Genomic DNA, 70,834 nt, shown 5'->3' on the forward strand with positions numbered 1-70,834 from the left:
CACAGAGACATTCCTCCACCTTCACCTCCACACAGACCTTCCTCCACCTTCACCTCCACACAGACACCGTCCTCCACCTTCACCTCCAGCACAGAGACCTTCCTCCACCTTCACCTCCAACACAGACCTTCCTCCACCTTCACCTCCACACAGACCTTCCTCCACCTTCACCTCCACACAGAGACCTTCCTCCACCTTCACCTCCACACACAGACCTTCCTCCACCTTCACCTCCACACAGACCTTCCTCCACCTTCACCTCCACACAGAGACCTTCCTCCACCTTCACCTCCACACAGACCTTCCTCCACCTTCACCTCCACGCAGAGACCTTCCTCCACCTTCACCTCCACACAGACCTTCCTCCACCTTCACCTCCACACAGACCTTCCTCCACCTTCACCTCCACACAGAGACCTTCCTCCACCTTCACCTCCACACACAGACCTTCCTCCACCTTCACCTCCACACAGACCTTCCTCCACCTTCACCTCCATACAGAGACCTTCCTCCACCTTCACCTCCACACAGACCTTCCTCCACCTTCACCTCCACACACAGACCTTCCTCCACCTTCACCTCCACACAGACCTTCCTCCACCTTCACCTCCACACAGAGACCTTCCTCCACCTTCACCTCCACACACAGACCTTCCTCCACCTTCACCTCCACACAGACCGTCCTCCACCTTCACCTCCACACACAGACCTTCCTCCACCTTCACCTCCACACACAGACCTTCCTCCACCTTCACCTCCACACACAGACCTTCCTCCACCTTCACCTCCACACAGACCTTCCTCCACCTTCACCTCCACACACAGACCTTCCTCCACCTTCACCTCCACACAGAACTTCCTCCACCTTCACCTCCACACAGACACCTTCCTCCACCTTCACCTCCACACACACAGACCTTCCTCCACCTTCACCTCCACACAGAGACCTTCCTCCACCTTCACCTCCACACAGACCTTCCTCCACCTTCACCTCCACACAGACCTTCCTCCACCTTCACCTCCACACACAGACCTTCCTCCACCTTCACCTCCACACACAGACCTTCCTCCACCTTCACCTCCACACACAGACCTTCCTCCACCTTCACCTCCAACACTGACCTTCCTCCACCTTCACCTCCACACACAGACCTTCCTCCACCTTCACCTCCACACACAGACCTTCCTCCACCTTCACCTCCACACACAGACCTTCCTCCACCTTCACCTCCACACACAGACCGTCCTCCACCTTCACCTCCACACAGACCGTCCTCCACCTTCACCTCCACACACAGACCTTCCTCCACCTTCACCTCCAACACAGACCGTCCTCCACCTTCACCTCCACACAGACCTTCCTCCACCTTCACCTCCACACAGACCTTCCTCCACCTTCACCTCCACACAGACCTTCCTCCACCTTCACCTCCACACAGAGACCTTCCTCCACCTTCACCTCCACACACAGACCTTCCTCCACCTTCACCTCCAACACAGACACCTTCCTCCACCTTCACCTCCACACACAGACTTTCCTCCACCTTCACCTCCACACAGACCTTCCTCCACCTTCACCTCCATACACAGACCTTCCTCCACCTTCACCTCCACACAGACCTTCCTCCACCTTCACCTCCACACAGAGACCTTCCTCCACCTTCACCTCCACACACAGACCTTCCTCCACCTTCACCTCCACACAGAGACCATCCTCCACCTTCACCTCCACACACAGACCTTCCTCCACCTTCACCTCCACACAGACCTTCCTCCACCTTCACCTCCACACAGACCTTCCTCCACCTTCACCTCCACACAGACCTTCCTCCACCTTCACCTCCAACACAGACCTTCCTCCACCTTCACCTCCACACAGAGACCATCCTCCACCTTCACCTCCACACACAGACCTTCCTCCACCTTCACCTCCACACACAGACCTTCCTCCGCCTTCACCTCCACACAGACCTTCCTCCACCTTCACCTCCACACAGACCTTCCTCCACCTTCACCTCCACACAGACCTTCCTCCACCTTCACTTCCACACACACAGACCTTCCTCCACCTTCACCTCCACACAGACCTTCCTCCACCTTCACTTCCACACACACAGACCTTCCTCCACCTTCACCTCCACACAGACCGTCCTCCACCTTCACCTCCACACAGACCTTCCTCCACCTTCACCTCCACACACACAGACCTTCCTCCACCTTCACCTCCACACAGAGACCTTCCTCCACCTTCACCTCCACACACACAGACCTTCCTCCACCTTCACCTCCACACAGACCTTCCTCCACCTTCACCTCCACACAGACCTTCCTCCACCTTCACCTCCACACAGACCTTCCTCCACCTTCACCTCCACACAGACCTTCCTCCACCTTCACCTCCACACACACAGACCTTCCTCCACCTTCACCTCCACACAGACCTTCCTCCACCTTCACCTCCACACACACAGACCTTCCTCCACCTTCACCTCCACACAGACCTTTCTCCACCTTCACCTCCACACAGAGACCTTCCTCCACCTTCACCTCCACACACACAGACCTTCCTCCACCTTCACCTCCACACACAGACCTTCCTCCACCTTCACCTCCACACACAGACCTTCCTCCACCTTCACCTCCACACAGACCTTCCTCCACCTTCACCTCCACACACAGACACCTTCCTCCACCTTCACCTCCACACAGAGACCTCTTGTCCCTCAAGTGCTTCGAGTCTTCGCTGCCTCAGGGACTCGGTTCTTGCTCTGGGCAGGCAGGTCCCCCTTGTCCCTCGGGCCTCCGCTCAGAGTCCCCTCCTCTGAGGCTGTTCCGTGACTGGCGTTGGTAACAAAGCCGCAGCCTCCCAGCTCCGCCATGGGTTTTCTCTGTCGTTCATGTCCACCGGAAGCCTCATGCTTCCGAGCATCCTGCCCGGGAAGGAGGGGCTGGTCTGGCTTTGTCCCTGTCACGTCCTGGACCCGAGCTCAGGCCGGGCACACCGGCTCCGGGTCAGTCATGTCACTGACTCCTCCCCACCCAGTGAGCACCCTCAGGCTCCTGGTGACATCCCTGGGCAGAGAGTCATGTTCCTTCTGGCCCTTTTGCCACCTGCCACGCTGCCAGCTGCCACACTGCCACCGCCCACCCGCAGGCCCCTCCCTCCACACTCCCTCTTACTCCAGGGGGAACTAAGCATGCGCCTTCCCTAGTCATGCTCCACCCGGGCCCAGGACAGAGGGACGAGCCGGAGGCCCTCAGACAGGCCTACAACACGGGAGCCGCCTGTGGACGCCGGAGCCCCGCAGCGCCGGGCTCAGAGTCCCAGACCCAGGGCCGTGGGTGACGCGCGGGAACAGGGCTGTGTGATCTGGAAGCCCAGACAGGGTGCTGGGTCCCTGCAGCCACGGGGAAGGGCTGGTGCAGCCTCGAGGCGGGGACTCAGGAGCCCGGAGACAGGACACACGGGGAGCGAGCAGGCCTGGCGCCGGGGGCCGCGGCCAGGTCTTAGCTCCTCCAGCCTGGCTGCAGGGGAGTCACTGGGGTCTCAGGACCACGCTGGTGTGTGTGCCCCCAACCCCGACCCATCACGCGAAAGCTCTGAGCAGCCTGGCATGGGCGTTGGTGAGGACGGCCCGGGGGCGGGGGCCCGGGGGTACCCCAGCGCCCCTGCCCTGCTCCCTGGGCCCCCCCCACCCCGGCCAGCAGGCTGATGACAGCTCTTCGCTGCCGCTTAATGAGCTGTTTGTAAATTCTAAATCGAGGGCGACAGCTTTCTTCCGACTGACAATTCTGCACGTAATTGATTTCCGTTTTTCTCTGTTCAAAGAGGCAGTTGGGAAGTAAGCAATCTCACCTGCTGCTAAGCCTGATCCCGCCTGAACCTTCTGGCTCTGGGGCAGACTCGGGGTCCCTCCAGCCCCCCCTCCTGCCTTGTTCTCCTCTGCTGGGCCCCTTCTTGGAGGGGAGGTGGTGCTGGCCTGGCTCACCCAACCCCGGAAGGTCTGCCGCCCTCAAAAAATACCAGCTCTCCCTTAAAGATGAAGACGTGCCTCCTAAGAGCTGTCCTGGAATGTTCTAGGGCGCCGGCTCCTCTGCAGCGACCCCCCGGCCGCTGTCCAGGGGCCCCGAGGACGAGGGGGGCGTGGGAGCCGGGCCGTCCTGGGTTCACATCAGCCTCTGCTCGGACGGCCCGCCTTCCCGGGGCCGACATCTCCGCCCGGTGCGGACACGGCAGTCACACCCACCTCACGCGGCGTGGGGTTCACGGGGGAAAGGCATGTGCGAGGCTCCCCGCGTGCTGACCGGGTGCTGCTGTCCTGGCGACAGGGCGATTCGGAGCCCCCGGCCGCAGAGCAGGACCTGAGGGAACCCCCCCCCCACCCTGTGGCTGCCTGCCACCCGCTTACACCACACCCCACACACGCCTCTGCTCCCGGCAGCCGGACTGTGGCCTGCTATGGGGGTGAAAGAGCTGCCAGGGCAGGGACCCTGTGGGTGCCCCGTGGAGGCCCAGCGGGCACGCCACAGCCCCCCCCCCCCCAGGGTTCCACAGACTCCAGGCTGTGGACGGCGCCAGGAGGGCCCTCACCACCCCACCCGCCTCTCCGCTTCCCCACCCCTGGCGGCGAGGCCTGGACCTCAGAGAGGCCACCGTGAGCTGGATGCTGGGAGACCCTTCACCTTCCTGGGCAGGCGGTGGGCTCTCGGCTCTCGGGTGCTCCTACATTAAAGCCCGCTGCTCCCCGGCCCAGGCCTGGAAAGCCCGGCCCTGGGCTCCCCGCTCCTGCTGATGCCCTTGGAGACACGGCGGCAGCTTTCCCCCGTCCCGACCGGCCTCCGCCCCCCTCCGCACAGAGCCGCAGCCGCGACTGATGGGCCGGGGTCGGCGTGAAGATGAAAGGCATTTGCTGGCCCTGCCTTCGCCTTCCAGCTCTGCAAGAATCCAAGAGAAGGGCTGGCTGTGGGTGACGCCGCCCCGAACTGAGCACAGGGGACCCCCGCCCCCCCCCCCCCGCCCCCGTCCTGTGCAGAAGGCTGCAGCCCTGAGCACAGAGGAGGGACTCGGAGGCGGCAGGGTGACCGCGTTGCCTCCCCCAGACTCCCGGCCTGCTCCGGGTTACCAACTTGCCGCACCCCTGTAACCCCCTCAACCCCCGGCCCCTGCCCCAGGGTCGGGCACCCGTTGAGGGAGCGAGAACAGCAGAGGCCCAGGTGGCCCTGGGTCGAGCCCCAGCTCTGCCGCCGGAGTAACTTCGTTCCTTCACGTCTCTGTGCCTCGGTGTTCTCGCCTGCACAATGGGGCCGCGCGTCCTGCTGGAGCCTGTGGGGAGCATAGACGAGCTAGCGATGCTGTTTCATTGATTCCAGGAAACCCATCTTGGCCGCCTCTGAGCTCCCAGCGCACCTCACAGTCAGGGTGTGTCGCGGTTTAATTGTCAGAAGTTGTAGACTCTCAGTGGCCCCTGAAACACGCGTGTCTCTCATGTCCAGGGGCTGCACTGTGGTGTGGAAAGCCCTGGGAGCGTGCCTGGCGCTTAGCTATCGTTATTGCTAAAAGCCTGGTCTCCCCCCCCCCCCGCCCCCGTTCAGATAAGGCCACTAAAACCCGCTGGGAACAGGGGTCCTGCTCAGGGCTCCCCAAGAGCTCCGGGAGGGGCCTGCGATGCCAGCGCGGCTGGGCTGAGGGCGGCCGGCTGGTCCATGTCCGGGGCTTGGCGACAGGGCGCTGTGCTCGGAGCCTGGGTGTGCGCAGACCCGTGTTCCTGCAGGCGGGTCTCCTGCTGGCGGCTCCCCAGCCCGCGGCGCGCTAGGCTTTCCTGGCCGGGCCTCTGTGGGGGCGGGGCTCCTCGCCTCCCCACCGGACAGAGCTGCGTGTTCAGGGGGGTCCGCACAGGTCGCCAGTGACTCCTCGGGGCCAGTCCTCGGGGTAATTGCAGGGGAGAAACCATCAGCGTTTTCAAAGCCCGTCTGTTCCTTACAATCCACTTGCAGCTCAGGAATTGCTAACCCACTTCTCAGAAGAGGGAACGATCGCCGGCATTTCTCGCTCAAGGTCTCTGGAAAGCTGCGCAGACCAGGGCTCCACGCCTGAGCTGTTTCTGTTCCGAGGCCCGGAACAGACCTCGGAGCTCCTGGCCTGCAGCCCTGCCCGGGGCCGGGGTCTGGGGAGCGGGAGCGGCTGTGCCCTGGGTCTCCGGCCCCGTGCTGATGCGCAGGAAGGAGGTTGAGGCCTGGGGCTGCCCCCCTGCCACCCGCAAGGCCGCCTCCGGCAGGAGGATTTGTATTGATTCTGGAGCAGCGGCAGGTCCGGGCGCCTCAGGACGATCTCATTTTCAGCTGTAACTGCATCCCCGCTTCTCCTAGCGCTTCTCTCCAGCCCGAGGCGGGCCCGCCGTTCGAGGGCTGGGAATTAACGCCACGCAGGCATCACAGCCTCTCAAAGATCGCAGAAAAGCAATTTCAGAAAAGAATCCCTTTTTCTCGCTTGGTGGCTTTCCGTGTGGGAGAAAGGGACAATGATGAGTGACATCAGAGCTATTCTGGGGCACTGGTGGCGCGGGAGGAGCGGGCTCGGCTCCCTGGGGACGCCGGCCTCCCCAACTCTCCACGCTGGGGACGGGGTTCTGGCTCCCAGGAGCTGCTCCAGACCATGGCCCTGGTGTGCGTGAGCGTCCTCGGGGCACAGGAACCCCACGGAGCCGCCACCACAATTCTCTCATCACAGGCAGGAAGCTCGGCCGGGAGAGGGGAGGGGACTTGCCCAGATTCACCGGCCACACAGGCAGGGCCGGGCCGGACCCTCCTCTCCCAAACCCCTTCGGCCAGAGTTCGGGGAGCAAAGGTGCCCTGGACACTGGGTGGGGGGGTGCCTGCAGTGGGTGGGATGGCGGCCCCAAAAGATATGTCCCATCCGAACCCTGGAGCCTTTGACGGTGACCTTGTTTGGGAAAAGGGCCTTTGCAGAAGTGATCAGGTTACACGTCTCGGGGTGAGGTCACCCTCGATTCGCTGGCTGGGCCCGAACGCCCATGACAAGGGTACAGCAGGGACAGGCCCGGGCGATGAAGGACGAAGTTGAAGCCCCGTCTCAATGCTCAGAAGTCTCCACTTCCCCTCCACTCACACCTGCTCGGCCCCCTCAGGTGTCCCCGGTTACCTGGCATCCTGCACCCAACGCCTCCCTCCCTGGCCCACGTGGTCCCTCTGCCAGGGCACAGGCGCTGCAGGCTCACCTCCCAGGGCAGCAGCCTGAGCCTCCCTGGAGAGCTCCGCACCCTCCTCCAGCCCCCGCCTGTGCAGACCCCGCAGACAGGGACACACTAACCTCGCTCTCCTGGTGCCGCCTCCCGTCCAGGCGCCTCGGCCCCGCCTCCACGCCAACAGCAAAGGGAGACAGGTGTGTGCGCAAGCAGCTGCTCTTGAACCTCAACGACCTGCCAGACGCTGCTGAGACCTGGGTCTGCACCCCTGCCAGCCAGACCTGCGGGCGCTCCCTCCTCGTGCCTCCCGGAAACCAGGGCGGGTGAGCAGGTGGCCGAGGCGCCTCGGTCTGGAGGCAGGTGACGGGCTCTGGGACGGCAATGGGGTCACATGCCGCGTGAGCCCCCAGCCCCCGTCTCTCAGGCTCCTGTTGGGGCCACAGCGCCAGGAGCCAGGGCCACAAAGAGACGGCGGGCTTAGCAAGCCCTGTGGACGCAAACCCCAAGGGGAGAAGCCTCATCTAGGGTTGGGATGTGAAGGACAGGCAGGAAGGAAAGAGGCAGGGACGGGGGAATGGAGGGGTGGAGGGATGGAGGGGTAGATGGAGGGATAGAGGGGTGGAGGGATGGAGGGGTAGATGGAGGGATGGAGAGATGGGGGATGGGGAGATGGGAGATGGAGGGATAAGGGAATGGAGGGGTGGGGGATGGGGGATGTGGATAGAGGGGTGGGGGGATGAGGGTGGAGGGGTGGGGATGGAGTGCCAGGCGCTCACCTACAAAGTAAGAATTGCTGACACGTGTTGAATGCTTGCTTCCTGCTCAGGCCTGTGTCCTGTCCCCCACTAAAGCCTCACGCCGGCCTGGGATGGGCCCTCCTGTACCCATTACAGATGAGGACGCGAGGCCCAGGGGGGTCAATCCCGCCAGGCTGTTAGGTGATGCTGGAGCCTGTGCTGATACTAGGACTCCTCCAGGGGCCAAAGGTGACATGGTCTGGGAGGCAGGGGGTGGGGGGGGGGGGGATGGGGAATGTGACATTAATCATGTAATCCCATTGCTTCAGGGGCTACCTGATGGAGAAGGTCATGGAGGGTCATCTGTCCTAGGGGATTGCCAGGAAGGTGAGATCAGGGAAGGCTTCCTGGAGGAAGTGGTGTTTGAGCCAAGGTCTGAAGGTGAAGCAGGAATTGACCAGGTTCAGAAGAGACGTACACATTCATGCTACTCACATTTCCTCCAGCAGGCCCTCCGTGCCCTCTCCCGGCTGGGCACCCACACTCAGGGACACATCTCTAGCTGAGTGATTGCGAGCTGCCACAGGGCACGGCCTGGGCTGGCTCCCTGTGTCCTCACTGTCACCAGCCCTGGGCACAGGAATCACAGAGGGGCTGGGGGACGGCAGGTCACATGGCTGAGGCCTGGGGGCGGCATAGCCAGAGGTCCCACTTGTCTCCGGAGTGAGCTGCCCGGGAGTCCTGGGACCCGACTGCTCTGCTGCACAGGAACATGTCAGGCCCGTGACCGGCAGTCTCCGAGGCGCCCTTGAGTCCAGGCTGAGCAGCCGGGCAGGTGGCCGTCCTGGACTCCGGGAGAGGCTGCAGGGGGTGTCTCTCGAGGCCAGGCTGCACCCGCCGCCCTGGAGGAACCGGGGAGCACATTGTAGCCCGCAGTCCTTCCCGGAGGGCGGCTTCCCCTCAGGCCGCCATGGCTCTCAGCTCGGCCCAGCTGTGCTCGTGCCTCCTGGCTGGAGGCAGCGGCTGCCTGGCTGCGACATGAAGGGCCTCTGCTGGGAGTGTCCCCGCCCTGGCCTTCCCGGCCTCCCTCACAGCACAGGCAGGTGGACCGTGCGCATCGCCAGGACGAGGGACAGCCGCTCCGAGGGGCTCTGGGCCTCAGACAGGCGGGACAATTGTGCAGGGACGGGGGCGGGGCAGGTCCCTGCTGCCTCTGGTGCCAGAATAATAGAAGAATCGCAGCAAAAATAAACGCTGCGCCCGCCGTGCTCAGGGCGGAGGCCGCGAGCTGTGGCCTGCACCGGGCTCTGTGCTGGCACTTCTCCCCGTGAGCTCGCCGCCCTTGGAGACACTGAGCGCAGGGGCCGTGACCCCGGACCCGGACCCGGGGGCCGCAGCCAGCCTCCCGCCACATCTGCAAAAAGCCGGCACTTAGACGACAGCAACAGCGGCTGTCGGGGGTCGGCAGGCTCCTGCACACAACCAAGTCCCGAGAAGCATCCCCTGGAGCCACCCGTGAGGGTCGAGGCGGGGAAGGGGCGGCTCCCCGAGGAAGGTGCCGCTTGTGGGAGCGCCCGGAAGGGGAGCTCCGCAGAGGCCTCCGGAGCCCCCGCAGCAAGGCCAGCGCGGGACTCAGTCAGAGGACAGCCAGGAAAGCCGGCTGTTTAATGTGACCAAAGGGCCACAAAGGGGGAGGGCTGAACGTGTGACTTAGGAACAGCGATTCTAAAAACGACTTGAGCAGATTTGAAAAAGAACCAAATGGATTTTGAGAAATTGATGGAACAGTAATTGTGAGACCTGGCGCGATCCCCTGGCAAGCAACCTGGCATGGCCTGGCGAGTGTGAGGAGGAGCCAGGAGTTCCCCTCCCGTCCTTCTCGGACGCTCAGGCCGTGCGCACCGGAAGGCTGTGCCAGCCTGCTTCTGGGAGCACGTTTATAACAAAAACAAACAAAAAAGACAAACACGACACAACTTTTTTTAAAGGAAAGAACTTCACAGACAGAGATATGGGGTCCTGAGAGGAGCTGGCCCGTCAGGTGGTGAGCTCCCCGTCCCCGGCAGGCGGACGCGCAGAGGCCTGCCTCCTTGTGAGGGCGCTGTGCCGTGAGGTCTGTTTGCGCGGAGGTGCTAGGAGCTGTCTGGTCACAGGCTCCTGTCTGATTTCTCTCCTCATCTCCCAGGCGATCTGACTCATGTCCCCGGGACGTGGAAGGCGTCCAAGTCGTGTGGCTGTCTGGCCTGCAGAGCGAGGTGGCCACGGAGAGCTTCGCCGCCCTTCTCCTGCCTGCGTTGCAGGGCCCTCCCCACTCTGAGCTTAATAAAGGGAAGGACAGCCCCAGCAGACGGCTGCCATGGGGACCGGGGACAGCTTTGTGGACAAGAAAGTTCTCTGGAAACGTGAAGACAGGACGACCTGGGGGAGCAGGGTGGGCGCTGTTCTAAGGGCTTCCTCCTGTCATCCCATAAACTTCTCACCACAACACCAAGCGCCCCTGGGATCTCTCCCCACTTTACAGAGGGGTAGACTGAGGTGCGGAGAGGAAGGAGCAGCCTCCTCATGGAGTCCCGGGGCCTTGACAGTCCCACTAGGGCAGCCGGTCACGCCGGCCACTCCCGATGTGCGGTCTGTGCGTCCCAGGCGCGGTCCCTGCTCTCTGGTGCTCTCATCTCAGAAACGGTGGGCAGGACTGGGGGTGCCCTGGCCACGGCCTACAGTGGGGGCTGGCAGACACTGGGGTTCAAATCCCAGTGCCAGCTCTGGGCTGTGGGATTCTGGACAAGCTGCCGCACCTCCTGCCCACGAGGGTGGAGGGTGTTGGGTGTCGGGTGTCCCCACCCATCGGGACGGCCGCTTCCTTGACCGGTGGTGCCTGGTGACGAAGCTTCCTCAGACACCACAGGGATTGTCTCCAAGACAAATCAGTGCCTGGCCCACACAGCAGCTTCCCGCTACCTCTGCGGAGCCGGCCTCACGGGGATCCACAGCCGGCGTGGAAACTGGCGTCTGCAAACTGAACTCCGCGGGGCTGAAGGACTGCGGTGCGTTAATTACATTCCAAAATTTTCCGTTTGTCTCCCGCCTGGCGCTCCGGTCCCGGGCGCCCGTGTGTGTGTGTGTGTGTGTGTCAGCCCAGCTTCTCTCCCCACGCTGCCCCCCCTTCCCTGTGCCTGGACCTCCACCCTCCGGGTTCCCCAGCTCACCTGGAGCAGGGCCTGGCCAGGGGCAAAGGCTGTGCTTTAGCTACTTGCGGGTTGGAGGACTGTGAGGACACAAAGGCAAAGAGAGAACTCTGGCCTTGGAGCCAATCGGCATGTTGTGCTAATCTCGGCGTTAACATATCACCTGCATGACGGCCGGTCTATTTTTAAAGCCGCCAACAGGGATTCATTTGGGCCCGAGTTCTCCAGCCACAGCTATTCCTGGAGAAGGACCTCTGCACATGAAGGGGGCTGGGCTGGGAAGAGGCACCCCCTGCGCCCCTGAGCCCCTGGGCCCCGGGGCTGTGCAGATGACCCCGCACCATCAGAGGTCAGAGCGTGGGGCAGGGAGGCAGGTCCCTGGAGCCACAGGGAAATGTGGCCACGATCCTTCTCGATCCTTCTCTCTCGGCCTGGGGGCAGAAACAATCCCTCCAAGATGCTCAGAGAGCTCAGACAAAGGGGACAGATGCTGTGTGTCCAGGTCCCGCCCCTGAGCTCCAACAGGGAGGGCCGTAACCACAGCAACAACTCACAAACATGCATGTCCTGTGGCTCAGAAGGTCACGCCAAGGACGTTACCCTGAGCTCCTAAGAAGGGCATGTGCGCAGGGCTGACTGCCCCTGTGCTGCTGCCCACGCACTAAGCCACTGACACTAACCACAGGGGCCGCTGCCCCTCCCAGGGTGCACTGCTCACCTGCAGCGCTGCCTTTTCAGAGGTTGTGAAGAGCAGCCATACGCCCGGCCTCGTTTTTGTTAAAATGATCATCTCCATACACATGCGCAGTTGCAATGGAAAAGTCTGGTAGGAGAGACAGCAATGTGCTAAGAGAGGTACCCTGTCCCCCCTCTGGAGGCCCCGGGGCACCTGCACCTCTCGTCCACTCCCTGTTCTCCACGCTGCCCCCACCCCAGCCCCCTTCGTCAATGCACCAAGCAGAGTCCTGATTCAAGGCTTTCTCACTCGCTGTTCCTCCCCCTGGGGGCTCGCCCCTCTCTCCACCAGGCTTCCTCCTCCCCTCTCCCGAGATCTCTGCTAACGGCAGGCCCACCCTCAGGAAGCTGCGGCTCCCACCACACGCTGCTCCATCGCCCTCGTCCTGTGGGGGTCCCTGGCACTCATCTCCTCCTGAGTGACACTTCCCTTCGTTCGCTGTTGAATGACTCCCCCTCCCGGGAATGAGATCTCTAAGAGCAGGGCCTGTGAGCAGCCCCAGCACCTACAACAGCCTGGCCCAGGGGCAGGGCTCACAAACTCATCTTGTCAAGGAGCCAAACAGCTGGACACCCACCGGCCAAGCCCTGAAGTCGGACCCCTACCTCACACCCTATAGGAAATAACTCCAGGCGGATAGATGACCTAAATGTAACAGTTAAAACTCTACAACTCTCAGGAGAAATCAGGTGTCAATCTTCATGACCTTGGACTGAGCAATGGTTTCTTAGCTGTGACACCAAAAGTACAGCAATCAAAGAGAAAAAAGATAGTGGACTTCATCTAGATTTAAAACTTCTGTGCTTCAAAAGATACCATTAAGAAAGTGAAAAGAGCCTGGCTGGGGCGGCTCAGTGGTTGAGCGCTGTGCCATGCACCAGGAGGTCACTGGTTTGATTCCTGGTCAGGGCGCAGGCCCAGGTTGTGAGCTCAATCCTCAGTAGGGGGGTGTGCAGGAGACAGCCGATTGATGTTTCTCTCATTGATGTTTCTCTCTCTCTCCCTTCCTCTCTCTAAAAATCCATTAAAACATATTTAAAAAGAAAAGAGGAAAAGACAACCCACAGAATGGGAGAAAATGCTTGCAAATCATATATCCAATGAGAGACTTGTATCTGAAACACATAAAGAATCCTTTCAACTCGATGGTAAAAAGACAACCTAATTTTAAAAATATGCAAAGGATCTGAAAAAACATTTCTCTGAAGAAGACGCACAGGTGGCCAATAAGCACATGGAAAGATGCCGGACATCATCAGCCCTCCTGAGATGCGGGTGGGAACACAGTGAGATGTGGTGATGGAGCAGCAGTCACCAACGGACAGATGACAGCAGTGTGAGCAGGGGGTCAGAATGTGGGCGCCCAAACACTGCTGGGCAGGAAAGGGGGCAGCCACTGGCAAACAGTTTGGCGGTTCCGAAAAGGTTAAACATGGAGTGACCATGTGACGCAGCAATTCCACTCCTAGGCATGTACCCAACAGGAATGGGAACGGGTCCACACAAAGACGTGTACATGAGTGTGTGTGAATGTTCACGGCAACATTATTTATGAGCGCCAAGAAGTGACAACAACCCAAACGCCCACCAACTGATAAACAGATGAGACGTGGTCCATCCGGACGATGGAATATTATCTGGCAATAAAGAGGAATGACCTGTGCTGAGGCTCTCATGAACAGTTGCTAATGAAAGAAGCTAATACACAGAGTGTGTGATTCCATTTACATGAAATGTCCAGGATAGGCAAATCTGTAGAGACTAGAGAAATTCGTGCACAGGGCTGGGGGGTGTCCCTCAGCCCAGCCTGTACCCTCTCCAATCTGGGATCCCTCTCACAATCCAGAACTGCTGGCTCCTAACCACTCGCCTGCCTGCCTGCCTGATTGCCCCTAACCACTCTGCATGCCAACCTGATAGCCCCCTAACCGCTCCCCTGCTGGCCTGATTGACACCTAACTGCTCACCTGCTGGCATGATCATCCCCAACTGCTCTCCCCTGCCAGCCCAATCACCCCAACTACCTTCCCCTGCGGGGCTGAAGGGACTGGGGGACTCCGGCTGGATGAGGCGTGTGGCGCCTGCTGCCCCCCAGCGGGGCTGAGGGGACTTGGTGCCGCCATCTTGTGGCTGTGGGTGCCACCATCTTTGAGGGTGTGGCAGTCAATTAGCATAGTCCCTCTTTATTGGCTGTGGGTGCTGCTATCTTGTGAGGGTGTGGTGGTCAATTAGCATATTCCCTCTTTATTAGATAGGATAGGATGTTGATTAGTAGTTTCCTGGTTGGGGGGGGGGGGGGCGTTAGAAGGTGACAGCTAAAGCTTGTGAGGTCTCTCCACTGGGACGATGAAAATGTTCTCAAATTGATTGTGGGGATGTTGCACAACTTGTGACAATAACAAAAACCACTGAACTTTTAAAATCGGTGAGCTGTTCAGTGTGTGAATTACATCCTGAAGGAGTTACCAAAAACTTCACTTACAGAGACAGCAATTTTTCTGGAAATAAAACTGGTGGCCTGGGTCTTCCTAACAGATGCTGTGTGGAGTGTGACTCTAAGGCAGAAATACTCCAAATGCCCACTAATTGATGAATGAATAAACAAAGCGTGCTTTCTCAATACAAGGGGACACAGCAGGCCTTCTCATACAGGGCTTGCAAAAAATTGTCTCTATTCTGTGGGTTGTCTTCTCATTTTCTCTACATTCTTTGAAGCACAAACGTTTTTCATCTTAACGAAGTCCAATTTAGCTACTTTTTCCTTGACTGCTGTGCTGCGGCTGTCATGGCTAAGAAACCATTGCTCAGCCCAAGGTCATGAAGATTTCTGCTAAGAGCTTTATAGTTTTGGCTCCTACGTTGAGGTCTTTGATCCATTTTGAGTTAATCTTGTCGTTAGGAGGTGTGAGTGAGAGGTCTGATTTCGTTCTTTCGCGGGTGGGTACTCAGCTGTCCCAGCACCGTTTGTTGAAAAGACTATTCATCCCCCCCACACACACACACTTAATGGTCCTGGAGCCCTTGCCGATCATCAGTGAGCAGAGTGCTGAAGGTGCCCCTCTGGCTCTCAGTGCCGATCCGTTCCTCTCCACGCCTGAACTTATGCCGACACCACACTGTCTGCGCTGCTGTAGCTCGCGGCGAGTGTTGAAATAATGAAGTGTGAGCCCTCCAAAGTCTTCATTCCCAAAATTGTTCTGGATAGTCGGGTTCCTTGGATGTTCACATAAACTTGGATCAGATTGTCGATTTGCACAAAGAAGCCAGCTGGGTTTCTGATGGGGATTGCGTTGAGTCTATAGATCGGTTTGCATCGAATCTTAAGTCTATAGATCAATATCTTGTCAACTTCAGAATATTAATTACTCTGATCCATGACCGTGAAATGTGTTTCCATTTATTAAGACCTTTCTAAATTCCTTTCAACGATGTTTTGTAGTTTTCAGAACATGTTTTGCACTTATTTTGCTAACTCTATTCCTAAGGATTTTATTCTTTTTGATGCTCTTTCTTGTAAATGAATTCCTTTTCCTAACGTTATTTGCACATTGTTCGTTGTGAGTGTATAGAAATACAATTTACTTATGTATATTGATCTTGTACCTCAAACTCGTTTATTAGTTCTAATAACTGATTGAACTGGTAACTTAGTTTAGGGGGTAGTAGAGTCCTGAGCATTTTCACACAAGACCAAGTCATCTACAGAGAGAGACTATTTTACTCCCTTCTTTCCCACCCAAATGCCTCTTTTCCTTGCCCAGGCTGGAGCCCGCGGCACGGGGTCGGAGAAAAGCCCTGCGGGTGAACATGCTTGTCTTAACCCTGGTCTTAGAGGGAATCATCCTGTTTCATCGTCCCATGTGCTCTCAGCTGTGGGTTTCCTATCACATTGAGGACGTTCACTAGTTTGTTGGATGTTTTCATCACGACAAGGAGTTGGATTTTATCAAAGGCTTTTCGGCTACCGAGATGATCATGTGGTTTTCGTTTAATATCTTATTGATACGGTGTATTATAATAATTAACTCCTGGATGTTAAACCAAGCTTGCATTATTGGTAGAAGTCCCACTTGGTCACGGTGGATCATCCTTTTTACATTTTACTGAGGGTTTTGCCTGCACACTCACAAGAGATATTGGTCTATAATATACCTGTGATGTCTTTCTCTTGTTTTATTATTAAGGTAATACTGGCCTCAGGATGACTTTTGAAGTATTCTCTAGTTTTTGACATATTTTTTGGAGGCACTTATAAAGAATTGCCTCTAATTCTTTTTTAAATGTTTCTGTAGAATTCACCATCTGGACCTTGTGGGAAGGCATTTGGTTATTAATTCAATATCTTTATTTATTTAGGTTTTCTATTTCTTCTTGAGTCCGTGTTGATAGTTTGTATCTTTCTGTGAATTTGTTCATTTCATCTGTTGTCTAGTTTATTAGCATATGATGTGTATACTATTTAAATAGCACCTGTTAAAATTTTCATTTTCTGCTCTGGTATATAAAAATCCAATTGATGGTTGTCTACTGACTTGCTAAACTCTTACCAACTCTAACCTTAACCTATAGCATCTCTGTGAGTCGCTACACACAGAATGACCCGCCCAGTGAATAAGACAACTGTTCCTTCATTTCCAGTTGCCGTGACTTCCTCCTCTCCATTGCCGAGGGCCCTGGCTGGGACCCCGGGCCAGTGGTGAGAGGGGGAGCAGGCATCTCTGTCTGGCTGTCAGCCCAAAAGGACAGCTTCCCACATCCCACCAGTAACTGTGTGTCTGTTGCCGATTTTCATCAGATTGAGGAATTGCTTGATGCTCCCCGTTTTCCAAGCCTTCCCTCTTCTTGTAAATGAATATTGGATGTTACCAAATGCTTCTTCGGCATCTGTTAAAATAAGTGTGTGATTTTTCTCCTTTAACCTGTTAATATGGCAAATGCCACTCAAGTTTATAATGTTAAATGTGCCTGGTGGTTTGGTTGATTTTTCATATTTTGTTTAGAATTTTGCATCTCTATTCACTAGTGAGAGTTGCCTGTAATTTTTCTTCCTCCTATTACCCTTCTCTCTTTTTTGCATCCGGTGAGCTGGTCTCCCGGGCGAGCTGGTCTCCCGGGCGCGCGGGGCCATCTTCCCTCTCTCCCTGGCAGTCTGTGTGCGAGGGGAGGCCTCCGGGGAGGCCGTCAGGACCAGGAGTGCTCCTGGCGGAGAGCTTTGCAGTTACAGATTCCCTTTCTGTCTGTGCCGACTTGGGGGCACTTTTACTTTTCTAGAAATGCATCCATTCCGTGTAAAATGTCGTGTCAATCGCCACCGTTTCCCCCCGGCCGCCTCTGTTCCCTCTCCTACAGCTGCCAGAACGGCGGGCCCATCGCGGTGCCGAGAACAGATCGAGTTCCTGACGGGGAGGCCTTCCGACTACAGGCGCTCAGGGCTGAGGTCAAGGGTCAGAGCACCAGCTCCCCAAGGCTCGAGGGAAGAGTCTGTTTCTTTGCCGGTTCCAGCTCCCCGGTCCACCGCCCGCGTCCCCAGAGCGCACCCTCCGAGCTCCGCCTCCGCCATCGTCACCTCTCCCACCGCCCAGCCCCTCGGCCTCCCTCTTACAAGGACACGCGGGCACATCAGGGCCCGGGAGAGAGTCAGGCCACGCTCCCACCTGGAGGTCCCTACCTGCACCCCGCCTGCAGCCACGGGCCTGCGAGGGAGCCGGCTCCCGCGGTGCGGACCTGGCTGGCGACGGGGTGGCCATTCGGCTTACGCCTACGATGCTTCTTGTTGTTGTTAATCCTCCTCCGAGGCAATTTTTTCTATTGATTTTTAGAGAGTGTGGGAGGGAGGGAGGGAGGGAGGGAGGGAGGGAGGGAGGGAGGGAGGGAGGGAGATTGAGAGAGAGCGACATTGATTGGTTGCCTCCCACACATCCCACTGGAGCCAGGGAACAAACCTGCAAGCCAGGTACCTGCCCTTGACCAGGAATTAACCCCACGACCCTTCGATGCGTGGGTCAGTGCTCTAACCACTTAACCACACTGGCCAGGGCCTCTTACGATCTGTTTCATCCTCAAGACCTGCAGGTCTGCCTTTTCACTCCCGATTTGGTATCTGTGCCTTTTCTCTCATTCGAGCCAGTTTCTCCGGATTCTTCCATCAGTCCTTCCATGTGAACAAGGGCGCGTGGCCAGCGGGCTTGCCGTGTGCACAGAGGGAAGCTCGGAGGCAGGAGCCATCAGCCAAGGGCGGGCAGGCGCCTCGCCTGTGGCGCATCCTGCGCAGGTGCACGGAGGTCGAACATGGAGGCCATCAGAGTCCAGGACAGGGAGCCTCGGCCTCTGGGCTGGGACCCTGCGGCTGCACAGGTAGGAGAGCACCTGCCCTGCCCTGGCACGTGCCCTTGGCCAGGAATCAAAGGCCGGGATCCACAGGGTGTGATGGGCAGACCCCGGCGCCAGCCCGTTCTGGCAGCTGCGCGTGCAGGTCGGAGGGGCGCTGCCGCCTCCGGGCGGGCTGGCTGCGGTCCAGGCCTTGCCGTGGCCAGCACACCTGTCTCGGCAGCTCGCTCTACCTGGCCGGAGGCCAGTCCTCAGCGAAATGGGCTCCGACACGTGAACCTCGCTCCCCAAGTATTCTCAGAGAATCCATACCTGTTTTTGTTCATTTTCTCTTATTTCTGTTTCTTTTATTCTGGAGCTCTTCATTTTCTCCTATTTCCTTGGGTTTTATTCTTTTAAAACAAACCAAAAACCTCTTTGAGACGAATGCGTGGCTCATTAATTTTCAGCCTCGGTTACTCCCGGAAGTAAATATTCATGACCAGGGCTTCTCCCGGAGCCGGCTCACCTGCCTCCCACGAATCCTGATGTGCTTTGCAGTTGTTTTTCTCCACTCAATTCAAATTTCCTCATTTGCATGCCTTTTTTCTCGCCTTGTGGATTACTTAGATGGGCATTTCAGCATCCAGAGCTGTCTTTTTTGTACTGATTAATAACTTCATGTTCTGTGTATGGCTTTAATCCTTTGAACTTTATTAAGATAAATTAATGGCCAGAAATACGGCCAGTTTTTATAAACGTATCTCCTCTGTGCTGAAACACAACACGTATTCTGCGAGTGAGATGGCTTCTTTATCCGCCAAGTAGGTCAGGTCTATTGTGTACTCCGGCTCCTCTGTGTCCATCCGGATCTTCGTCTGCGTATCAGCTGGGTCAGGAAGGCTGTGTGAATAGATCCACACGGAGTTAGAATTGTCATGTTTTCCTGGGGACTGTAGTTTTTTTCACCGTAAAGTTTCTATCTTCCGGGGCTTTTTTTCTTGCTATTTTGCCTTTGTTCGGTTGGAGCCGTGGTCAGCAAACTGCGGCTCTCGAGCCACATGCAGCTCTTTGGCCCCTTGAGTGTGGCTCTTCCTAAGCCTTAGGAGGACCCTAATTAAGTTAATAACAATGTACCTACCTATATAGTTTCAGTTTAAAAAATGTGGCTCTCAAAAGAAATTTCCATCGTTGTCCTGTTGATGTTTGGCTCTGTTGACTAATGAGTCTGCCAACCACTGGTAGAGTGAGCTCAAGGAAAATTCTCATTTTGTAGATAATTTTTCTCCTTGTTAGGTTGGGAGTGGTGTTCTCTGGCTTTCTCCAACCTAAACCTGAATCGGCCTTTTAGAAACAATTCAGAGAAAGGAAAACAACTTTTTGTATTCGTGATCCATATCGTTTTGATTTTGAATAGTTGATAGCAGCTGGCCCCTCATCACTGCTCCCCTTCAAACGGGCACTGGCTGTTTAGACCCCCCGGTCATTTCTCGTGGACTTAACTTCTCGTAATGCTCTTTGATTTGTTCTGTTTTATAAAACTCTCCTGTTTTACATGAACTGCGGGTTTATTGTAGAAAACTTACAAAATAGAGTGTAATGGGAACAATAAAATTAACCTAGAATTTCTCACCTACCTACTGGAAAATTCTAGCATCTGTTCCTCTTCTCATCTCAGTTTTAAATATAACTACTTAAGTACAAAATAATGTATATTTATAAACAAGTAAACGACACAGAAAGGACCAGGGTAACGCATGTGAGCAAGCCTTGAGCGCTGTGAGCATTTCGGGCCCTTTCAGCCCATCAGAGGGGGTGCTCCTCCCAGAGTCATATGAGGGCTCCCCTGAATTGTGGACCTAACAAGGAGAAAGCTAATCTACAAAATGAGAATTTTTCTTGAGCTCATGAGACAGCTGAGGTCACGGGAAATGAAGAGAGGTGACTGCTGGGGTCCGACCCCAGCTGGTCCAGGGGTCCCCAAAGGTGTGGACGGAGTCGGCGAAGAAGGAATGACACAGAGACAGCGTTCAGTTGATCAGCAGCCTAGCCAGGATCTCTAGCCAAGTTCTGGTCAGGATCTCCAGCGAAGTTCTGGTTAGGATCCCCAGCCAGGTTCTGTGTCCATGTTCTCTCGCTAGGTTCTCCAGCCAGGTTCTGTAGCCATGTTCCCTCGCTAGGTTCTCCAGCCAGGTTCAGTCACCAGGTTCTAGTCAGGTTCTCTTGCCATGTTCTATCCAGGTTCTGTAGCCAGGTTCTGTCTCTAGGTTCTGTGGCCAGTTTCTGTCCAGGATTTTTTGCCATGTTCTCTCCAGCGAAGTTCTTCTGTCTCTAGGTTCTGTGTAGGTTCTGTGTCTAGGTTCTGTAGCCAGTTTCTGTCCAGGATCTTTTGCCATGTTCTCTCCAGCGAAGTTCTTCTGTCTCTAGGTTCTGTGTAGGTTCTGTGTCTAGGTTCTGTTCTCTTGGTTCTGTCTTCTAAGTTCTGTCTCCTGTTGTCTTGTTACATCTGTATTTATACCAGTTGATTCAATCCTATCAATCTCTATTCCAAAGGTTAGGGCATTTCTTATCTCCATTCCAGGGAGTAAAGATTATGTAGCTTAAGCATGATTGTTCATAGTTAAAGTGATTAACTACCCGCCTGGCACTTAGTTAAGGGGTTTTATTCCCTCCCTAACTTCGGGGGAAAATCCTTACCTGGGGAAACAACCTTTCTCAGAGAGGTGATCTTGGTTAAAACACATAGTGCCAAGAAGGTGAGCAAACATATTAAGAACAGTATGTCATATCTGCCAGGTCCCTTGAAACAGCAAGGATGGACCGGCTCCCGGCAGGTGACGTCCAGCCCCTGGCGAGCCCCTGTGAGGAGGGACAGGACCCAGGAGACGGTTTCCCTTTAGCAGAGTGCACAGAAGAAGGGGTATCCGGAAAGGCGGGAGAAAACGTCAACATGTTACTAAATTCTTCAAGGCTGACTATGGGGCAGCGGGACCCTGGAGGGTTACTGGGAGCCCTGGACACAGAGGAGGCCCGCTCACCCGAGAGCTCGTTCCCATGGGCCCTCACTTGGTGTGGCCAGGAATACTGAGGACAGGGCCAGAGGCCAGAGAAATGTTGCCCTTTCTTTGATACACAAACATGCAAAGCCACACCCTGTCCCAGATCCTCCTCTTTAAAACACAGCTTTAACTTGAACTTGAAAAAGAGCAAATTAACCCCAAAGTAAGCAGAGGAAAGAGATCATCGAAACAAGTGCAGTAATCAATGATATGGAAAACACAAACATGGACTAAATCAATGAAATAAAACCATGGGCCTGGCCGGTGTTGCTCAGTGGTTGAGTGTTGACCCATGAACCAGGAGGTCACTGTTCAATTCCTAGTCAGGGCACATGCCCAGATTGCAGGCTTGATCCCCAGTAGGGGGCATGCAGGAGGCAGCCGATTCATGATTCTCTCTCATCATTGATGTTTCTATCTCTCTCTCCCTCTTTCTTCCTCTCTCTGAAATCAATAAAAACATTTTTTTTAAAAAAAATAATGTTGTTTTGCAAAGATCAATAAATCAATAAACCTCTCACTAGAATGGTCAGAAAAACTAGAGAAGACACAAACAGCCCTGTTATACAATGAACGAGGAGAAAAACTCGCGATACTCAGACTTCATAAAGACAGTAAAGAAATGTTATGAAGGTCTTTTGGCAAACAAATTTTCTAACTTTGATAAAACAGACAAACTCCTTGAAAGTCACACACTGTAGGAGAAGCTCACTACAGGAGAAACATGGCCAATTCGCCCTGTTGATCCGCCACAGAAACTGAATCGCCATCACACACCTTGTTGCCCGGACGAAAGCTCCAGGCCCAATGGTCTCATCAAACAGTTTCCTATCAAACGACTTTCTATCAAACGATTAGGGAAGGAATGAGCCAGGCTTACAAACTCACTCCGAACATGGAGAGGGGAGCAGCCCCCACCCTGTTTTATGAGGTGAGCGCAACCCGGTAATGAAGATGTTGCAGGAAAGAGAATTACTAACCAATGTCCCCACTGACAAGCCCAGAGGCCCCACAAAATGCCAGCAAATCCAAGGCAACAAAGCTGAGAAGGATGAACTCCGGGGGCCAGGTGTTACCCCCGGAGGGCAGGGCTGGCCGGTCGAAAGTCAATCTGTTTAATTCCCCAGGTTAACAGAATAAACGAGGAAAAAAAATGATTGTTTACATGGATGTGGAAAGAGCAGTAACAAAATTCAGCATCCATATGATTTAGGGTTTTTTTGTTGTTTTTTTAAATATATTTTATTGATTTTTTTTTTTTTTTTTTTACAGAGAGGAAGGGAGAGAGGTAGAGAGTTAGAAACATCGATCAGCTGCCTCCTGCACACCTCCTACTGGGGATGTGCCCGCAACCAAAGTACACGCCCTTGACCAGAATCGAACCTGGGACCCTTCAGTCCGCAGGCCAACGCTCTATCCACTGAGCCAGACCGGTCAGGGCCATATGATTTAGTTTTAAAACTCTCACACATTCAGGGGAGAGGGGAACGTCACACATGTCCTCAGGGCTTGCATGAGCCTCCTACGGGCATCACAGCCAGCGTGAGACGCCAGCCACGTTCCCCCGAGATCAACAGTGAGGACGCTGCCCACTCGTGCCCTCTGCTCCACAAAGGACCAAAGTCCTGCACAGAAAGGCAGGAAAGAGGAACAAAAGGCACCTGAACGGAAAGACGCACACAAACTCTACCCACAGACCGTGTGGCCGTGTGTGTGGAAAATCCTAACGAATCTGGGAAGTAAGTATCACAAAATCCTTAGGGATACATTCACACAGAGGTGTAAGGCCACTCACTGAAAGCCATGAACCGCTGAGAAAACTAAAGAAGTCCTAAGCAGGGGAGAAAGCACGTCCATGGATCAGCAGCCCCGATCTCATTAGCCTGTCAGTTCTCCGTCCTCGAATCTGGAGATGGAATTTCTTGCCAGTCGCAGCCCCAGCCGGCTTTTTAAGTAGAAATTGACAAAATGATTCTGAATCCGCGATGGAACTGCCGAGGCCCTAACGTGGATCTGTGGCCGTGGAAACGTTCCACGGGGCCTTTTCAGCGCGGCGGCCGGGCCTGGGGCGCTTAGGGGGTGCTTAGGAGCGGGGTGCTTAGGAGCGGGGTGCTCAGGAGAGGGGTGCTTAGAAGGGGGTGCTTAGGAGGGGGTGCTTAGGAGCGGGGTGCTTAGGGGTGCTTAGGAGTGGGGCGCTTAGGAGCGGGGCGCTTAGGAGAGGGGTGCTTAGGAGCGGGGTGCTCAGGAGCGGGGTGCTTAGGAGCAGGGTGCTTAGGAGCAGGTGCTTAGGAGCGAAGTCAGCACTGACCACCACGCCCACCTTCTCCCCTTCTCTGAGGGGCGGCGGGCTCGCTGCTCTCCCCCAGGACGTGTCCCCGAGGGCAGTCTGTCTGGCCGCCACAGCCTGAGCCTGGGAGCAGTGCCGGCGTCCAGCAGGGGCCCCGTGACGGCCTGTGGGCTGCGGGCCTGGGACTCAGCCCTCCCGTCACCACCGCGCCTTCCCCAAGCAGGTGGGGGACACGCTGGCCCCCACGTCAGCGCTGCCCTTGGGAGCACAGTCGGTGGAGGACACACACGGGAGCTCGGTAGGAACCGACGGTGACGACCTCTCCCGGAGGAAGCTGCCTGCGTGGGGGGTGGGAGCTCAGCCGAGGCCCCAGCCCAGCCCCGTGTTGGGGGCCTGGACAGCAGGAACATCTGACCTTGTCTTGACACAGAGCTGAGCGGGGAGGAGGCAGGGAGAGCGCAGAGGCAGGGGTGGTGGGAACAGCTCGGACGGAGTGTGGGCGGAGCGCCAGGGCCTCGCTAAGGGAGAAGGTGGGCCGGAGAGGGCAGCCGGGTGCCTGGCCTGGGACACAGGGGCTTCTCCCAGCAGCCTGGGGACGTGGGACTCAGGAGAGCGGGGCCCGCAGCCACTGAGGATGGAGCCCGGGTCCCACCCAGGCTCCAGGCCTCCAGCCTCAAATTGGGGTGGGGGGGCACAGCTCTGCACCTCCACCCTCAGGCAGAGGGGGCCAGGCCCTGGAACCCTCTTAGGAGCAGCCGTCTGGGCCAGCAGGAGATGCCCTGCGCACAGACTTCCCCTGCGGGACAGCAGATGGGGCAGCTACCCTCCCCCCGCCCCCCCAGAGCAGCCAGTCTGAGAAGCCCATTGGTGGGAAGGAGGGGCCGCCCCGTCCCACAGGCTCCGCCCTGCGCAGCCCCACACCTGTTACCAAGATGATGGGAAACCTTAGAATTAACTCTTCAAGTTCATCTGGTGAGAACAGCAAAGAACCCCCAAGAGGGGACCCCACTAGATAGGAACGCAAATTATAAACTGACGTCACTTTCAAAAGGGGGGACTGGGGGACAAGCGCAGCAACAGCTCACAGAGCCGGGCCTCTAAGGGGGGGTCTCCGCTGTGACGAAGGGCACACAGCCAGCAGGAAGGGACGGGACCCCTGAGCTCGGGGTATTTGCTGAAATAGCTGAGGCGAAGTCCCTTAGAGCCGCCTCCTGCTCACAGGCCAGCAGCTCCAGGAGTGAGCGCGTGAACTCGCAGGGAAGACAGATCCTGCAGGCCCCGGGCGCTCCGGGCTGCGCAGTCCCCTCCTCCGCCCAGCAGCGCCCCGCGCAGCCACGTCGGGGTGTGGGGGGTGGACGGGTTTTCGGGTGACACTGGAACACCCTGGCCTTCCCAGCCTCGCGGGGAACAGTGGGGTTTTCAGAGGCTGCGTACGTGTGATCTTGCAAGAGACCAAGTGCAGAAGCGGGTGAGGCGCCAGCTGTCGCCTACGAAGCCAGACATTACTTTGCAAACATGTAAAGCAGTGCCACTCCTCTCAGTGCTTTGTTGGGGAAATGTGCTATTTGCGTGGGCATCAGCGAGTTGTTTTTTTAATATATTAAAATATCCTGTTTTATTAGATGATATTCACAAAATCAACTTAAGCAAAAGCTCTTTGGAGTCCTCAGTGATTTTAACGGTTCTTAGGAAGTCAGGGGCCTAGGCTTGAGGGCGGCCTGTTTACCACCCAGGGATCCCCAGCACCCAGCACCCCCACTTGGGCGACAATCTGACAGGTCCCTGGGCACCTGCTATGTGCCGGAGGACGCTGGTGCAGCAGTGGCACAGCGTGAACAGAAGGGGAGCGGCCTGCCTGCTACATGCAGGGGGCACAGCGCCGGGAGGGAGTGGGTCAGCCAGAGACAAGAAGTTGGAACTGCAGTAAAACACACCCACGGAAGCAAAAGGCCGGAAGCGTGCAGCACGGGTGACACACGACAGGTTAATATCTTTAATATACAACGAGCTCATACAGATGCACCAGACCAAGTACTGAGCACGACCAACACCGACAACCCACGAGAGGAGACACACCTGCCCAATGGGAAGACGTCAGGCTGCCACACACCAGAGAGATGCAAACTGAAACCCAGGCTCTCTCGGCATCGAGTCAGCAGTGACTTAGCCGACGGCAGGATGGGCATATCCTCCTGGCTGGTGGCAGTGCCAAGGGGACACTCCTGGAAGCCGTTCTGCCAACGGTGTTCCTCCTGTCATTCTAGTCCCCCCTCTGGGAGCTCTCCTAAGGAAGTCATGTGACACTGGGGAAAGCTTATGCACAAAGAGGCTCCCCCACTTCTGAGAGTGAGAGATGAGTGACAGTGTGGCCACCGCTGGCCCCACTGCCCCTCCCCCAGGCGGAGCAGCCCCACCAGTTCAAAGCGAAGGTGGAGCTAACGGGGGAGGGAGCCAGGAGGACAAATGCCAAAATGGCCCCATTTCACTTTCCTCTACCCTAGTTTCCCAAACCCCCAGGATGTGCGTTTGCTGAGAAGGCCTGGCAGGTATCTTGCTTGTGGAGAGGAGTTGGTGACTGAAAGTGAGGGGCTGGGTCCTCCCGTCCCTACTGCGCCTGCGCCGTGCCAACCGCCACCACGCAGGTGTTGGGACCTGAGTGACACGGGAGACGGCAGCTGTTCGGTGGATGGGCCTGCCCTGACCCCAGCCTCCTCCCACCTGGCCGGCCCGCCCTACCTCCCTTCCCGGAGCCCCGCCATCGCTAAGCTTCTGAGCTGGTGCTTCCCACGCAGAAGCCACGGTCTCAGAGCTGCGGAGCTCTCCTCCCCTAAGCTCCGCTCACGGCTGGTGGCCCCAGCACGCGTCCCTCATACAATCCCAGGGCCTGCCCCCAGGTACATGCCCACCCTCCCTGCAGTGCTCTCCGTGGGCTGTCAGGGTCCTGGCCACCCGGTGGGCGGTCTGTCCCGTCCGGAGCGTGCGCACCAGGAGCCTTACCTGCACTCCTGCTCCCGGCTCCCTCCTCCGTGCCCACCTGGCACCGCGAGGCGGGTCCCTGCTTGTCCTGGAGGTCACTGACACGCTGCAGGACTGTTACTCCCCAGGTCACACCATGTCTGAGGCCAGGAGGCCACCCTCACCCGAGTCCCGTCTGGAGGAAGCGGGCAGGAAACGAAGCTCACTTCCTAGCGGCTGGCGGAGACCAGAGAGCAGCCACACCGGGAGGAACCCTGCCCCTCAGGCTGACGCCAGCTCCCTCACCTGCTCGTTCCCACAGCTGCAGGAAGCAGCCCGGCCACGGAGGTGCGGCAGCACCGGCCCGAGCACCGAGCACCGAGACGCAGCGCAATGGAACCAACGGGGCCGAGCAGCTGCCTGGGCGGGGCACGCCCCACACACAGGGCCAGGCGATGGCGGGGGCGGCCCGCGTGGCAGCCCTGCCCACGGCCCGTCCTGCTGTGAGCAGTATGACTGACAGGACTTCTCCAGCATGCCAACAGGGTTTCTACAAACCACTCGGTAGACCCGGGGTTGCTGAGAGCAGCGTTCCCGCCCTGCTCCCCTGCTGCGTCTCCGGGCAAACAGGAACCTTCAAGGTGTGTTACCCCTGCGGGCTTCCTTTTCCTGGGTGCCACTGTACTCCCTCATCGGGGGCTGCCTCTACCTGGCAGACAGGCAGGAGAAAGCTGAGCACTGAGAAAGTGACGGGCACACCCTCAGAGGTGCCACCCCTGGAATTGGGGCTCCACTGCGGCCCCCCATCATGCTTAATGAGCACCATGTCCCCCTGAGCTGCGCAGTCTGACTCAGGGGCCTGTGGCCTGTATGCAGGCAGTTGTTAAGCAGGGCAACGGGCTAACGGAGTTTACGGTGAGCGGAGGCCGTGACCACGCCCTGGCCTTGCATGGCAGTGGCTGCGTCAGGAGCGGTCACTTTTCCCGGCGTCACCAAAACTCGGAGGAAGTACAGAGGGCCCAGGGCCCGGCCTAGGTGTCCCGAGACCTGTCTCTGGGTGGGTGCAGAGGCTGTTCTGCAGCCAGGCCAGAGCAGGGGCGGAGGAAGCCAGGGTAAGACACCCCCTGGCCCCCCACGGTCCAGGTGGCCCTGTGAATGTCAGTGTAGTTCATCTGCATCCAAACATGGTGGAGCATCACCACCCAAAGGACCTGGGCGAGCGCCATTTGGCAAGTGATTTCTGGGCGCCCCGTGAGGAAGCGCGAGGCCGTCCCCCGCTGAGGCACGGCTGTCCCTCAGGACTGCGAAGTGAGTGACAGCCTGCCCGTCAGTGAGGACGGGGTGTCCTCCAAGGCCCTGCCCGGGTCACGAGGGCCAAGGGCCCCTGCCTGATGCACCCGAGGAAGGAGGTCCAGCTAGGAGCCCGTTTTCTTGGACGAAGACTGGGCAGCTGGTGGACAGCCCCGGCCTGGGGAGGCTCCGGAGACCTGGAGATGCTGTGAGCTGAGGGGCTGAGCTGAAGGCCACTTGTCACCTGAGTGGAGAAGGGAACAAGTGACATGGGACAGAGGAGGGGTGACTGCGCTAGCGGCTGTGGCGATTCCCACCGGAGGTCCAGGGCGGCAGAATGAGCCCCCGCGCCCAGCCTCAGCCCGCAGGGGACTGGGCACCACGTGCTGCGCACGACAGCTGACTGAGCTGCCCAGCGGTCCAAGCCACTCTCCTTCCGCCGGCAGCTTCCAGGCCCCGGAACCCGGTGCCACGGGAACACCGGCAGCCGAGCCAGGCATTCGTGGAGGGGCATCCTCCAGGTTCCTCCTCCACCTGCATTTCTGGTCCGTCCCAGTGGCAACAAGGGGGCATACAGACGGCGATTCTAGTGCAAAGTGAAGCGTGCCCCCAGAAGTGCCAGAACCACACTGCCAGCAGGGACCACTCGGCCACCAAGGACAGCCCTGCCTGCTACACGGGCCCTGGCAGGCCTGCCGCCACTCATGGGTGGGAGGCCAGACTCCCCCGTCGAGGTGCCCACCAGCCTGGCCACAGTGCCTTCTGTCAGTGAGAACAGGCCGCCAGGTCGGGAGCGGCCGTGGGGTCTGCAGAGGCCGGAGCGGGAGCACAGGTGCACTCAGGCTGGGAGGGGTCGGTGGGCCCGAGCATGAAGTGGAGGCCCTGTGACAGGTGGCTGAGCTGTGGTCATGGAGGAGCTGGCGTGGCAAGCATGAGGGGAAGCATGCACCGAGGCTGGGGACACATACTAGGAAGGGAGGGGTGCCAGGGCCCGAGGGGCTGAAGAGGGACAGGTCTGGAGAGGCAGGCAGGGACCTCCGACAAGAACGACACTGCTGTAGGGCCGCTTCTGCGCAGCCAAGGGCGCGGCTACCTAGTGCATTTGCCGACGCAACCAGGCCGGTGGCGGCTCTTAAAGGTTCCGAGCGCGGGTGGGCAGGGCCGGCGCTGGACTAGTCCCATTGGAGGCGGGGTGCACGGGGCAGGGGCCCGAGCCCGCGGCGGCCAGCTGGCGGCACAGCACCTGCCGCTCCCGCCCCGCGCGATGGGAGGCGGAGGTCTTCCTGATCTGCGCGCGCCGCGCGTGCCGCAGCGGGGACTTGTAGGTTCTCCGCAACTCTGCCAGGAAGCCCTGGTAGTTGTTTCGCAGGGGGCTGTCGGGCTGCATGTGCGGGATGGCCCACTTCTCCGCCTCCCCCGTCAGCCGCGACACCAGGAACGCCACCCGCTCGGCTTCGCCGGGGAAGCGCGAGGCCTGGAAGATCATGAACCTGTCCATCTGCATCAGGAACCCCGCGAGCTGGCCCGGGTCTCCCGAGAAAGGCTCGGGCAGAGAGGTGGGCGGCGTGGTCATGGGTCGCGTGCCGTTGGAGGTCATGGCCGAGATGGGCGGGGTGATCTGCAGCGCCCCCGGGATCCGAGCCCGGGTGCGCAGCAGCGTCAGCTCCGCCATCACGCTCTCCAGCATGTTGGTGAGGTTCGCCTTCTCGGCCCGCAGCGTGGAGGCCTCCCGCCTCAGCGCCGAGTTGGTGAGGCGCAGGGAGGTCAGGGTGTCGATGACGTCATCCATCTGGGCACCGGTAGCGGCCGCAGGGGCGGGGGTCTCTGCTTTGGACGTCTGGGGTTGGACCATGTTGGCAGAGGTCCGACCTGGAGGGGTGGGAGCGGGGCCTTGGCGTGGGAAACCCGGCACCTGGGGGCCTGTGACGCTAAAACTGGGTAAACCCGGACAGGAATGCGGGAGAGGTGGGGTTCACCCCCGGGATGGCGGCAGGGCGGGTGGATCCAGCCCGAGGTGAGCGCACCGCGGCCGGCCGGCAGGTGCAGGCGACGCAGGCCTCGGGGATCCCGATTCCGGGTCGGCTCCTCTCTCGCGGACCTCACCAGGCCGGGCGCACCGCACAGGAGAATGGGCTTGTTCTGGGGCCTGGAGGGTGAAAACACGTTTTTAAAAAGGTTTCCATCGCAGAAACGGGGGTGGGAGCAGGGGACGCGGCGTGGGAGGTGCAAAGAGCCGGCGGCGGGGCGGGCGCGGGGCCGGGCCCACCCGGGGCAGAACAAAGGGCGGACGCACCTGCGGCGGCGCTGGGCCGGGCGGCGGGCGCGTCCCTGGGTCCCCGCGGTTCCTCCGCGGCGCCGTCTGCCGCGCGGGCCGCAGCCGAGATGGCGCGATCCGGGGACGCGGGCAGGCCGATGAGTCACGGCGGCCGGGCCGCCGCCGGAACTGCTTCCCGGTCAGGTCCGGCCCGGGCGGCCGCGGCGGCGGGAGGCGGGCGGGAGCGCGCGCGGGGCCGGGGTCGCAGCGGAGGGCGGGTCGCGGCGCGACCTGGGTGCGGGCGGGGCCGAGGCGGCGGCCGGTGGGCCTCGCTTAGGCCCCACTGGTTGCCATGGAGACCGCCGCTCGCGGCGGCGGCCGAGGCCCCGCCCCGGAAGTTACTGGCACAGTCCCGCCTCCCGGGAACCGCAGCAGCCAATCAGCGATGGCTGTGAGTATTGTTACTTGTTACAGTAGGTGCGTTCTTTCTTTTTTATTCTCCCTAGGGCTGTTTGCAGAGCTCTTCTTGTATGTTGTAATTATTTTTCTAATGAAGATTGCTTTTCACAGTGTAACCTGAATGCAAATTCAATGTACTACCTAGTCCAGTGGTTCTCAACCTTGGCTGCACATTAGAATCACCTGGGAATCTTTTAAAAATCCTGATTTCTGGGGCTCATCCTCCGGAAATTCTGTTTCTTTGTTATGGGTGGGGCCACATTAGTAACAAAGAAACAGAATTTCCGGAGGATGAGGCCCAGAAATCAGGATTTTTAAAAGATTCCCAGGTGATTCTAATGTGCAGCCAAGGTTGAGAACCACTGTGCTAGTCACTCTAGCAAATTTTGATGTCAGAAAAGTCTAAACGAAATCCTTCATATCGCCCAGAATTTCTCCGCCTGCAGAGAACAAATAGTAATATTTCTGTCATTCCATCCAGTCGTTTTTATTTAATTATTATTATTATTTAATTATTATTTTTTAGAGAGAGGAGGGAGGGAGAGCGAGAGAGGGAAATGTCAATGTGAGAGAAAAGCATGAATTGGTTGCCTTCCCTACGTGCCACAACCGGGGATCAAACCCGCAACCCAGATATGTGCCCTGACCAGGAGTCATAACGGCAACCTTGGGTGCACAGGACGACTCTCAACCAACCAGGCCACTCCAGCTGGGCTCCAGTCATTTTTAAATGATATATTCGATTACACTAATTTTTGTACCTTCTGGACTGTTTTATACCCTTAAGCACACACTGAATTTTGAGCATTTTCCCATTAAAGATATTTCAAAAGCCTGACTTTCAAATACTGCTTCGTGCTCCACTGGCAGTGTGTACCAGGATTTATTGAACCAGCCCCTTCTGATGAATACCTTATTTCCACATGGAAGTTTTATAAACCATACTTGTCTGTAAATCCCAGCCCCTTTCTCGCCCGTTTCTCCAGGGTGACCCCCAAGGGGGGAAATTACTGGGCCAAAGAGTGTGGGCAGTTTGAGTCAGGACCTGGCTGCCTTTCCCACCGGACCTTGCCGAGCTGCTTCACCACGGTCAGCCCCAGGCGGCTGTGGACACAGTTCAAGGAGGCGGTGACCACTGGCAGCCACCCCTCCTCAGACAGGCGTAGGGCAGAGTCAGCTTCACTCACGACTGTACTGCCTTTGCTCCTATAAAATGGAAATTAGGACATGAGGGTGTGAGTACATGGGGAGCAGCCTAGCTGTCCTTACAACTCCGTGTGCCTCAGTGTGCCAAAGGACGCGTGTTTCTATTTTGATGTTTTTTAAATATATTTTTTATTTATTTCAGAGAGAAAAGAGGAGAGAGAGATAGAAACAGCAATGATGCGAGAGAATCCCTGACCGGCTGCCTCCTATACACCCCCTACTGGGATTGAGCCCCCCAAACCGGCATGTGCCCTGACTGCGAATCGAACCTTGACCTCCTGGTTCATAGTTCGATGCTCACCCACGGAGCCGTGCAGACCGGGTGGATGCATGTTTTATGGCCAGTGACAATTTCTAGGGCTAAGGCAAGAGAGGAAAGAAAGGGGACATTGTTCCTTTGAACTACCTCCACAAAAATCTCTCAGATCAGATTGGGGCAGGGGCTGCATTAATCTTGACTGTGATCAATGATTGAAGAAATTGGCCTGGGTCCCTCTACCCCTCCCACTTCTTCCAAACACACAGGATCCCCGCCCAGTCCTGTAAGTCACCCATTCGTCCCTCTGCCCTCGGTGGCAGAGTCACACCTCCCCAGGTCCCCAGACGCCGTGCATGTGGCCAACGTGTCTGCTGAAATGCCAGGTGTGGTTGACACCGTGCCTTGAATTCCGTGGCACATTGAATGTAAAGTGCACCGTGATTTCAGCAATGGTAAAACATGAGTTTGAAAAAAATATATATAATTTCTTGTATTTCACTTTATTTTCTTTCAAATAGGATGTAAGGTGGCTTGGCATAGAAATAGAGCAAAATTAAAAATTAACACTTTTTTTTAATGAGAAAAAAACCCGAGTATTTGGCTTCTGATCTGGATGGTCTGTGCTTCATGCTCTGAGGCCCCCTCTGCCCGAGTGCGGAGCAGTGATAAGCTCCAGCGGCAAGAGCCGGCGGAGTGCAAACACCAGATAAACCCACTGTGGCCGAAACACACGCCGCCAAGTATTGACAAAGCCGCGGGCTCGCCAGCCGTCCCGGGGACATGAGGCTGGGACAGAGCCAGGCTTCCCACTGAAACCAGGGGAGAAGGGCTCACCCTTCTGGAAAACCCGTCTCCCCGTTTCATGGAGCAACAGTGTCTGTGAGGTGTGGCCCTGGGACAAGGGGGAGCGCATACAGCCTCATGAATCCCGTGCCCCCGGCTTGACAAGTAGACCCCAAGGGGCCGGGAGGTGTGAACCCCGCGCCAACAGGGAGCATGTTCTGCCCTGCAGACCAGGCATCGCGGGGACAGCCCCAAACTAGGTGAGAGTGGTGGTGACACACACAGAGAGAGAGAGAAATGTGAAAGACGGTCTTTTACCCAAAAGTGAGCTAGAAAGTCACCTCTCTGAAGCCCGTGAAGACATCGAATGCTAAGAAGAATGGCCACCAAAGTCAATCATGGTGATAGGAATTGACTCCGGTGAAATTAAAAGAACAGTCAGGGATAAAAGGCTTTACAGTAAGCAGATTTAGGCTCTCCCGTGAGACTGATGAAGAAATAACATCTATGGGAAGAATAGACATGGGGGCGGGTCAGAAATGTAAGCAGATGAGACGGCTGTGAGTAGGGTGTCTTAGAAGGAGATACAGTACGCGGGGATGGAGGGGCGCGCTCTTCCTGTCCTTCCAGCAAAGCACAATTAGAGACGGCTTTTTAAAAGACTCTGAAAGGTGGAGCACGGAAGGCAGGCTGGCTTGGCTGCTCAGTGCCCCAGGAATGACACCGTGGTGAGTCACTGGAGTATTCTTTTGTGTCATATCTCTCAGACTTACAGCTGAATAAATGAGCAACCTGGAAATGCCAATGAATGCAGACAAAAAGCCCCCCCCCCCCAAAGCTTGCTTATTCAAGCCAAAGAGCCAGGAAGGGAGCAGCCTAAGACAGAAAACGTTTAGACAATAATCACTCCACTCCAGCCAAACACCACAACTCGTGCCAGCAGAAGCCCAGGAAGGGACGCAGCCTTGCACCCCTGCCAAGCTAAAATGAGGTGCTGCACCCCCGGCCCCGGCTGGGGTGGCTGGAGAGACGGACAAACACGTCCCAAATGTGATTGAATACATTAATCTGCACATCTCAGAAGCTCACACACTCCAAGTAGGATAAACATCAAACATGTAGATCAGGCATATCAAACTCGCGGCCCACAACAAATACCTTTGCGGCCCAGCCAATACCACGGTATGTAAGAAACGTTTTAATAAAAATTTCATGACTTAATTTTTACAATATCCTGTTATACATAATCTATACTAATAAAAGGGTAATATGCTAATTAGACTGAGAGACCTTCCAGGAGACCTTCCAGACATTCTTCTGGACAAAGCCATGATGGCGGGGCCAAGGTAGAGGCGGTTAGGGGTCAAGAGGGGAGGGCAGTTGTGGGTGATCAGGCCAGTGGGGGTGGGGGGGGCTGGAGGGGGGGTGATCAGGCTGGCAGGGGGGGCAGTTGGGGGTGAGCAGGCCAGCAGGGGGGCCAGCTGGGGGCAAGCAGGCCGTCAGTGGAGGTCAGTTGGGGGCAAGCAGGCGGGCGGGGGAGGGGGGGCAGTTGTGGGTGAGCAGGCTGGCAGGGGGAAGTTGGGGGCAAGCAGGCCAGCAGGGAGGGTAGGTGGGGCGAGCAGGCTGACAGGGGGAGCAGTTAGGGGTGAGCAGGCTGGCAGGGGGGACAGTTGGGGGTGAGCAGGCTGGCAAGCAGAGTGGTTAGGGGCAATCAGGCAGGCAGGCAGGTGAGCGGTTAGGAGCCAGCAGTCCCGGATTGTGAGAGGGATGTCCGACTGCCAGTATGGGGATCAGGCCTAAACTGGCAGTCGGACATCCCCCAAGGGGTCCCAGATTGGAGAGGGTGCAGGCCTGGCTGAAGGATACCCCCCCACACACGAATTTTGTGCACTGGGCCACTAGTTATTAATAATGAACTACAATGCTCGCTAACGACTGATGACTATAATCGTGTTGCATTCATTTCCCTTGCGTGCCTTACGCGCAGGCGCACCATTTCTCTCCACTAACACTAGCAGCGAATATTTTAGCAGCCGATTGCCACGTCATTAGTCTTGGACTGACTTGTTTGGTGTGCGCAACAGGAAATATTTTGCTTTCAGGGAACAAGAAAAATAGGTTTATTTGCATTACACTTATTAATTTGTGCAGTTATTCAGTGTCTGGTAAGTTAATGTTCATGAAAAAATATTAATTTTTATTAAAGTGTTCTATTATTTTATGTTAACGATGACTCATTTATTTCAGCCCTTTCTATTCAGCATGTCTCTATAGAAATAAACCTAAGTTTCTATGAAAATTGAAGCTTTTGGTTTTTTGCAGCCATATAAACTTAAAATAAACCTTGTTTATTTGGCCCGTGTTAGCCTTTGAGTTTGATATGCTTGACGTAGATGCATCATAAGCAACATCTGAAAAGTCAGAGACAAAGAGAATCTTGAAAGCAGCAGGAGAGAAGCAAGGGATCATGTGTAAAGTGTTATCAATAAAATTTGTAGCTGCTTTCTCATTAGAAACCACAGAAGTCAGAAGGCAGTGGGAGGACAGATTCAATGCACTGAAAGAAAAAGACGAACCAAGAATTCTATATCCAGCAAAGCTATCTTTCAAAAAGTGAAAGAAAAATAAGGATATTCCCAGGTATATAAAGCTGTAGAGCATTTATCACTAGCAGACCCGTCCTACAAAACATAATCAAGAGAGATCTTTCAGGTGAAACGAAAGGGCGTTAGACAGTAACTGGGATTCATACAAAGAATAAAGAGCATCCATAAAGGTACTAACAAATTCAACAGTGAAACAGCAAACAACCCAACGAGAAAATGGCCAAAGACATGAACAGATGTTTCTCCCAGGAGAATGTACAGAGGTGGGCAAAAGTAGGCTTATAGTCGTGAGAACATGAAACACAGTTTATTCTTGCATTGGAGGCCCGATGCATGAAGATTCATGCAAGAATGGGCCTTCCTTCCCCTGGCTGCCAGCACCACCTTCGCTCTGGCCGGAGCTGCCTTTCCGCCTTTGCACCAGACCAGAGCCACCTTTCTGCCTTAGTCCCTGCCCCGAGCCGCCTTTCTGCCTCCCATACTGCCCAGAGGTCCGGAGTGGCTGGGGCGGTGCAGAACGCCTACATCATTGCCATGGTGACGAAGCAGGTGTCCCGCCCTGGCCCCAGCCATTAGGCACCTGTGTGTGCAAATTTAAAATTGTTGGGTTAATTTGCATACTCACTCCTGATTGGCTGGTGGGTGTCACGAAGGTACGGTCTTTCATCTTTCTCTTTTATTAGTGTGGATTATTGATTAATTATTATATTATTTTCCATATGAGCAACTCTAAACCGACTTTGCCCACCTCCGTACAGATGGCAAGCAAGCACATGAAAACGTGTTTGCCGTCATTAGCCATTAGGGAAATGGGAATTAAAACCATCGCGAGAGATCAGGAAACATTTCAGAGTGGCTAAAACAGAAAGCAGTGGCAGCACCGGTGAGGTTGCAGACAACAGGATACGTTGCTGATGGGAGTGTAACATGGCACAGCCACTCCGGAAAGTGGCAGGTTCTTAAACACGAAGCCTGCGACTCAACCATTGCATTGATCCCCAAGCAATGGAGACTCAAGGAGGCGCTGGGGTGGGAGAGCGTGTGTAGGGCTATAACAGGGCCATAGGCCTCTTCTGTGTCTACACGGACATCAGCGACCTGGTGGTGGGGTGCACGATGGCTTCGCAAGATGCTACCACTGCGGGAAGCTGAGCAAAGGCCCAGCAGGTCCGTCTGTATCGTTTCTCACAACTGCATGAGGGGCCGTGGCCGGAGGACGTCCCTGAGGCTGCATTCGAGAGGCCTTTCTGCTACGCTAGGCGGGTGGCAGGCTCGCTCTGGCTGTGATTCTGAGGTCCCGGGGAGAGGTCCATGGGAAAGTCAGGAGTAGGCAGGTGGTGTTGAAAGCTAGGAAGATGGCATGCCAGAGAGGACAGGGTCAGGCATTGTGTGTGGGAGGGGAGGGGCCTGCTGAAGACCAGTCAAAGGGCAGAAGGACCCTGTGGACCTGGGAAGCGAAGAACTGGCTCCAGGGCGGAGGGTGGCCGTCCACGGAGAGTCTTCACACGGGCAGCGTCGCCATTCAGACCGGGATGCTCTGAGAGCGCAGCGAGCAGCTAACGATGAGGACAAGAACGCAGCCTCTGAAACATCGTTCATGGCCAGCAATGAGTATCACACCAGTGGACCTGCAACAGCGGCCGGTTGCCGGTGTTTTCTAAATAATGCCTTTCCCCCTCAAATATGGTCTTCGTCTTCCTTTATCACAAAACTAGAGGCCCGATGCACGAAATTCATGCAAGAGTAGGTCTTCCTTCCCCCCAGCTGCCGGCACCGGCTTCCCTCCGGCACCCAGGCTTCCCTCACAGCCCTGGCTTCATCCGGAAGGACGTCCAGTCTAATTAGCATATTACCCTTTTATCATTATAGATCACTTGCAGTCTTACTCCAATTTGCATCCTGAGGTTGTAAATTTAAATCTGTTGACATTCTCTTTCTGTTTAAAAAATATGTATTTATTGATTTTTGTTTTAAGAGAGAGAGAGAAACACCAATCAGCTGCCTTCCACACAGACCCCGACCGAGGATCAAGCCCGCGATCCGGGCATGTGCCCTGACCTGGAATCGAACTGGTGACCTCTCGGTGCACAGGATGACATTTAACCAACGGGGCCACGCTGGCCAGGGCTCCGTTGACATCGTCAATGAGCTCTTCTATATTTTAATTGAGAAATCCTCTTCCTAGAGGGACTAAGGAACCAGGAGGAAAAACACTAGTAAATGGCGAGCTTTCTCAATCCCACGTTTCTGTAGTGAAATGTATGACTGTCGCAGCTCAGATGTCTCCACAGGGCCAGTCCATCCTACTCCATTCCGGGTACTGTCCTTCGACAAATATTTTTATAAGCAAAGACGCATGCCCCTCAAAATTTGACTCTGATCCTTTTGAATGTTTCATCAAATTTAGATGCTGCGAAATTGTGGGCCTTCTGGGTTTCTTCCCATTCCAATGCAGAATATAAATTTTATCTAATTAAACTAGGAATCTCATCAAAAAGCTCTTCCCACATGCTGAGCTGTTCCAAAGACAATTACGGGATTTGAATGTCAGACCTCACACACCATTGGAGCCCATAGCACTGCGTTCCTGCTCCTCCCTTGCTTTTGTGGGGGTGGATTTCAGCATTTCCCTGTTGGCAAGGATCGTGTGGGATAATTACAGTTCCCTAAATCTTCAAAGCTCAGGGTCCTTGGCACTCACTTAAACACTTTGATTAAAGGTTTCTAACAGACTTTGAACACAATGCAACAAACACTTAGAGGACTCCTTTGCAAAAGCTCAGTCCCCGCCAGGGCCTTGGGTAGTGTACACAGTAGGTCTTCAAGGGCCCCGGCCTCGGAGGGTCCGATGAATGGCGACAGCAAAGACCAGAGGACGCACCAGGAACCTGAGTCTATTTTTGTTTGCAGCGTCGGCTTTCGCACACAGATGTCTGTAGCCCCATTTCTCCAACTATGTACATACGCAGATATTTTTAAAATATATTTGTATTGATTTCAGAGAGGAAGGGAGAGATAGAAACATCAATGATGAGAGAGAATCACTGGTTGGCTGCCTCCTGCATTCCCCCCACTAGGGATCGAGCCCACAACCCGGGCATGTGCCCTGAGCAGGAGCTGAACCACTGAGCCACACCAGCCAGGCTTTGTACAGATATTGTTACACGTTGACGACGACAGCTTGTGCTTTGACAAAGCGCCACAGAAGACGTGCAGGGCGATGTGGAGGACGCGTTGCCGCAGCCTCGCCCCGGGTTCTTCTGCGCGGACGTGGCTTTTACAGGGTCACTGCTGTGAGTTGTCCGACACTGAGCTCCCTTCCTGCCCCTGGGACTGGGAGTGTCCTCTGTTTCTGCAGGGACCCAGGCTGGTGCCGATCCTGGGAAAGAACTTGGCATCAATGAAGAAAGGTGAAAACGGGCGGGGCTGAGTGCCCCCGAACCTCACGCACACGTGCCCTGGAACACCTGTGTAACATGGTTCACAGAATAAAGGCCACGTTTCCAACAGCGAAACCCTGGGAACGACACGCACCCGGCACAGAAGGCGGGCTGAGTCGCAGGAGTTCCCAGCTGAGCTTGCATCACCGTCAGCGGGGCAGGCGGGCCCACGCCAGGCTCATTTCCCAGGTCTGGGGACCCGCTTTGAGACCTGCTCCTGCAGAACCACGAAAACCCATGAGCTACGCCCCCTGGGACGCGCCCCCCGGGATAACAGATGGAAGAAGGCTCGAGGACTCGCTGAGCACTGCCGCTTGCGGAGTCCGATGCCGGGGAAACAGCTATTTCTCGGGGGCACGTGCAGAGGCGCTGGCTGTGCTGGGAGAAGCAAGGCCATTCTCACTGCAAACGTCAGACGCGTGACCGCTCCGGGCAGGGAGCGGGGTCACCGGGACGCAGAGAGCCCGCCGCCTTCCAGACCCAGCAGCGGAGCAGTGCGTGATCTGGGCGGCAGTTTGACGGGCGTGCCCCTGCGCAGCCATCGAACAACTTCCACGCCGGCGTTCTGTGCTCCTGCCTGGGTGTGCGTTAGCTCTCGGCATGCTACGCTGTTAAAAAGACGAGAACCGGGCAGAGAGCCTGGGAGGAGGGAGGCGGGATGGGGAGGGCGGGCCTGGGCTGCAGCCTCCTGTGCCCCTGGCGGAGGCCAGCTCCTCCCCGCGGCCTCTGCCTTGTCCTGCGAGGCCCCGCCCAGCCCCCGGTCCTCACTGTCCTGTCCGCCACCGTTCTCTCGCGTCATCCGTGTTCCGTCCCGGGGACCGGTCGCATCCGTGCAAACAGCGTGACCTCCGCCTCGAAAACATCCCAGGGCAAAGCCCTCCTGCCGCTGCCCGCGCTCCGGGCTTCCACTCCCGCAACAGCCCCTGCGGACGCCCGTCCGGGGGACCCGCTCAGTTCCCAGCGGGGGCGGCTACTAGCTGAGCGGAGAAGGCGCGGAGGGGCGAGGACAGGAGATTTAAGTCCAGCCTCACTGGCAGTCCGGAAACCAGGCCCCGTCCCCAGCGGATTCCACGTTCCCGCGCTGCCTCCGCGCGTTCCCGCGAGGGCCTCCGCTCAGCGCTGCGGTCACGGACTTTCACGTGAGCACGGCTCTCACCCTTCTGGCCCTTCAAATACAGCTCCTCACGCTGTGACCCAGCCATAGCATTACTTTCGTGGCTACTTCATCACTGTCATGGTGCTGCTGTGATGAATCGTCATGGAAATATCTGATAGGCAGGATGGTCTTAGGCGACCCCTGTGAAAGGGTCGTTCGACCGCCAGAGGGGTCGCGACCCACAGGTTGAGAACCGCTGGCTTAGAGAATCGAGTCCTGGACAGCTCCTCTGCCCTGAGCACGGCGGTCCCCACCCCCCACCCCCATCGCCACTTCCCAAAGTGCCCCTGCCGGTACCCTTCTCTCTGCCCCTGGAAACCTACGGAGCACCCGGTCACTTCCATTTAGGCGTCTGTCAACCTCCCGTCCACAGGTGATGACTTACCTTCCGGTCATGGTTGCAAACACCACGGGATCACACCTCTCACACACACACACGCGCACACACACATCGCACACAGCCTCTCACACGCACCACACACTCATGCACACATACCTCACACACCGCACACTCATGCACACATACCTCACACACCGCACACTCATGCACACATACCTCACACACCCCACACTCATGCACACATACCTCACACACCCCACACTCATGCGCACATACCTCACACACCCCACACTCATGCGCACATACCTCACACACCGCACACTCATGCACACATACCTCACACACCCCACACTCATGCACACATACCTCACACACCGCACACTCATGCACACATACCTCACACACCCCACACTCATGCGCACATACCTCACACACCCCACACTCATGCGCACATACCTCACACACCGCACACTCATGCGCACATACCTCACACACCCCACACTCATGCGCACATACCTCACACACCGCACACTCATGCGCACATACCTCACACACCGCACACTCATGCACACATACCTCACACACCCCACACTCATGCGCACATACCTCACACACCGCACACTCATGCACACATACCTCACACACCCCACGCTCATGCGCACATACCTCACACACCCCACGCTCATGCGCACATACCTCACACACCGCACACTCATGCGCACATACCTCACACACCCCACACTCATGCGCACATACCTCACACACCCCACACTCATGCGCACATACCTCACACACCGCACACTCATGCGCACATACCTCACACACCCCACACACATGCGCACAAATCTCACAAACCACATACACACGCACACACCTCACACACTGCACATACACACGTGACACATACCTCACACACATGCACACTGCACACACCACACACACGTGCGCGCGCACACACACACATATACACACTGGCTTCCCTTCCCCCCTCCCAGGACGCGTATGTCATCACTAAGGTTTGATCGATGTGCAGCGTCCACCTCCCTTCCTGCTCCCGGATCTCATTGCCGCCGCCTTTTACCGAGTCGTCCCCGTCCTGGCGGATGGATGTCTTTTTAACAACCACATTTGTTAATGTCACGCGGCGGGCGGGAAGCGGGGAGGGAGGGAGTGTGTCTCCAGCCCGCCTTCGGCAGCCTCATTTCCGTCCTAACGTCGTCATCGATTTCATGCTGCTTACTGCGCACACAGGCGTCCATAATTCCAGGACACGCGATGTTACAAGTGCAAGTTCCTGAGCTGAGTGAATTCCTCTCACCATTGGCGTCCAAGCTCTGGCGGGTGCCCAGGCCTCGGGGGGGGAGGGGGCAGCTCTCACTTCCCCGGGACCAGGGGTCGGGGGTGGGACTTTCCATGTGGGAACCTGGAGGAGGCGGCCCTGCTGGGTGACCTCGCTGCAGAGGCCAGCGCGGTGGCCTGAGCCCGGTGGGTGTCTGCCCCCCGTCACCTCAGTGCCTGGGGGGACGGTAGCACCACAAGCCCTTAAACCTGCACTAACCGTGCACCTCGGCTGCAGGTGAACTGTCCATGAAGTGACAGGAAACGCTGCCCGTTTCGCTGTTTCCTCTGCTCCTCGCGGCTCTGGCCCCGGCGTGTGGGAGCTGTTGCCAGGGCAGGCGCTCCATCCACAGCGCGCCACAGCCTGCGCGGGGGGGCATGGGGGGAACCAGACCCCAGGGCCGAGGGCCAGGGCCCAGACGGCCTCATCTCAGAGCCAGTGGACATCCCAGGTGGTCCCGGTGGTGGATGGATCCGCTCCGAGCCGAGGTTCCCACCCGCCCGCCGAGGCTCAGCGACTTGCTGGAGTGGCTCCGGGAGCGCAGGAAGGCGGCTGACTTGCTAGATCACTGATGTCTCATGAAGGACACAGCTCAGGACCAGCCAGAGGGCAAAGGCCCCAGGGCACGTGTGGGGAGAGACATGGGGCCCCAGGCCCGACCCGGGCACCATCTCCCGGGACCTCACGCGTTCTGTCACATGGAAGCGCTCAGACCCACACGGCAGGGCTGGAGGCCTCCTGATGGAGGCGTGATTGAGGCGTGATCATTCACTGGGGATGGACCCGGCCTGCAGCCCTCTGGCTCCCTGGGGGCCGGGGGTGGTGGGGGGGCCGGAAGCTCCAGTCCTCCAAGCACTTGGATGGTTCTCTGGCTCTCAGACCCGAACCCTGAGGGGCTTTCCAAAGGTCACCGCATTAACTTACAGTGAAGACACCCCCTCCGACTTTATCATTTATGCTCTTGTCATCTGGGAAATTCCAAGGTTTCCGGGAGCTCTGTACAAGAATAAGTCTAGATTTCTTACTATAAACCATCCTATTACAATAGGAGGGGGAAGATGAGGCATTAAACTGAAAGTTCTGCCCAGCTGGCATGGCTCAGTGGTTGAGCGTCAACCTATGAACTTGGAGGCCAGGGTTTGATTCCCAGTCAGGGCACAGGCCCGGGTGGCAGGCTCAAGCCCCAGGGTGGGGTGTGCAGGAGGCAGCCAGTCAATGATTCTCTCTCATCATTGATATTTCTCTCTCCCTCTCCCTCCCTCTATGAAATCAATTTTAAAAAAGGAAGTTCTCTCCTGCTTGTGTCCTCAGGGCGCCTGGACAATCATCCTCACGGACATACATCCCGGCGGTGTGGCCGCCGCTCGATCACAAGCCCACACGGCCGTTTGATGGGTTTCTTCCGGGCCTTTTGAGACTCGCATGTGAAACCGGGTCAGCGTCCGTCTCTGTCAGCTCCAGGCATAACGATGCTGCAAACGAACGACTCCAAACCTCGGCGGCTGGAAACACTGACCATCGTGTTCCCTCCCGCGCCTGTGATGGGCTGAAGGCCCGCGGACAAGGCCGGGCCGGGCTGGCTGGAGGCCGAGGAGGAGGGCAGGTGGGCTCACCTGTGCACACCCAGGGGTCGGGCTAAAGGGGCAGCCGCTGCCCAGAGGGAGCCCTCCTCGTGGGATGGCAGAGGCCCAAGTGGCAACCCGCTTCACGTGCACATTCACGCCTTTGCTGCATCACAGGGTCCATGTGGCCAAAGCAAGTCACCTGGCCAAGCTCAAGGTCAAGGATCACCCACGACGGAGCCAAAGCCGCTCCCATGATCAGACCCGGCATCAGTGAGGTGACCCAGGGGGGCGGGGGGGAGGGAAGATTCTGGAACCATCTTCTAGTCCAAGCATGTCAGACTCGAGGCCCACAGGCCACACGCGGCCCACAATGCCCCTGCCCGCTCGTCTCCAGCCCCGCAGAGCACCTGTGTCTGACAGTGACCTGGAGCCCACTCTGGTTTAAGAAGAGGGGATGCCCTCACGTGACGGGCGGCAGGGACATCGCTCTGACGGGGTTATTTCCTGATGCAGAGAAAAGGCCTCGTGCGCATGCATGTGTGTGCGTGTGCGTGCTTGTGTGTGTGCGTGTGCGTGTGTGTGTGGAGAGAGAGAGTGGGAGCCCAAATTTGGAAGGAAGGAAGGAAGGAAGGAAGGAAGGAATGAAGGAAGGAAGGAAGGAAGGAGAGAAATAAAGAATAAAAATTAAAAAACTGCCACCATTGGGTTCTTTGGTCCGTGGTCCCCTCGGGCGACGGCAGCCCCGTCCATCTGGAGCTGGGGAGGCAGCAGCTGTGCGTTAGCTCGGCAGCCGAGGCGAGCGTGGCCGGGTCGCCCACCGGCCGGAGCCCGTGCCGCCTGCTCCTCAAAGCGCCTGTGACTTCCCGGGAGGGAGGCCGCTGAGCTCTGCCCCCGGGTGGGGGGTGCCCGGCAGTGGCGTCACCTGAGAGGGGGGTGCTGGGGCCCGGATGCCGGAGGGTGTGGTGCTGACGGAGGGATCCCCGGCCGCCTGGGTGGGTCCCTTTCCCGTTGGCGCCCTCCGTGCTGCGCTGTGAGAGCCACCGTTGCGGCTGCTGCATCTGCTCTGCTCTCGTTCTTGTCGCCCTGAAGAGTGCACTGTGTGAACATCGAGTGTGTGTCCATCCCCATATGGGTGGTTTCCAGCTGGAGGCGATCACACACCTTCCAGCATGTTCTGTGCATCTTTGGGGATCATCTGTGCGCCTTTCCACCGAGTCTGCACCCAGGGGCGCCGTGGCTGGTTCGTGCGGGGCCTGGTGCCGCTGAGCAGACATTGCCAAGCAGCCTGGGGGGCGCAGAGCCGTTACAGCCTGCGTGTGCCCGGTCCAGGGGCAGCGCCCTCGCAGGGAAGGGCGGGACGGGAGGGGCTGGGGAGGCGGGGCGCTGGGTGCAGGGCATGGACCGGGTGGAAACACCCAGCCGTGCATTTCCGGTGTGTGCACCTTCCCATCCGTGGAGCACGCCAACGAAATGTAGAAGCAGTGTTGCTCTAGACCAGTGATGGCGACCTTCTGAGCTCGGCGTGTCAGCATTTTGAAAAACCCTAACTTCACTCTGGTGCCGTGTCACATATAGAAATTTTTTGATATTTGCAACCATAGTAAAACAAAGACTTATATTTTTGATATTTATTTTATATATTTAAATGCCATTTCACAAAGAAAAATCAACCAAAAAAACGAGTTCGCGTGTCAGAGGTTCGCCATCACTGCTATAGACATATGTCACACACACATGGAGTCAAGTCTTTCTGACCTCTAGCCATTGTGGTTGGCTGTTCTGTGACGACTCAGATATTTCCGGGTCACCTGCTAGGAGGCCCCTGAGCATCGGGGCAGAAGTGGGGAGCCCCGCCGGCCTCTGTGGGAGGGGAAACGGGGCTCAGAGTCGGGGCGGAGCTGAGGCACTGAGGGGGCACTGGGCAGGGGCACATTCTGCTTGTGGGAGCTCCGGGATCCCTGAGGCCGCGGCGAGAAGCCCAGACTCCCCCAGTCCCCATGACTCCAAGCTCAGCAACAGCCAAATGGGGCTTTTTATTGGCACACGGGGCGGGTGCCGAGCCTCAGGAGCCCTGCAGGCAGAGGCTGGCTCCCATCCCCACCCTCCCTGAGGCGTAGCTGCTGCAACAGGCCCAAGCTAGGCCTCAGTCCCCCTGGCCCTCGCATTGTCTGTGTCGAACCCTGAACCACTGGTGTCGGCCCAGGACCAGAGGGGGCAGTTCCCCCGGCCCATCCAGGTGGGGGAGGCCCCAGGTGCAGTTCCCAGGCTGGGCAGTAGCCGCACCCCTGCCCCCCGCTCTCCTCTACCTCCTTGTCCTGCTCTGACTCTGCGAACATCTTAAACAAGCCTATTTTGAACACATCCATGAGCAGCGAAGGTATTTCATCTCGTGATCTAAGTTCGTTTTCATTGGAGACTGGCAACGAAGACTCTGCATGAGCCCATTGTACGGAGGAGGAAACCGAGGCTCAGAGAGGTGAAGCGACTGGCCTGAGGACACACAGCAGGAGAGCGACAGCGGGATTCCCCGCTGACTCCGAAGACCACGCGCCTGCCATGCAGGGGTTTCCTTTTTCCTCCTGCATCAGGACGGACGTGCTCTCCGGCCCCGCAGACGCTGTCTGGTGCGTGGGGGAGAGCAGCGACACATCCGATAGATAAATAGAGGCGTCAGACGTGTGCGGCCCCCGCGCCCGGCCATCTGGGCCCCACGTTTAGCAGAACCGACGCCTCAGTTCGCGTTGACAGCACTGTGATCGCCCGTCCTCAGCACAAAGCCCAGCGTGCGGAAGCCTGGTGTTAATTAGCAGCGCTCCTCGGGCGACGGCAGCCCCGTCCATCTGGAGCTGGGGAGGCAGCAGCTGTGCATTAGCTCGGCAGCCGAGGCGAGCGTGGCCGGGTCACCCACCGGCCGGAGCCCGTGCCACCCGCTCCTCAAGGCGCCTGTGACTTCCCGGGAGGGAGGCCGCTGAGCTCTGCCCCCCGGCGGGGGGGGGTGCCTGGCAGTGGCGTTGCCTGAGAGGGGGGTGCTGGGGCCCGGATGCCGGCGGGTGTGGTGCTGACGGAGGGAGCCTGTCGCTGGGGACGCCGCCAGGGCCTGGGCTCCAGGCGGGGAGGGTCAGCAGGGTCCCTGGTGGAGGCTTTCAAAGGACCCAACTATCTCTACCTGGTCCAGCCGGTCCCTCGCCCGTGAACCCCAGCCTTGATGAGAGCGCCTGACAGCAGCTCAGCACCCAGACGCTGCGGAGCCTGAGCGGGCGCCGAAAAGCCTCCTTCTCTCCGCCAATTAGAAGGTCATCGCCGGCAGAACTGGCAGGACGCGAGGCCTGTGTTTGCTGGTGGAGAATCTGCATTCGCGCTGTTACTCCTCCAGCTGGTCTCCCCCGAGGGGAGCGGGCAAATACACGAGGGATCCCAGAGGATTCATCTCAACGCACACTGGCAGGCCCTGCTCGAAGCTCTGCACACACATCACTTAACTCTCCCGACAGCTGAGTAGTGTTGGAGGCGAGTGGCATTGCTCCCCGCTCTCTTTCCACTGACAAAGGAGGAAACTGAGGCACAGTGAGAGGTCTCACGTCCCAGGCTGCACCTCTAGTCAGTGTCGGAACAAGGCTCTACACGCCGGTGGCCAGCCTGGAGCCCACAGCCACCCAGGACGCCCCAGGGCCTTCGCACCTGCCCTTGCTCTCTCCACGCGCCCACCAGGCCCACCTCGCAGCCTCACGGCTCTGCTCAGCCTGGTGTCTTCTGAGCTGCTCTCTGGGTCCCAGGTGATCGGCGCTCCCGCCTCTCAACCCTCCGTGTCCACCGTCCCCCCTGCCCAGCCCCCTCCGGCCTGCGCCATCTCCATGTACCCAGGGTCGTGCCCTGCATCGGCGCAGAAATGCCAGCCGCCGGAGCCGCAGCCTCACAGCCTCCACAAAAGCCGGTGAGTCTGGACACAGAAACACCCCCTTCACCGCAGAGAGTTTGGGGCCCGAGAGCACCCAGAGGTTCAGACGCTTTGCTGGGTAGGAAGCTGGGCCTCACACGGGGGACGGGGGGCGGGGTGGGGGGGCTGGGAGGGGCTGACCGGAGCGGCTGCCGGGAAGGACCCTGGCGCTCCTGGTGCAGACAGGGAGGCGGGTCCAGCAGGCTCCGCTCTGGCTCTCCCTGGCACCGGCCCTTTCGCCCACCTGGGCACACAGAGCCGGCCGCGTGTCCCAGTGCCCCCTGCAGGGCCCGGCCACCACGGTCGGCATTCGTGGAGGCTGGTGACGCGGAGGCGCTTGGGTTCCAGAGGTGGCTGGAGACCTTGGCTGAGGTGCTCAACGATTGAAAGGTACCCAACTGGGACCCCTGTCCCCCCCGCCCCTCCGGGCCCGGCCTCCCGGGCGGCCGCTCGCTGGGCAGGTAACTGGCAAGCCCCTCACGCGGCGAGCGGAGGACATTTCGGTGGAGGGGAGACGATTCGTCAAAGCTGGAGTCCTGCAGGGCTGCCCTTCCTCGAGGCACCACCAACGGCGCGGCCTTTCTTAAAAACAGAAGATCATTATCGGCTCTGCACCCACCAGGCACCGAAGAGGCCGCTCTCAAATGCCAGCAGCATCCTTCCCGGCCTCGCGGCTCCACGCGACGGTGGATGGAGTCAGCGGGCCCGGGCCCCACGCGGTGCCGGCTCCCCCCACCCCCCTGAGAGATGGCGTTAGAACTGAGACGCTGACGCCGATGGAAGGGAAGGGAAGGGGCGAGGGGGCAGACAGCGGGCGCAGGCTCTGAGCAGGAGGGACTCGCTCTGCGGAAAGGCCCCAGGCGGACCCGGGCCCCGCCCTTGCACCCCCTCGGCTGTGTCCCTGCCTCTGGCCACGGCCCTGCTCCAGGCCTCCTTCCCGGCTGGGTCCCTGAGTCACTGCATGGAGCCCACACGGGCAGCCATCGCCTCCACCAGCATGTGTGTCCTCCAGGCCCCGCCCGATTCATGTCCACGTCCCCAGGGCCCAGCTCCGGGTCTGCTCTGCGGGCCTCCAGCTCAGGTATCTCCGGACCCTCGGACAGCAGGTGACAAAGTCGCAGCCAGAGGGGAAGCAATGTGCCCCGGGCCACACGCTAGTGAAAGGCAGCCGGGACTTGAACCCACGCCACCTGCCTTGGGGCCCCTTCCTGACACAGAGAGCTCCTGGTGGCAGCCGCGGGAGTGAGACCGGGCAGGCCAGCCCGGAGAGGCGCTCCGACCCCCTCGCGGGCCCCGGCGCCGGGCCCCGGGCAGCAGACATGATGAGGCTCCGAAAAGGCAAAGTGGCACCTAAGGAACGGCTTCCAGCCTGGTGATCGCCATCTGCCGCCAACGCCGAGACCAACCCGCGCAGCCCCAGCCCCGCCTCCCAGTGGGGCTCCCGGTGCCCGAACCAAATTAAGACTGAGCGGCTGGGCCGGGGAGATAAGGTGCCCTGAGTGGGAACCCGGCAGGGGATCAGCGAGCAGCCACGTGGGGGCTCCGAGCCACCTCCCGAGCCGGGGCCTCTGAGCCCCGTGGACTCGGTGCAGGGCCCCTGCCCTTGAGAGCTGGGAGGCCCCGGCCCGACCTTAAAATAAGGGTAGAGAACGATCCAGTGCTACGATCACGCTGCATGACAAGCCACCCAGCACTCAGGCCCCCCCTCAGGCTGGGCTGTCTCTGATTCTCCTGGTCTCCGCCCGGCTCCCCAGTGCCACCCCGCGCTCCCCCACGTCTCTGGCCGTCCTGGCGGGGGCCAGGGCTGGAATCTGGGTGTCAGGGCACACGCCGGGGTGTCTCCTGGTGCTGGGATCCGGGAGGCGGGGTTTTGTCACCCTGATCCGGGAGCCGCCTCACCATCACAGGCTTTTTCCGCCGGGAGCCGGGAGCGGGAGGGCGCCGGGAGCAGGATGCCCGGGAGATGGTCCCCCCAGGAGCGAAAGTCACCTCTGGAGGCGCCCCTGTCTCCCCCATGTGCTCAGCCTGGGATGGTGCTGCCGTGGCGACGGGACAGGGTGCTGAGCCGGAAGGGGCTGTGGCGGGAACCCGGCGAGCGAGGGCAGAGCCTGCTCGGAGCTGGGCCTAGACACGCCGTGGTCTCCCCGCTCCACCCCAGCCCCGGAGCCCTGTGCCAGGCCCTGGGGTGCAGGGGCCCAGCCCACGCTCCCAGCACCATCTCAGCAGGAGATGGGCCGGGATCTCTGAATGCCACCCCAGCAATTTGCAGGAGCCTGTCCCCAAGCAACGTGAGTGACTGGCCCATTGTTCAAAAGTTATCTTTAGACAAGAGCATTTATCAAGTGTAATTAACGCGTCAGGGACTCGGGCAGGAGAGGGCTGGGAGGCAGCACTGATAACGCTCCTTTTCCACATTAATGACGACTCGGCGGGCACCGGGCACCGGGCGGGAATGGACCGCCAGTGCCACCTCCACCAGGAAAGCAGGCGATCCCTCCCTGGATGGGGTTCAAGGTGCAGTGGTGGGCGAAGGCTGGCAGGGAGCCCACACTCTGCTGGGAGATGCAGACAATGGGGTGGGAGGAGGCAGGGAGGAGGGGAGCAGGGCAGGAGGCAGGAGGGCAGGAGGGCAGTAGGAGAAGGAGGAGAGGGAGGAGGTGGCGGCTGACCAGGGCATCTCGGACCCGGCACTTGGTCCTCAGCAAGGCTGGGAGAGGGGAGTACTCACCGGGCACAGACCATCACCACGGAGAGTGAACTGGGGGAGCTACCCGACCCGGGCTGCAATCCTGCTCCCGTGGACCAGCTGTGTGACCTTGGGCAGGTCACTCCACCTCTCTGTGCCTCCGTGTTCTCATCTATGAAATGGGAGGAAATCCTGACCCATGAGAGGGCCCGGCCTGTGCCTGTCCCCAGGCGTCAGTAAGTGGAGGCACTGTTGTGAGGGAGGGGGAGGATAAGATCGCAAAAGGTCAAACATGTCTGGGGGCTCTGGGCCAGGAAGGGGAGCCCGTGAACACACAGGGGCCCCCACACTTCGGCAGATATCAGAGCCCCGAGAGGATCCTACAACACAGATGGGCAGCTCCACTTCCAAGTTTCTGATTTTAGGGTCTGGGTGGGCCCTAAAGTTCATATCGACCAAGTTCCCGCTGACGCTGGCTGCCCAGGAACCCCCTCTGAGAACCACGGGGCCCGAGAAGAGGCGCTGGTCTAGCAGGTGGGGTGCTGAGCGGCTCCCCTGTTCTTTACACAACACAGGAGACCACACTCGACCGTTTGCAGAACTTTCCACATGTCACCTGGCCTCCCCACAGCCCTGCTGAGCGGGCCGGTCAGTGTCTGCCCGGGGACAGCCAAGGCCTCGCCCCAGCCCCCAGGACCCAGCCCCCAGGCTCAGGCCCCCGGCACCCACTCCCAGGGTCAGCAGTGGTCTCAGGTCCCTGACACCCTCCGAGGACCAGGTGTAGCCCACCCACGGGCATGGCTCACCCGATGTCCACCCTGCCACACCGTGTCATCCCCCGTCACCGCAGCCCGCCACTCCTCCTCAGTGTGATGCACCTGCCCACTCCCCGACTCCTACCCTCCCCTGACCCCTCATCCTGAGCATCCAGAGCGCAGTGGGCGGGGCACCAAGAACAGGGGGCCTGCAGGGCGGGGCTGAGTCTCCCCCATGGACACCAAGGCTCCCGAGCTGCACCCTGCCCTGTGACGGGCCCTACAGGGTCCTACCAGGTGGGTGAGCCCCAGGCAGACATTCAACACCAACACCATGGGCAGGGGGGGGGGGCAGCAGGCTTCCAGCGGGCAGATCAAATTGCCCCTGCAGGCAGGCAGCCACGGGCCTGAGCCCGAGGAGCCCCCGGGCCCCCAGAGCGAGGGGCCACTCCCGGGGCCGCCCAGCGTCACCCACGGTCCAGGAGCATCGCTCTGCCAACACGGCGATGCGACTGCACAGGAAAACAAGAGAGAGGAATAGAGAAACTGAAGCAAATGCGCCAATTTTCCAGAACAAACAGACCATCAGGCCCGGTCACCAGCATAAGCGACATCAAAAGGCACCATGGCAACCGCACAAACAGCGCCAGGAGACAGGGGGAGCCTGGGGTTTGCAGGAGACGGACCAGCAGCCCAGCGCACACGGAATTGCCGCGAGCAGGAGGCCGCTCCGCTGGCTTCAGGCCTGGCCCCGACTGGGAACGTGACAGCCACCAAACAGACGCTCAGAGGGTGAGACAGCAGCGGAGACGAGACGGGAGACGAGGGAGGCTTCAGCCCCAAGGAAGGGAATTCAGGACCAGCCTGCTGTGGACCAGCAGCAGCCACACCCCTTCCTGACTCTGCCCCCCCTGCCCCTCCCCCCGTCCCCTCCCCCCGGGTCCTCCTGGCCACCCCTCCCTCCCCACCCCCACTTCATTCCCTCCGAGTCTTTTGTGGTTGTTAATCCTACTTGAGGATATTTTTTCTGTTGATTTTCTTTTTTGGAGAGAGAGTGGACGGGAGTGGGGGAGAGAAAGAGAGAAGCATCCATGTGAGAGAGACGCATTGATGGGTTGCCTCCCCCATGCACCCCAACTGTGGCTGAGGATCAAACCGCAACCCAGGTACATGCCCGTGACCCGGAATCAAATCCACGACCCTTTGGTGCTGGGGCCAGACACCCTCACCGCTGAGCCACACCAGCCAGGGCTGTTTTCCTCCTGATCTTTCTCAACTTCTCACGGGCTCTGGGACGTACTTATTTGGCTAATCATCTCTCTCCCCCCCAGTTTCCAAGACAGAGACGTGTATCTCTCTTGCTCACCGACGTCTCCCCAATACCAAGAAAGACGGCTGGCAGGCAGCAAGCCATCGATGAACATGTGGTGAAGGAGTGAGTGAGCAGAGACGCCGGCACAGCTTCTCACTCCCTCCCCCCCTCCTTCCCTTCTCAGTGAAAGCCCACTCTGTCTTTTATTTATTTGTAATATATTTTTGTTGATTTCAGAGAGGGAGGGAGAGGAAGAGAGAGATGGAAAGACATCAATGATGTGCGTCATTGACCGGCTGCCTCCTGCATGCCCCCTACTGGAGATCGAGCCCGTAACCCAGGCATGTGCCCTTGACCGGAATCGACCCGGGACCCTTCAGTCCCCAGGCCGACGCTCTATCCACCGAGCCAAACGGCCAGGGCCACTCTGTTTTTTTTATAAAACAATCCGTGCTTCTTGTGTCAGTCAGAATAAGGGAGGTGATGGTGCAGTAACAACATGGCCCACTCAGGAGTGGGTAGGGGGGTGAGAGGTGAGAGGGAAACTTGGAGATCATCGGTGATTGCAGTTGGAAGAGGACAGAGACCTGGACGCCCGCAGCCGGGCCGGGAGCCCTGGTGGGTGCTGCACGCAGGTGATAAGCGCGGGGCTCCCAGGGGGGCTCGGAATGAAGGGAGAGCTGAGTCAAAGTTCAGATGAGCCCTCCAGCTCCAGGGAAGTCTGCTGCAGAACACCGCACCCCTCCTCAGCAACGTCGTGCATTTCAAGGAACACAGGCTCCTTCGAGCATTTAGGACGAAAAAGGACATTGTTGACAAGGAGGCGGCTCTGCGGCTCGACGCCCCCACAGCAGCCTCCCAGCGGCGGTTCCGAGGGAAAGCCTGGCTCCAGGACGCTGTCTGCAAATCCGGCAGAAACCGCTTCTCGAGCTCCCACCTGGGCCTCGTGGAAAACAATGTAAATAAATGACAGGGACACCAGGCAGGAGGGAGCTGGAGGGCAGCCAAGCCACTCGCCCAGGCAGCCGGAGGGCCCGGTTCTGAGACTGCAGCCTCGGAGGACGGGGGACGTGGCAGGCGTGACCAGGGCACTGAGGAGGCGGGGGCGGAGGGGGGGGGGGGGGGGGGGCGGAGGGAGGCGGGGGGGGGAGGGGCCCGACTCCATCCTTCGCTGCAGGGAACTGACAGACGGACGCGTAACCGCAAGCAAAAGCGGAGGCAGAGGAACACCCAGCACCTCTGCCTCTGAAGGCTTCTCAGAGTCTCCTCCCCCCTCCTCTCTGAAATCAATAAAAATATAAAATAAATTGTAAATGAACCTCCTTCTCACCAGAGAGCGATCGATCTCTGCTGCTTGAAGTTCAGCTATTCCTTCCATTTCTTCTCAGTTCCACCCGCATGACGGGCCTTGGCGCGCACTCGCCTGTCCCGTCCTCACCAGGACCCTGGGCCGGGGCTGTCCTGGCTCCATTGTACAGATGAGGGAACTGAGGCCGGGCGTGGGGACGGTGCCGGGGCCTTGCTGGGCGAGGCGAGGGAGCCAGGCTTCCCACGCAGACCACCGCCCGCTGCGCCCTCGGCCACTGGCCCTGTGGCCGGAAAGGCCAGAGAGCACCGGGCGGAGGGGGGGAGGGGGAGAGGGGAGAGGAGGGGTCAGGCAGGACAGGGAGGGGGGCGAGAATCCGCACCCCCAGAATCCACTGTCCGTGAGGCAGGGAGGCAGGAGAGGTGGCCTGGGACCCCGAAGGCACAGGGACCTGCCCACAGCAGCCAGGCACCCCTTCTATCTCTAAATTGGGGATCAAAACAGTACCTGCCTCCCAGGAGGCCGAAGACGGGCTCGGCCGGGATGGGGCTCCGTTTCCTCCTCTCTCGGTGGGGCCGCCCAGTCCCCGCTGAAGGGGGCTGTGGGCAGGGGAGGAGGCCCTCGGCCACAGGCGTGTGAGGTGCTTCTGACTCACACGCATTCTCCTGGGAGCATGTGTTCGGTGGGGGGCCTTTTCATATGAGGTGGGAGGAGTCACAGGGCGTGTTCGGGGTCGGGGGGCAGCCTGGAGGGACCATAACCGTCACCTGGACACCCTGCCACCCTCTGACCTGACCCCCAGTGCCCCACCCGGCCACACCCCCAGAGCCAAACTGCGTCCTGCAGGGAAGGGTCCCCCTGCGGCTGGAGCCTGAGGCCTCGGACCCAGGTCCCCGTGCCCCAGCCTGCCCTGTCCGCTGTCCCTCCTGGGACGCCTGGCTGACTCCCAAGCCCCCGCCACCGGCAGCAGCTCTCGGCCTCCAGGACTAATGGGGGGAAATGGCTTCCCGATGAAATATTCATGCCCGGCGAAGCCTAAAATAGGCCAGAAAGGAGGAGGGGGACTCTTGTCCGGCGCAAATGAGGTGACGTGCGGCCACGAGGCTGCCTCTCTGACCTCGCCCCTGCCCTCCCTACCCGCCCACGGCCCTGAGACCCCACAGGGCGGACTTCCTGGGTCCGTGGCCTGGACGGTCCCCTAGGGCCACCCACCCAGAAGGGCCCCTGCTTGGTCTCACGCTCTGTGGTCGCCATCTGGCAATTCTTAATCTCAGAGCAAAGGGTCCACATTCTCACTTGCACCGTTGTGTGGCCGTCCCGGCCGGCGTCCAGAAAGACCGCCGGTTCTGACCCGGGACACGGTCACTGTCCCCTTGGGCAGAGCCAAGGGGAGGTGATGGCCACCGCCCCCCAGTGGCCATCGCCGGCACAGGCACCACCTCATTTCATCGGGAACCAGCGTCATGAGTGAGATCAGCAATAACAACGGAACAAATATCAGAAGTCAGGGCGGGGAAGGGGGGGGGGGCGGGTGTGAGGGAAAGACAGGATCTGAAATGTTGGCTGAATTTGTGAATAATGAATGAGTGGATGACAAAGAAACAACAGAGTTTGACAAAGGACCACAGAGCCCCCCGCCCCACCCTGTGCCCCCCCCCAGGCCTCAGATGGAGCCCTGCAGCCCCCCCTGCCCCCCAGGCCTCAGATGGAGCCCTGCAGCCCCCTCCCCCGCCCCTGCTGCTTAGACTTCTGTCCTCACTGCTGACGCAGCTTCTCCTAGGAGACCACCAAGCCATGACGCACATGTCACCCCATTTGGTGGGAGGAAGCAGCCGCGTGCTGTTTGTGTTCATCTGGGCTGTGCTGCCGGCGCCTAATGGAGCAGCCCCCCCCCGCCCCCCCGCACTGAGCGGCGGCCTGACAGGCGTGAGGCCCCCCAGCAGCCGGGAGCTCGGAGCTGGCTCCTGACAGCGTCTGTGCCTGTCACCCTTGAGCACACGGGCATCTCCTGCCAGAAAAATGGGGGGGGGGGGCGGCGGTGGTATCTGGGAGAGCCAGGCACGCGCCGGCCGGGGTCCCAATTCCCGCGCCGCCCGCCGAACCCCGCGCTTCTCCGGCAGCCAGCGGCGGTTTCAATGCGCTCCTGCCTTCTCACGGGGAGCCTGCCGGGGGCTCCACGCGGATGACAGACGCGGAGACACGGGGGGAGCAGTTCCCTACGGGGTCGCGGGGAAGGGCAGGGCCATCTGGCCGCCCCTGTCCGGTCTGGCTCACCCGTGGCCGGGGCGCTGCCCCCAAAGCCAGCTGTCCCCTCCCCGAACCTGCCGCGGCCGCCGGCACGTCGGGAAATATGAACACTAATGGTGCCAACCGAGACGCGCACTCGGCCGACGTCACCACCCACAACCAGCCGAGGGCACGGAGCCTGATGCCGCCAGGAGGCGCCTGCTTGGCCTGTGCCCGCCTCAGCTCTGCTGCCAGCACTGCCCGGGCACTGGCATTGACAGCGACCTGGGCATCCGCCCCCCATCAGACCCACCCCGCGCTCTGGGACAGCGTCCTGGGATCCGTCCTGAGCTCGAGTTGCCGCTGGCCGGCAGGACCTGCAGCCGCGGGGCGGGGCAGGGGGGGCAGCACCAGGGACAGCGTCCCTCCACCCACAGCAGTGGCACCTGTGGCTTTGGGGTGCCAACAGCGGCAGCTCAGGGGAGACTCTCATAGTGGCTGTCCCCCCCTCCCCTCCCGCCCCCCTCCCCAGGACCACCCCTGGATGGTGAGCGGGGGCACAGGGCATGGGCGGGAAGGCCGCACTGGCAGGAGTGGACTGTGATCCCCTGACCAGGAGGCCAGACCTAGAAGGGTCGGCGAGGTCACAGGGAGCTCAAGGGCCTCGGCCAGGCTGCCCTCTGCAGACGCCCAGTGACGTGGGAGCAGCCAGGCCTGGCAGGGCAGGGCCTGCCCGGGGCACACAGCCAGCTGCTTGGCAAGGCAGGCCCAGAGGAGCGGCTGGGGGAGGGGGGAGGAGGGGGGGAGGGGGAGGGGAAAAGGGGACGAGGGGGATGGAGTGCGTGAATGGGCAGGAGGCCGAGTGACAGGTGAGGGAAGCACCTGCTCTGTCCCCCCCACCTTCACATTCGCCCTCAGAGGCTGAGGCGATGATGCCCGTTTCACAGACGCGGAAGCGGAGGTGGGAGAGTGAGCGGTCTGAGGGCCACGCGCCCGCACCCCGGCATGTCCAGTGCTTGTGGCTCCGGCCACGGGGCCATCGCGAGCCCCCCGCAGGTCCCACCCCCGCCCTCTCGGAGCCGCCGGACATGCGGACAGAGGCACCTGAGCTCCCAGGTGGGCTGACTCCAAGCGGCCGGACGAGGGGCGGGAGGCCTCCACCCGGACACCCCCGGCGCGGACCCCCCTTGCTGGGAGCCCGAGACCACGCGCCCGGCCTGAGACCCTGGCTGGGTGCCTCGCCTCTCCCGGCCTCGGTCTCCCCCGGCGGACGGGATAACGGCAGCATCCACTCCGGGCGTCAGGAGGCTGGGCGGCCACAGAAACGCCAGGGCCGGGCAGAGGTGGGGCTCATTCCTGCCACTGGGCGGTTGCCACGGTGACGGGCGCTCCGTGTTTGGCGGGTAAATGGCCACAGCCCACGGGAGCGGCTGGTCCCGTCTCACCAAGCATCTCCGAGACGGCGCGGCCAGTGGCGCAGGCTCCCTTGGGAAACGGCTGTTCCCTCCACCCCTTAGACCAGAGCCTCCCGTTCCCTGAGCAGCTGAAACCCCACTCACCTCCCACCCCACCCGCCCCGTCCCCACAGCACATGCGCCCAACGCGTCCTGTCACGGCCCAGCCCACCCCAGCCCAGCACCTGTCACAGCCCAGCCCACCCCAGCCCAGCACCTGTCACAGCCCCCTCACCCGAGCCCAGCACCTGTCACAGCCCAGCCCACCTGAGCCCAGCACCTGTCACAGGCCAGCCCACCTGAGCCCAGCACCTGTCACAGCCCAGCCCACCCCAGCCCAGCACCTGTCACAGCCCCCTCACCCGAGCCCAGCACCTGTCACAGGCCAGCCCACCTGAGCCCAGCACCTGTCACAGCCCAGCCCACCCCAGCCCAGCACCTGTCACAGCCCAGCCCACCCCAGCCCAGCACCTGTCACAGCCCCCTCACCCGAGCCCAGCACCTGTCACAGCCCAGCCCACCTGAGCCCAGCACCTGTCACAGGCCAGCCCACCTGAGCCCAGCACCTGTCACAGCCCAGCCCACCCCAGCCCAGCACCTGTCACAGCCCAGCCCACCCCAGCCCAGCACCTGTCACAGCCCCCTCACCCGAGCCCAGCACCTGTCACAGCCCAGCCCACCTGAGCCCAGCACCTGTCACAGGCCAGCCCACCTGAGCCCAGCACCTGTCACGGCCCAGCCCACCTGAGCCCAGCACCTGTCACGGCCCAGCCCACCTGAGCCCAGCACCTGTCACGGCCCAGCCCACCCCAGCCCAGCACCTGTCACAGCCCCCAGCCCACCCCAGCCCAGCACCTGTCACAGCCTCCTCACCCGAGCCCAGCACCTGTCACGGCCCAGCCCACCTGAGCCCAGCACCTGTCACAGCCCCCAGCCCAGTACCTGTCACAGGCCCCAGCCCAACACCTGTCACAGCCCCCAGCCCACCCCAGCCCAGCACCTGTCACAGCCCCCAGCCCACCCCAGCCCAGCACCTGTCACAGCCCCCAGCCCAGTACCTGTCACAGGCCCCAGCCCAACACCTGTCACAGCCCCCAGCCCACCCCAGCCCAGCACCTGTCACAGCCCCCAGCCCACCCCAGCCCAGCACCTGTCACAGCCCCCTCACCCCAGCCCAACACCTGTCACAGCCTGCTGGCCCCTCCCACCGCCCCCTCCCCCACCGGGAGTGGAAAGAGCTAAACTCTCACTTAACAGCAGGATGCTTCTGGGCCTCATTACCATGATGCAAATTAATATTTATTATGCAGTTATTCATCTTAGTAATTGCCACTATTTCAAAGCGAGCACGGCAGCTTTAATTAGAACACTTTGAATAATACTGAAGCGGAATGTCAGGATGTGATGTGTGCACCGCTTCCCGCCACAGCCCTGAGTCTGCCTCCCCACTCATGCTCCAGGCTCCATGCTCCATGCTCCGTGCTCCAGGCTCCGTGCTCCATGCTCTGTGCTCCAGGCTCTGTGCTCCAGGCTCTGTGCTCCGTGCTCCATGCTCCGTGCTCCAGGCTCCATGCTCCAGGTTCCGTGCTCCAATCTCCAGGCTCCATTCTCCAGGCTTCGTGCTCCATGCTCCAGGCTCCGTGCTCCAGGCTCTGTGCTCCAGGCTCTGTGCTCTAGGTTCTGTGCTCCAGGCTCCAGGCTCCAGGCTCCAGGCTCCGTGCTCCAGGCTCTGTGCTCCAGGCTCTGTGCTCTAGGTTCTGTGCTCCAGGCTCCAGGCTCCAGGCTCCAGGCTCCGTGCTCCAGGCTCCATGCTCCAGGCTCCAGGTTCCGTGCTCCAATCTCCAGGCTCCATTCTCCAGGCTTCGTGCTCCGTGCTCCACTTTCCATGCTCCAGGCTCCGTGCTCCAGGCTCCACGCTCCAGGCTCCAGGCTCCGTGCTCCAATCTCCAGGCTCCATTCTCCAGGCTTCGTGCTCCATGCTCCACTTTCCATGCTCCAGGCTCCGTGCTCCAGGCTCCATGTTCCATGCTCTAATCTCCAGGCTCCGTGATCCAGGCTCCATGCTCTGTGCTCCGGGCTCTGTGCTCCAAGTTCCATGCTCCATGCTCCAGGTTCTGTGCCCCAGGTTCTGTGTTCCAGGTTCTGTGCTCCAGGCTCTGTGCTCCATGTTCCATGCTCTGTGCTCCAGGCTCTGTGCTCCAGGTTCTGTGTTCCAGGTTCTGTGCTCCAGGTTCTGTGCTCCATGTTCCATGCTCTGTGCTCCAGGCTCTGTGCTCCAGGTTCTGTGTTCCATGCTCCGTGCTCCAGGTTCTGTGCTCCGTGCTCCGTGCTCTGTGCTCCAGGCTCCATGCTCCAGGCTCCAGGCTCCGTGCTCCGTGTGCACTGGGTGTTTGGGCTCATTTACTTTATTCTGACTCTGGAGCCCTCTAGGGGCATCTGAAGACAGAATGCAAGGCTCCCAGGGTCTGTGGTGGGTGTGGGACCATTAGGACAGGCCGCAGAGGGGGCTGCCAGCCAAGCGCTGGCACCCATGTCCTGTGAAAGGACCCGTGTCGTAGGACCCCCGCCCCAGCCCTGCTGCCACCGGCTTTTCCTTCCTCCCTTCCCTGCCTCCTCCTTCCACTCAGCAAACTGTTCTGAGCACAGCCGGGCGCCCTCTGTCCTCGCACCGCGGAGGGAGCCAGGCCGCTGCTCCGTGGTTCTCCCGGGAGCTTGCTTCCTGTTCCGGTCCCTCCCCTGCAGGGCACATGCGGCCTCACGCCTCCTGCGGCCCCTCTGGGCTGAGACGGCATTTTCAGGGCAGTTATTTAAATGTCACTTAGACACTGAGGTCTTGTAGTGTCGTGTGCAATTGTTAAACACAGTCCAGAGCGACCGTCCCTGTGCATTCGCCCGTCTCCCCGATGGTGACATTTTGCAAAACAAGAGTCGGGTATCAGAACGAGGGGCCCACACTGACCTTACTCGAACGTCCCCGTGTTACTTGCATTCGTGTGTGTGAGTGCACGTGTGCGCGCGTGTGTGCTCGTGTGTGCTCGTGTGTGCGTGTGTAAATTCTGCACAATCGTATGAGCTGTGTCGCTGCCTGCACCACCTCCACAGCCGAGATCCAATGTTGTAATGTACCCCGCGAATCACAGAAGGACGCCTCAAGAAGTCAAATTAAAGAGTCACATTTATTGCAATCCGGGGCTATGAGGGGCCATTCCCCAAATCTCATCGCGATAAGATGGTGGCAAAACCAGACTTATAGAGGCAAAGATCACAAAGGTATTGATTACATCTCAAGGTTTGGAATGAGGAACCTGGTTTGCAAAAAAGCAGTTTACAGAAGCAGAATTAAGCATGTTAATTATAGTTCTGGGTCTCGGGGTCACTGAATTGACAGAAACACCTTATCTAGAGCCTTCGGGTCTCGAACCGCTGAGTTGCCAGGAACTCATTATCTAGAGCCATCGAGGCAGTTTAGAGTAATTGCGCTGTCCTGGTCTTGGGGGCACCGAGCCAGCTGGAACGCATTATCTGTGGCCGCTAAGACAATTGAGGATGATCGTGCTGTCCTGTTTCCCAGGTACAGAGAATGTGCTTTCCAAAACCAGTGAGGTAACAATCAATGGGACAGTCATTCAATCGAATGGGATGATGTATACAATTCAGAAAATCAAAATAACCTGCCCATTGTTAAGCAAAGCAAATAGGTCCCATACTTCACCAGGGCGCTGCCAGCACAGGGCCCGGGTCCCCCTTTACGGCCACACCCGTTGCCGTTGCTCAGCCCGCGGCCTCTGGTGGGTCCTCGCCTCCCACATGACATCATTGCAGGGACGCCCGCAGCGAACCGCCCTGTGGAGTCTGGGGACGCCTGTGCCTCCCCGGAGCTCCCTGGCAGCCTGCCCGGCTGTTCTGCATTGGCAGTCTCTTCCCTGGCCCCCCCCCCCCAGCACAGGGTGGTGGCCCAGCGACCTTGACCGTCCCTCCTCCAAGCACGTCCGCGCTGATGCCCGTCTGGACCGCTGCAGAGGAAGCTGCTGTGGCCGGTGGCCGGGTAGCTTCCTGCGGGGCTGCGCGCCCCGGGTGCCAGCAGTGCCCCCGCCTCCCAGCAGTGATGCCCGCAGCCCCCGCCCAGCCGTGACGCCCCAAAGTGCCTGCAGACATAGTCGGGTTCCTGGGGCAGCGCTGGCTGGGCTGCTGTGAGTCGCTCACACGACGGCGAGCACAGCGCTAAAGCAGCGGTGGCCGAGGCGCTCTGACCCTCACAGCACGACAGCCACCCCGGCGCAGGAGGGACGCGCGGGCAGCTCGCTGGGACAAGGCCACCCAGCGACACGACTCAGTGCCCGGGCTTTGCCGAGGGTGGCGGCTCAGGTGGCTCTCGGCCCAAAGCTGCCCCTGGACCTCATGACACCAAATGGAAGAAAGTCCGTGGAGACGGAGCCGGGGTGGAAGGGGGGGCGGCAGGGGGACGAGAGGGACTGGAGGGGGGTGGACATGGCAGGGTTTGGGGGCAGCAGGGGGGTGGGGGGACTGAAGGGGGTGGGGGCGGCAGAGGTGGAGGTGGCAGGGGGTGGGGGCGGCAGGAGTCCCAGAGAGAGAGACAGAGAGAGAAACATCCATGTAAGAGGCACATATCAACTGCCTCCTAACGCATTTCCTCTCTCACGAGCCTGTGAGGCCAGCAGACGCCAAAGGGCAGGAAGCAGGCTGGGCCCGCTGGGCAGGGTCAGGCAGGACCCTGGGCTCGTCCTGCGGAAATGGAGGTCATGACCCTCAGAACCCGCGGGCTCAGCAGGCGGAGCTGTGTGGTGGGCGATGACGTCATCACTTAAAATGACCAGGAGGGCAGACCAGTCACCCGGCCCCTGTCCTCAGCCTGACCCGTGGCCCCCAGCGACCCTGGATACCCCAGTGACAGTCCTGCTGTGCCCCTGCATTTCATGGATGCTGGGAGGTTTCCATGGCAACTGATAAGGGATGAGGGAACCCTGGCAGTTTAGATGCCGCACCACAGAGGCAGCAGGGCCCTGGCAGCAGGGGCTGGGGTGCCAGGCCCTACAGACCATCCGGAAGCTGGGCGGTCAGGAGGGAATGGGGGGAGGATGAGGGCACAGGAACACGGGGCCCCGCGGCAGGAAATGAGGAGGCCCAGGTACAGGGAGGCGGACGGGCAGCTCCCAGGCCACACAGCTCTGACGGGGACGGGCTGACTGACGGGGACACGCTGACTGACGGAGACACGCTGACTGACGGGGACACACTGACTGACGGGGACACACTGACGGGGACACGCTGACTGACGGGGACACACTGACTGACGGGGACACACTGACTGACGGGGACGGGCTGACTGACGGGGACACACTGACTGACGGAGACACGCTGACTGACGGGGACACGCTGACTGACGGGGACACACTGACGGGGACACGCTGACTGACGGGGACACACTGACTGACGGGGACACACTGACTGACGGGGACGGGCTGACTGACGGGGACACGCTGACTGACGGGGACACGCTGACTGACGGGGACGGGCTGACTGACGGGGACACGCTGACTGATGGGGACACACTGACTGACGGGGACACACTGACGGGGACACGCTGACTGACGGGGACACACTGACGGGGACACGCTGACTGACGGGGACACACTGACGGGGACACGCTGACTGACGGGGACACGCTGACTGACGGGGACGGGCTGACTGACGGGGACACGCTGACTGACGGGGACACACTGACTGACGGGGACACACTGACGGGGACACGCTGACTGACGGGGACATGCTGACTGATGGGGACACACTGACGGGGACACACTGACTGATGGGAACACACTGACGGGGACACGCTGACGGGGACACACTGACGGGGACACGCTGACTGACGGGGACACACTGACGGGGACACGCTGACTGACGCGGACACACTGACGGGGACACGCTGACTGACGGGGACACACTGACGGGGACACGCTGACTGATGGGGACACACTGACGGGGACACGCTGACTGACGGGGACGGGCTGACTGACGGGGACACGCTGACTGATGGGGACATGCTGACTGACGGGGACACACTGACGGGGACACGCTGACGGACAGGGACACCCTGACTGACGGGGACACGCTGACGGACAGGGACAGGCTGACTGACGGGGACGGGCTGACAGACGGGGACACGCTGACTGACGGGGACACGCTGACTGACGGGGACGGGCTGACTGACGGGGACGGGCTGACGGGGACACGCTGGCTGACGGGGACGGGCTGACTGACGGGGACACGCTGACTGACGGGGACAGGCTGACTGACGGGGACACGCTGACTGATGGGGACATGCTGACTGGGGGACACACTGACTGACGGGGACGGGCTGACGGACAGGGACACGCTGACTGACGGGGACGGGCTGACTGACGGGGACACGCTGACTGACGGGGACGGGCTGGCTGACGGGGACACGCTGGCTGACGGGGACATGCTGACTGACGGGGACACACTGACTGATGGGGACGGGCTGACTGACGGGGACACGCTGACTGACGGGGACGGGCTGGCTGACGGGGACACGCTGGCTGACGGGGACACGCTGGATGACGGGGACGAGCTGACTGACGGGGACACGCTGGATGACGGGGACACACTGACTGACGGGGACGGGCTGACTGATGGGGACACGCTGGCTGACGGGGACACGCTGGATGACGGGGACACACTGACTGACGGGGACACACTGACTGATGGGGACGGGCTGACTGACGGGGACACGCTGGCTGACGGGGACACACTGACTGATGGGGACGGGCTGACTGACGGGGACACGCTGACTGACGGGGACACGCTGACTGACGGGGACGGGCTGACTGACTGACGGGGACACGCTGACTGATGGGGACATGCTGACTGGGGGACACACTGACTGATGGGGACGGGCTGACTGACGGGGACATGCTGACTGACGGGGACGGGCTGGCTGACGGGGACGGGCTGGCTGACGGGGACAGGCTGACTGACGGGGACATGCTGACTGACGGGGACGGGCTGGCTGACGGGGACACGCTGACGGATGGCAATGGGCTGACTGATGGGGACGGGCTGACTGACGGGGACACGCTGACTGACGGGGACGGGCTGACTGACGGGGACGGGCTGGCTGACGGGGACGGGCTGACTGACGGGGACGGGCTGGCTGACGGGGACACGCTGACGGATGGCAACGGGCTGACTGACGGGGACACACTGACTGATGGGGACATGCTGACTGGGGGACACACTGACTGAGGGGGACGGGCTGACTGACGGGGACACGCTGACTGACGGGGACACGCTGACTGACGGGGACGGGCTGACTGACGGGGACACGCTGACTGATGGGGACATGCTGACTGGGGGACACACTGACTGATGGGGACGGGCTGACTGACGGGGACACGCTGACTGACGGGGACGGGCTGGCTGACGGGGACGGGCTGGCTGACGGGGACACGCTGACTGACGGGGACACGCTGACTGACGGGGACACGCTGACTGACGGGGACGGGCTGACTGACGGGGACACGCTGGCTGACGGGGACTGGCTGGCTGACGGGGACACGCTGACTGACGGGGACACGCTGACTGACGGGGATGGGCTGGCTGACGGGGACGGGCTGGCTGACGGGGACACGCTGACTGACGGGGACACGCTGACTGACGGGGACACGCTGACTGACGGGGACGGGCTGGCTGACGGGGACGGGCTGGCTGACGGGGACACGCTGACTGACGGGGACACGCTGACTGACGGGGACACGCTGACTGACGGGGACGGGCTGGCTGACGGGGACGGGCTGGCTGACGGGGACACGCTGACTGACGGGGACACGCTGACTGACGGGGACGGGCTGGCTGACGGGGACGGGCTGGCTGACGGGGACACGCTGACTGACGGGGACACGCTGACTGACGGGGACACGCTGACTGACGGGGACGGGCTGGCTGACGGGGACACGCTGGCTGACGGGGACGGGCTGGCTGACGGGGACACGCTGACTGACGGGGACACGCTGACTGACGGGGACACACTGACTGATGGGGACGGGCTGACTGACGGGGACACGCTGACTGACGGGGACGGGCTGGCTGACGGGGACACGCTGGCTGACGGGGACACGCTGACGGATGGCAACGGGCTGACTGATGGGGACGGGCTGACTGACGGGGACACACTGACTGATGGGGACGGGCTGACTGACGGGGACGGGCTGACTGACGGGGACACACTGACTGACGGGGACGGGCTGACTGACGGGGACACGCTGGCTGACGGGGACACGCTGACTGACGGGGACACGCTGACGGATGGCAACGGGCTGACTGATGGGGACGGGCTGACTGACGGGGACACACTGACTGACGGGGACAGGCTGACTGATGGGGACACGCTGGCTGACGGGGACGGGCTGGCTGACGGGGACGGGCTGACTGACGGGGACATGCTGACTGACGGGGACACGCTGATGAGTCCTGTAATTAAACACCTGGGAAATAAGCCTGCGATGTTGGCACAAGCTGGTGCGGGGGAGGTGGCGGCCGAGTGGAAATGAGCAGAGCAGAGTCTGGCCTCAGTTGCTGGGGTGCAGGCAGTGACGCCCAAGCTGCCCCAGACATCGGTGTAGACGTGCCCCCAATGTCACCCAAGCCAGGGTGCAGGCCGTGTCCCCCTACCTCCCCTATGGCCACAACCCACCTCTTTGCTGTCCGAGGCAGCCCGCAGGGGCAGGTGAGGAGGCTGCAGAGGCAGAGGGCCTGGCCGGGTCCGGCTGCGCTGAGGGCAGAACTGGCCCCCCGCTCCTGCCTCCCGGCCCAGGAGTCTCCACTGGCGCCTTGTCGATGTCCCGACCATTCCTGACGATTCTGATTGTGAGCCTCGCACTGAGCCAGTCAGGGGGCAGCCTGGCCAAGGGCAGTCCCTGGCATGGGCAGACACTTGCAAATGGGGAAGAAAAGTAGCTGTCACCACCACATTTGGCACATGGGGAAACTGAGGCTCAAAGACAGGGGACAAGGGGAGAGGGGAGAGGGGCAGATACCAGGACCCTGCCCCAGGCCATGGAGGCCTGTCCGCCCCACAGCCTGGGCCTCCACCGCAGCCCCGGCCCAGGGAGGAGGAGGGGGGAGAACACAAGTCCCAGGAGACTGTGGCCATCCAGGTGGTCAGGGCAGAGCCCGGCCATTGCCTCCTGCCCCCCGCTTCTGCAGGTGGGGTGCTGAGGCTTCCGTTCCCTCCCAGGAAGCAGCGTTGCTATGGTGACCACTGTTACCTGGCAACTGAGCTGCATCATCCTGGACAGCTGCTGTCTCTGTGGCTCTGGGGATGGGCAGGTGTCCAGAGCCCCCTGTCTGAGGAAGCCTTCCCAGGAGACAAGCCAGTGGGCCAGGCAGGAGGGGGGGGGGCACAGACCCCCCCACCGGGTCTGTGGAAACAGGAGTGGGACCACCTCACACAAACCTCCCCTTTTTTTCAAAACTGGGACTGACTATTGATTTATGGGATAATAAAACTGACGCGGTAACGCTTCCCCAACAACACGGGAGTGTCTCCGCGAAGGCAGGACGCACCGCTGTCCCCCGCTCCCACGCCGATGGGGGGGAGGGGGCGGTAGACACTGTCTTAGCACATTGCGGACCAGCGGTTTTATTGCTCGCTTTCCCAGTGGCCAGATAAGTTTCTATTGAACGAGTACAAAAACCGTTTCACATAAATGTTAAAGGCACGCCTTAAAATTAAATACCCCTTGCATTTTGAAGTTATTTATTGCATGTTCTTACGAGCTAATATCTTTCTAAAGTAGGATACTTGGTAAAACACTGCGTGATATGAACTAAACAAAGCTGGCAAATTCTCGTGGTCCGTCCGCAATGTGTTAACAAGGGATTGCGTGGACATGTTTCTGGGTCAGTGACTTCACTCGCCAGGTCCGCGCTGCCCGGGGGCCTGGGGGGACTCGCTGAGCATGCCCAGAACTCCTGCTCAGGGACAGGCTGGGCACTGGGCCCCTAGATCTGAGATTTGTGCATGGACAGAAAGAGCTATGACCCTCGCACCCATCACCCCAACATACGAGAGGGAGTGACCCACTCCACCCGAAGGGGCAGGCTCCGGGGTGCGGGGTTCCAAGGGAAGACAAAGCATGCTCCGCAAGGAAACCAGGGCGGGCTTCCTGGAGGAGGCCCATTTTTTTTATTTTTTTATTTTTTTTTGCTGAGATTAGAAAGATGAGAGGGATTGGGAATGGAAATAAAGAAAGTGGGGAGAGGAGAACACAGAGAAGACAACGCCGTGTGGGCACAGGCTGGAGGGGGGACCTGCTGGCACCACCGAGTCCTACTGAGTAAAGTCAGGAGGAGGAAGGCTGGAGAGAGGCATCAGGGCCTGGGAGGGAAGTTGTAGGAAGGGGAGGACGGGGAGGAGAAGGGGAGGACACACAGGGTGGGGGAGATGGAGGAGGAGCTGGGAACAGGGCATGTTGGCCGAGCACCTGCAGTGCCAGATTCACCTAACACCTGAACCCCCGCGCACACAGGCCCTGGACATCCCCATTCCCCAGTGCAGCAAACTGAGGCCGGAGACATTCAGCAAAACTTTCCGAAGACAACCCAGTTGTCAGTCCCAGCGGCCTCTGGCCTTGCAGGCAGGTGATGCAACAGTGCCCTCAGGTGGATATGCTGAGAATAGCACTCTATCAATGAATTCTAGGAAAAGAAAACCAGGTTGACAGTCCCAGCGGCCTCTGGCCCTTGCAGGCAGGAGTGGCAATAGTGCCCTCTGGTCACCAGAGTCTGGTGGGTATACTGGCGCCCTCTTGTGGGCATTCTGTTAACAGCACCCCCGTCAGGGAGTACTAGTTGCAATAGCGCGCCCTCTTCTGTGCAACCTTGGAATAGCACCCTGGTCAGGGCATAGTTGCAATGGTGCCTTCTTGTGGACATTCTGAGAACAGCACCCAGCATCTCTGCCCAGCCCCTTCAGCCGCTGTACTTAGACCTCCCTTGCTCTGATTGAGAATTCAGTGGGAGTCTCTGATCCAGCCAGAGAGGCCTTCCCTTCCCTCCCGGCAGCGGGACTGCCAACCTCCCTGCAGGCAGCCCTGGGGAACAGGAAGACTGGGGCCCACCTCCCCTCTCCACTCCCAGCAAAATGAACATCAGCCTGGCAGGGAGCAGGCTGCCAGGAGAGGAGACGGGGACAGGTGGCGGGCATACCTCCTCAGGCCTTGGTGTGCCCCTCACTCTTTTGATATTCTCTGAGCATCTCTCCAGGGCCGGGACACAGGGGGCCAGACCTAGAGGCCTCCAGGGTGCTGTTCCAAAAATGCCCACAAGGGGGCGCTATTGCAACTACTCACTGACTGGGGTGCTGTTAATAGAATGCCCACAAGATGGCACCAGTATATCCACCAGAGGGCGCTATTGCCACGACTGCCTGCAAGGCCAGAGGCCTCTAGGACTCCCGCGTGGGAGCACCTAGTCTGAAGGTCACAGCCTGGTATAGCCCTTGATGAAGAGAGGGAGCAGAGGGTACCCACCCTGCCTGGGGGCCTGAGAGGGCTTCCGGGAGGAGGCAGTGTGTGCACTGAGCCTTGGCGACACCCAGGGGACAGGCGGGGAGGAGGGAACTTCCTAAGCAGGGGTTCTGCCGCCAGCTCTGCTCCAGGCCTGGGCTGGTCCAGGGCAGGGGGGGGGGGGCGGGGGCGGGGGCCGGGGGCCTCTGGAGAACAGGCTGGGATGGGCAGCTGACGATGCTGATGGGAGTGGGAAACCCCATGGAGAAGGAAGAGGCCCAAGCAGAGGCCACCACGCCGGGGGCGGGTGGGCCCTGAGGGAGCAGCAGGGCCCAGGGCTGGCCGGGTTCCTGGGTTTGGGTGGCTCAGCCTGGCTGGTTTGGGGACTGCAGTGGCTTCGGTGTCCCAGTCCTAACCCCGGAGGCTGTGAACGTGACCTTCCTGGGGAGAGGGGCTCCATCCTGGGCTCTCTGGTGGGGCCTAAGTCCCATGGCAAGTGTCCTTGGGGGGGGGGGGGGGGGGTCACGTGAGGGCGGAGGCAGAGCCTGGATGATGGGGCCCCAAGCCAGGAGCACCTGGGCCCCCAGGGCTGGGGAGCAGGAAGGACCCTCCCGGAGCCTCAGAGGGTGCCCCCCGACCCCTCCGGGATTTCAGAGTCTGGCTCTGGGCGGGGAGAGAACAGATTCCTATCCTCGGGGAAGGCAGTTGGTTCCAGCAGCCCCAGGACACTGACCCGGGCTCAGGGGGGCAGCAGCCCTTTGCCAGCCCTGCCCCAGCTCCACCCCTGCAAATGGTGGCCAGGTGATGGGGTGGGTGAGGGCGGGGGTGGGGGTGGCCCAGCCGAGTCTGGCGGGTGGGACAGGAGGGCGCCACACTGCTCTCCAAGAGGCCCCATTGCCTGCCCCTCACCACCGGCCTGCCTCCCACAGCACCCTCCCTCACCCCTCCCTCCCCCCCTCGCCCCTCCCTCACCCCCCTCACCCCTCCCTCACCCCTCCCTCATCCCTCCCTCACCCCTCCCTCACCCCTCGCCCCTCCCTCATCCCCAGGTGTCGCCCTGAAGGCCTGGCCCTTGACACGCAGACATAAGCTAGACCTGACCCCTCCCAGGGCGCTTTCGGGCCTGGCCCCGGGGAGAGGGGGGGCCTCGGTAGGATGTGGGGGCTCCAAGCTCGGGACCCCCATGGCCCCTCCGCATCCTGCCCCGGACTGCGGCCTGGAGCCTGGTGGGGTGCTCCCCGCGCTCCGATGGGGCGATGGCGCCCCCTGCCGGCCGAGCGCCCTCCAGGCCCCGGAGCCGGACGCGGGGAAGTCTGTGCGCCAGGATCTGGGCGGCGGCTCCCGTGCGCTGCGAACTCGCGCGTTGCCACGTGCCCAGCAGCCTCGGCTGTTTCCCATCATCACTGGCTGCTGAGCTCCGAGGGCGGGCACCGGACCGCCTTCTCTCACGGGTCCTCCCCGCCCCCGCGAGGAAACGGGCATCTGCGGGGCGAGGCCGCCCAGCCCGGACCCGGGGAGGAAGCCGGAGATGGCGGAGATGGTGGCTCTGGGGCGGTCCCGTCCCTCCTGAGCCTCAGTTTCTGCATCTGTAAAATGGGCACAGCTCCCTCTTCCCGCCCCCACCCGGACGCTGTGCGCACCCAGAGGACAGGGGCTCCGCACGGCCCGCGGGCTCCGCTCAGAAGGGCCGGCGCTTGGCTCTGCTCGGCTGTCACCGGCTCTGACTCGAGCTGTGTTTGAACAAGGGCCCCACCTCCACTTTGCATTGCGCCCCGCAATCACGCCGGGCCCTGCCTGTAGGAACCCCGCTTGGAGCCCTGAGTGGCGGGGGCGCCTCCGCCCGTGACGGCGGCTGAGCCGGGACTGTCCCGCCTCCGTGGGCCTGTGTCCGCGCCGGGGAGGCCCTGCCCCCAGGTCACCCGCCTCCCTCGCACCGCCCGCGCCGCCCTCCGCGCTGGGCCCCGGGCCCGGGCCCGGCCCAATGCACAGGCGGCTGCTCCCCACGCGCGGCGGGGCGCTGAGTGCTGAGCCCGGGGTGCCGAGCGGGTGCACGTGCGCTTTGGCCCCGAAGCCTGCGCCGGCCCCGGGGTTGCCCGCGGTGGGATCTGTGGGCTCTGCCGCCACCTGCTGGCCGGTAGGGAGACGGCGGCACATCCACCGAGTAGGCGGAGGGTGGCACCTAGTCCTGGGGGTGGGGCCGGGACACGGGGGCGGGCAGGCCCGGAGGGGGGGAGGGGGAGGGGGAGGGGGGAGGGCAGGGCCGGGGTGCCAGGCTTGAGTTCCCCGAGGCTTAAACAGGGAAACTACCGTCCCTCCCCAGCACCCCCTCCAGTAACTGTCTGCCCGCCCTGTGGACAGGGGACCGCAGGGAAGGGAACGCGATCCGGCGGCTGGTGAGTGGCAGGCCCCCCACCCCGGGGGCCCCCAAGTGGGGTGGCCCAGGTGGTTGGA

The 70,834-nt window shown here is 59.9% G+C and overlaps 1 protein-coding gene across 1 annotated transcript; it reads right to left on the bottom strand.

Annotated features, from left to right (window-relative positions):
- Positions 1–25,482: 25,482 nt before the first annotated feature.
- RTL6 (retrotransposon Gag like 6) lies at positions 25,483–30,393 on the bottom strand. The gene is made up of 3 exons (XM_036298807.1): positions 30,051–30,393; positions 29,782–29,903; positions 25,483–29,626 (listed from the first exon to the last, which is right to left on the bottom strand). Exon 3 carries the CDS (start codon positions 29,607–29,609, stop codon positions 28,890–28,892), a length of 720 nt encoding a protein of 239 aa, XP_036154700.1. The 5' UTR covers positions 29,610–29,626; positions 29,782–29,903; positions 30,051–30,393; the 3' UTR covers positions 25,483–28,889.
- Between the last annotated feature and the right edge of the window lie 40,441 nt (positions 30,394–70,834).

This window comes from Myotis myotis, unplaced genomic scaffold, assembly GCF_014108235.1.
Source record: "Myotis myotis isolate mMyoMyo1 unplaced genomic scaffold, mMyoMyo1.p scaffold_m19_p_3, whole genome shotgun sequence".
Taxonomy (NCBI): Eukaryota; Metazoa; Chordata; class Mammalia; order Chiroptera; family Vespertilionidae; genus Myotis; species Myotis myotis.

What these genes read in the sequence shown, in the direction of transcription:
- RTL6 (XM_036298807.1), bottom strand. Translation starts at nt 29,609, where the DNA reads ATGGTCCAACCCCAGACGTCCAAAGCAGAGACCCCCGCCCCTGCGGCC.